Source organism: Phoca vitulina, unplaced genomic scaffold (genome assembly GCF_004348235.1).
Source record: "Phoca vitulina isolate PV1807 unplaced genomic scaffold, GSC_HSeal_1.0 scaffold5, whole genome shotgun sequence".
NCBI lineage: Eukaryota > Metazoa > Chordata > Mammalia > Carnivora > Phocidae > Phoca > Phoca vitulina.
The window spans coordinates 37,909,330-37,981,418 of NW_022589708.1; the positions used below are offsets into that span (position 1 = coordinate 37,909,330).

The 72,089-nt window shown below is 34.8% G+C and overlaps 2 pseudogenes; one reads left to right on the forward strand and one right to left on the reverse strand.

The window, feature by feature from the left end:
• Positions 1–16,165: 16,165 nt before the first annotated feature.
• On the reverse strand, positions 16,166–24,195 carry LOC116631403 (annotated as a pseudogene).
• A 17,367-nt stretch (positions 24,196–41,562) lies between these two features.
• LOC116631305 lies at positions 41,563–43,001 on the forward strand (annotated as a pseudogene).
• Positions 43,002–72,089: the final 29,088 nt, after the last annotated feature.

A 72,089-nucleotide genomic window follows, 5' to 3' on the forward strand; every position in this document is an offset into this window, starting at 1 on the left:
ATGGATGGATCTAGAGAGTATAATCCTAAGTGAAAGGAGTCAAAGAAGGACCAATACCATACAATTTCTCATGTGGAATTTAAGAAACAAAACAAAGAAAAATAGAGACAAACCAAAAAACCGACTCTTAACTATAGAGAACAAACTGATGGTTACCAGAGGGGAGGTGGGTGAGGGAAAGGATAAAATAGGTGAATAAGATTAAAAGTACACTTATGATGAGCACTGAGTAATGTATAGAATTGTTGAATCACTATATTATATACCTGAAACTAATATGACACTATATGGTGGCTATACTGGAATTAAAAAACAATGGTGTGGGGCACCTGGGTGGCTCAGTTAGTTAAGCGTCTGCCTTTGACTCAGGTCATGATCCCAGGGTCCTGAGATTGAGCCCTACATCTGGCTCCCTGCTTATCCGGAGTCTGTTTCTTCCTCTTCCTAGCCTCCCCCCACCCGACTTGTGCATGCTCTCTCTCTCTTTCAAACAAATAAATAAAATCTTTAAAAAAATAAAATAAAAAACAATGACATTAGAAATACATGCTACCCAAGTTTTAAAAATAAAGACTAGATAGGGGCACCTGGGTGGTTCAGTTGGTTAAGTGTCCAACTCTTGGTTTCAGCTCAGGTTGTGATCTCAGGGTTGTGAGATTGAGCCCCATGTCCAGCTCCGCTGAGCTTGGAGTCCACTTCGGATTTTCTCCCTTTCTCTCCCTCCCTGTCAGCACCCTCCCTGCCCCCCTCCCATGTCCTCTCTCTCGCTCTCTCTCTCCCAAAAAAAAAAAAAAAATCTCAAAAAAAAAAAAAAAAAAAAAAAAGGAAGACTAGATCATGGAGAATTCTTATTCACTTTGTAGTTAAATAAAAACCAATAATAAAACCAATATAAAGATGAAGAGAGTAAAACTAAAATGTGGAAGTAGGAAGAGACTTAGAAGCTTACTAGAGAAAAAATGCTCCACATCACTTGTCATCAGGGAAATACAAATCAAAACCACAATGAGATACCACCTTACACCAGTTAGAAGGGCTAAAATTAACAAAACAGGAAACAACAAATGTTAGCAAGGATGTGGAGAAAGGGGAACCCTCTTATACTGTTGATGGAAATGCAAGGTGATATAGCCACTCTGGAAAACAGTATGGAGGTTCCTCAAGAAGTTAAAAATAGAGCTACCCTTGGACCCAGCAATTGCACTGGTATTAACTGGGGTAACTGGGTGATGGGTATTAAGGAGGGCACGTGTTGTGATGAGCACTGGGTATTATGTGCAACTGATGAATCATTGAACACTACAGCTAAAACTAGTGATGTACTCTATGTTGGCTAGTTGAATTTAAATTAAAAATATATATATCATTAAAAATGGCAAAAAAAAAAAAGGGGGGGGGCGCCTGGGTGGCTCAGTCATTAAGATCTGCCTTCAGCTCAGGTCATGATCCTGGCGTCCTGGGATCGAGCCTTGCATAGGGCTCCCTGCTCCGCAGAAAGCCTTTCTCCCTCTCCCACTCCCCCTGCTTGTGTTCCCTCTCTGCCTGTCTCTCTCTCTGTCAAATAAATAAATAAAATCTTTTAAAAAAAGGCAAAAAAAGCTTACTAGAAAACAGGTTTGAAAAGTCGTTTATGATGCCATAAGTGGCTTTCTTATGTATGACTTTATGTGTAGTTTGACCAAAAAGGAGACACATTTCTGGAACAATTAGGAAATAGTTAGAAATCAGTTTCTCGGGCGCCTGGGTGGCTCAGTTGGTTAGGCGACTGCCTTCAGCTCAGGTCATGATCCTGGAGTCCCTGGATCGAGTCCCGCATCGGGCTCCCTGCTCAGCAGGGAGTCTGCTTCTCCCTCTGACCCTCCCCCCTCTCATGTACTTGCTCTCTCTCATTCTCTCTCTCTCAAATAAACAAATAAAATCTTTAAAAAAAAAGAAATCAGTTTCTCTATCAGTTCCTTAAGGAGGCAAGAAATGAATAATACTGAGTCAATTTATGGAATAAATAAGTTAATAAGAAGGAAGCCATTAATGAGAATGTTGGAAAAAACTTCAAAGTTTAACTGTAGAAATAAAGGATTGATTACACTGAAGACTATATCACAAAACAGACTGAGTAGAGGAGAGACAACAAAGGACATTAAATAAAGATTACATCATTTTTCAAAGGTTATCTGTATCTGCATGATTAAAACAAACAGGACCACAAATAATAGAATCAACATGATATAAGATGCTTGAAAAAGAACTGGGACACACCAAATGTCATATTCATTGCCTTATATAGCAAGCACTGTTAGCTCAGATATAGCCTGCTGATGCAGAAGGGATAGCACATGTCCAAGGGAACTGTGGGAATGACAGTGTAAAACAGCACAGCAAAAGAGGGCATGAGAGTGATTAAGATGAACAGCTGTCCCTCTATTAACAGAATGTGAATCAGTTGATTTAGCTGACAGGGCTCTTTCTGTCATTCCCCAGTTCATAAGTATCCCTCCTGCTCCCAGTTAAAGGAATATCAACCTTGAAAAAAAAAAATACTCATCCTTCATGATAAGCACTTCTCTCTTGTTAGAGCATCCATAATAAAAACACGTGGAGTCAAGTTCAATAATAAGACATTCCTGTGAGATCATAAATATCCTCTGATGTTCTAATTTTCTACTTCCAAGTATATTTTAGCTTTTTCCAAAAGGAAGAGATCTACAAAGGCACAATTCAAATTTAATAGAGCAGGAAAAGGTTGTATATTTTTAGGTCAGATCACCATGCCTAGAAACAGTTTAATGTCCTTAATTAACTTACTTTTATTTAATGACCCCTGATTGGTATCCTGCTATGCTCAATGTACATCCTTCTTGTGTAAGTTTTAGTCTTATATTTTTAGAAAAACACATCATAATTAACTTAATTACTGTTCAATTCACATAGAAAAGTAGAAGAATTATTAATTAATCATTTGTTGAGGCAGACTAAAATGAGGACTCATGGAATAGGAGTTAACAAACTTAAATTTAGTTTAGAAACTATCTGTAACCAAGTGTTTCATCTTACTTGAGGTATTTGTCTTCCCCAGGATTAGTTGAGAGGCATCCTAGTATAGAGGTTAACAGCACAGTCTCAAGCTAGACTGTGTGAGTTTATACACTTTCTCCATTACTAAATAATCACATAAATTTGGAAAAATTACTTGTTCTCTTTGTGCTTCAGGTTTTTTAACATTTAATATTGAAGTAATAGTAATAATATTCTATCTTTTAGAGTTTTAGGCAGTGGCATATATATGTTAAATTAAGATAATGGGAGTACTTACCTCTGTAGTTTATTATGAGGGACAGATCAATTTCTTCAGATAAATTGTTCTTGAAGGTGTTTTCCCTATTCAATGTTAATAGTTTTTTATTAGTGTGATAAAAAAGGGGGTTTGAGAAATCCTCATAGTTATAAGCAATATTTTGGGTGTAGTGCAATATAGGGGAAGACATTCATGAATTTCATGGATTTTCAAAAGGTTATGTTTCAGTTACTATTGCAGGATAACAAACTACCCCAGTTTAGTGGTATAAAAAAAAGTTTTCTAATGTTTATGGATTCTGTGGATCAGGAATCCTGACAAGGCGTAGCAGGTAAGGCTGTGTCCATGCTATAATGCTTGGATCTCATTTAAGAAGATGTAACTGACTGGGGTTATTAATAGAGGCTACTCTGCTTACTATTGCTGTGTAACGCAGCATCCTAATCTTAATGTGTAAAGCAGCACAGTTTTTTATTAAGCTCACAGTTTCTGTGTACCAAGAATTCAGAAGAGAACTATTAGCTGGAAAGGCTCAAATGACTGGAGGATCCACCTACAAGATGTCTTTGTCTCTGCTATGTTCAGAACCTGGGCTAATGGCTGTAGGATGGGCTCCACTGGGACTGAGAATGAGAGAGCCCACATATGGCTTGTTCATTGGCTTATACTTCTCACATCATGGTGGCTGTGTTTTAGAGAAAAAGTATGAGAGGGGATTTATGGAGAGGGAGCATCCTGAGAGAACCAGGTGGCCTTGGCCGTCTCATAATTATCAGTTCTGTTGCACTTTGTTAGTCAAAGCATTCACAAAACAGCCCATGTCCAAGGAGATGGCCATATACTCTGCCTTCCAATAGGAGGATATTAAAAGTTTGAGGGGCAGTGTTTTTAAACCACCACACAGTTTGATATAAAATCTAAACAACCATTTTTGTCCTTCCTATCTCTGAGTTTATGCATAGCTGCTTCTTCAGTTTATAGTCAATTTTGAACATTCAAGTTTATAAATCATTTTAATCTCCCATCTAGCATTCCTTTCACCTTAAATTCTTCAACATGTTGAAAAGTAAATTTATCAATATTTCTTAAAATCAGTTCTCTGGACATCCTCTAAAAAAAGCATCATGATTTTGTTAGGAAACTAAACTCAATGACATTCTTGACATTTATCTAATTACCTCCGTATTTATTCCATCATCAAGTATTTTCAAGTCTTCCTTCTTAAATACCCTCACAAATGCCTTTTTTTAATTCCATTCCCATTTAATTAGTTCACATCTATATCATATTTTATGGAGATTATTAAATAATTTTCTTCCTGTTCAGCCAGCCTTTGATCATTCCCCTCCTTCAGCTGACCCTCCACTTTGCAAAAATATTTGACCTAAACAATGCAACATAAATATTAAGCACTGATTAAAGAGCTTCGATTTATTCCAAAGTTTACAGAATAAATTTAAGATTCCTTTTTCTCAGGGCACTTTCATTGGAAACTTTGTGTCTAACCTTGCAAGTTCTATTATTAATATATGATGTGAATGATTATTTGAATGGGCATTTGGGAACAGATACAGACATAGAACCAGAGAAAATACAAGCAATAGCCCCAGGCTCCTGCAGAATCAAATTTACTCCCGTTGATGTTTTAAGACTACATTGATGCTGACCTTGAGTTGAAAGAGAAGCTACTCTCAGAACAGCAAAATCATGGCCAGATGGAGCCCAGTTGACAGCAACTTTAAAATCCACTCATTTAACCTTGTCCAAATTAAACTCCTACATGCTCCACTCAAGTCAAGTTTGTCTGCACATTGTTCTTCTCTTAAAACAAAACCTATTCAGAATCCTTTTTTCTCACATTTTTTCAACATACATGAACTCTCCTCTCTCCTTTTTATTTTAGCAATCCAGAGGTTTTTACATTTGTATAAACATCAGAAGTTTCTTAATCTTGGAAAGTTGGTTTAAAAATGCACACATTTTTATTCCAAACCCAGACCCCCCAGACCTACTAATCAGATATGGGACTGGGACTAAAAATCTGTATTATATCAACTGAAAATCTGAGACTTTCATCAGCCTCAGAAGAGTCTAATGAGGCTGACCAATGCCAGACAGCTATTAGGCAAAAATGTTCTGAAGATAACTTAGTAGGCCTCTACTCACAATGATGTTTACATATCAGTTTTGTAAGAATCCATCTCTATCTTATGAAGATGAAATTGTATACACCATTATCTGACCTTTTTAAATACTTTCTGAGGTAGAACATTGTAGTGAAAGGGAGAGTTAGTAGTCTAGAGAAATCAGATAATTTTACTTCTACTTCCAGCTTGGTTTAAACATGAGGAGTTAAATTCCTTTCTGAGCATCCTTTTCTTTCTTTCTTTCTTTCTTTCTTTCTTTATTTTCACTTGAAATATTGGATTGATGATACCTATCTCCTTATTTATTACATGTATTGTGAACATAAGTTGACTTAACAGACTTACAGACTTGAAAAGTAGACTTGAAAAAAATGGAAACTTTTAAGTACTAGATATATATATTACACATATTTATAAAATTATACTTATTCTTGGGGCGCCTGGGTGGCTCAGTTGGTTAAGCGACTGCCTTCGGCTCAGGTCACGATCCTGGAGTCCCAGGATCGAGTCCCGCATCGGGCTCCCTGCTCGGCAGGGAGTCTGCTTCTCCCTCTGCCCTCTTCCCTCTCATGCTCTCTGTCTCTCATTCTCTCTCTCTCAAATAAATAAATAAAATCTTTAAAAAAAAAAATAAAATAAAAAAATAAAATTATACTTATTCTTTTACTATTTAAACTATGCTCTTATCTATTTGTTTGCTTGTTTTTGTTTTGTTTTATTTCTTGTTTAATTTGTTGTTCATATTCTCCCAATAGACTATAAGTTTCTCAAGGAAAGGGATTTAAATTCTTCAACCTCCAGAATTTCCCTTTTTTCCTGTATGAGTTTTTAATGTTGACTATATAGCTGAGATTTGACAAAACTACACCTGTTTATGTGGAATTCTTTAGATCCTGGTAGATTGTGTATGGTCATGCTTCTTGATCCCAGTGATAATTTGCTTCTTTTTCTTTCTGTCTTTTTTTTTTTCTTTCACTCTTTAATAGTATTTTTGAGATTTTATTTTGAATTCAAAAGTAACATATACTCATTTTAATAATTCAAATAATACAGAGAAATATAAATAAAAAGTTAATCTTCTCACCATCCCACTCTAATTATATTTCTTCTGAAGTTAAGTGATAAGTCTGTTGTATTTCTTCTCCTATCCTTCTCCAAGCTAAAGTAAATATATATATGTATTTATTTATACATATGTGTGTATATAATCTCTACACACATGCATACATGTGTACACACACAATGGGGGCAGAGTGGAGTGGGGTTCAAAGTGGCATAATACTATACATTGGGGAGCAAGAATCAAATGTCTGAGTAACAATGCAGGTAAAGCAAAATGTGAAGTGGCTCTGAAATAAGGCAACAGAAGTGGTGGGGACTGGGACTCATTGCAGTTTCTCTCTAAGAGGCAATCACCATGTAGGAATGTAAACCTAGGATAGCCAGATCTTCCAGCTTTTCAAAAGACAAAAAAAAAAGTCCCTTAATTTAATGTAAAATGTCCTAATTTTTTTCTTTTTTAATGTTTATTTTATTATTTTTATTATTATTTTCAGTTAGCCAACATATAGTACATCATTAGTTTTTGATGTTGTGCTCAACAATTCATTAGTTGCATATAACACCCAGTGCTCATCACAACACGTGCCCTCAAAACTTTATTAAGATAGGGGCGCCTGGGTGGCTCAGTTGGTTAAGCGACTGCCTTCGGCTCAGGTCATGATCCTGGAGTCCCTGGATCGAGTCCCGCATCGGGCTCCCTGCTCAGCAGGGAGTCTGCTTCTCCCTCTGACCCTCCCCCCTCTCATGTGCTCTCTCTCATTCTCTCTCTCTCAAATAAATAAATAAAATCTTTAAAAAAAAAAAACTTTATTAAGATTAATAAACACATTTCTAAGTAGAATCATATCTCTTAAATAATATTTAAGATCTTCTCTAGCATTTTCTGAGGCTAAATTTATTACTAAACCAATTGAGACTTACTTAATATCCAGGAATGGTAAGGAACATTTGATTATTGTTTTCCTTTTTATTAAAAACAATATTTTCCTTTGAGGCATGGATGTTAGTGATTTTCATTAGATGTTTATCTTAATCATTTGGTTTAGTTGGTGTCTGCCATGTTTCTCAATGGAAACATGAATTACCATTGCTCCTGTGATAAATAAATATCTTAAGAGAGATACAGAGATTGTTATAAATCTGTTTCTCTTCTAACCTTTGCCTCTGAGTAGCAGAATGAGAGATATAAAAGAACTCTTTATACTATTTTTTTGAAATTTTTCTATAATTCTAAAATCAGTTCAAAATAAAAGGTTTTTAAGAATCCAGCCACAGCAACTTCTTCCTAGAAACATCGCCAAAGGCAAGGGAAGCAAGGGCAAAAATGAACTATTGGGATTTCATCAAGATAAAAGCTTTTGCACAGCAAAAGAAACAGTCAACAAAACCAAAAGACAACTGACAGAATGGGAAGAAGATATTTGCAAATGACATATCAGATAAAGGGCTAGTATCCAAAATCTATAAAAAACTTACCAAACTCAACACCCAAAGAACAAATAATCCAATCAAGAAATGGGCAGAAGACATGAACAGACATTTTTCCAAAGAAGACATCCAAATGGCCAACAGACACATGAAAAAGTGCTCAACATCGCTTGGCATCAGGGAAATCCAAATCAAAACCTCAAGGAGATACCACCTCACACCAGTCAGAATGGCTAAAATTAACAAGTGAGGAAATGACAGATGTTGGCGGGGATGCAGAGAAAGGGGAACCCTCCTACACTGTTGGTGGGAATGCAAGCTGGTACAGCCACTCTGGAAAACAGTATGGAGGTTCCTCAAAAAGTTGAAAATAGAGCTACCATACGACCCAGCAATTGCACTACTGGGTATTTACCCCAAAGATACAAATGTAGTGATCTGAAGGGGTACGTGCACCCCAATGTTTATAGCAGCAATGTCCACAATAGCCAAATTATGGAAAGAGCCAAGATGTCCATTGACAGATGAATGGATAGAGAAGATGTGGTGTATATATACAATGGAATATTATGCAGCCATCAAAAAACAAAAAACAACAAGAAAACGAAATCTTGCTATTTGCAATGATGTGGATGGAACTGGAGGGTATTGCTAAGTGAAATAAGTCAATCAGGGAAAGACATGTATCATATGATCTCACTGATATGAGGAATTATTAATCTCAGGAAACAAACTGAGGGTTGCTGGAGTGGTGGGGGGTGGGAGGGATGGGGTGGCTGTGTGATAGACTTTGGGATGGGTATGTGCTATGGTGAGCGCTGTTAATTGTGTAAGACTGTTGAATCACAGACCTGTACCTCTGAAACAAATAATACATTATATGTTAAAAAAAAAAAAAAAAAGAAGAAGAAGAAGAAGATAGTAGGAAGGGAAAAAAGAAGGGGGGGGGAATTGGAGGGGAGACGAACCATGAGAGACTATGGACTCTTAGAAACAAACTGAGCGTTCTAGAGGGGAGGGGGGTGCGGGGATGGGTTAGTCTGGTGATGGGTATTAAAGAGGGCAGGTATTGAATGGAGCACTGCGTGTTATATGCAAACAATGAATCATGGAACACATCAAAAACTAATGATGTAATGTATGGTGATTAACATAACATAATAAAAAAAAAGAATCCAACTCTCTTTTTTGGTTTGAAATTTAAACTAGTTTGTACTTTGTACCTTGATTTGTCTACTTGCTACTTATTTATTTTTTTGTTCAAAATTACTTTTCTAGATTAAATCATATTTTTTTATTAAATGACTCCTAACAGCTAGATATTATAAAATACTTATTTCATATCTGTTAAAGGGTAGAGAGGTATCGGTACTGCCTGAAACCCAAGGCATAGTGAGAGATATTATTTAAGAATGAGGTTATTACAATGTTGAACCAAACAATTTAGCTGGGTCTTTACTGGTTCACTGAAACTACTAGATTCTGGATTACCTTACTTCTCTACTATATTAAAAGATTTAGACATCTGAGTGAAGAACTTTTAACTCAAACTTTTGTTCATGCCATTAACAATGAAAACCATTCCCAGACAGAAATTTCAACATTGTTGCAGATTTATGGAAAACTTGGGTTATTGGTAATGGAATTACAGTTGTATTACAGGTACAACATTGTTTTAATATTTTCCTTTTATACAGTATGCAGCTCCATGGGTTCATTGGTCCACTATCATTTTGCCACTGTTTTTAAATTAATGCTGTTTTGAATAAATTCCTTAGACAGCAGATACCAGTGAAAAGTTAGTATGTTTTTAAAGCATGAAACAAATTAACAATTAACCTTCCCTAAAAAAATCACTTTGTTACTGTTAATATTTCATTGACACAGTAACAAAGCATATTGCTATTTATATACTCTTTGATAAAGAATTCGTTAATATGAAGTAGTATACTTTTCTTTATTGTTCAGTTAGTGCTATCTCATAGGTAGAATTCCTTTTGCAGTCAGCACCTGTTCCATTTGTTTTCTTTCCTTTAGACTTTAAAAGAATAATTGCAGAATACATTTAAAGAACTTTCATCAAGATGTCTTTGAAAGTAAAAATAAAAACCAATTCAAAACTTCTCAAAATGGTTTTCTCCCAATTGCTTCTGTAATTCTGTGCCTCTTTATTCTGTGCTGATTTTCTCTTTTCAAAGATCTCCTTTAGGCTACCTTGCAGCAATGCTTTATGGATCAGTGATTCTGCTGATTGTTTTTTCTCACCAAGGTCGTTAGTGGGACCCTTCTATCTCAGTCTCCAATTTTCACATAGACTTTCATCTTACAATTTTTTTTCATTTTACAATTTGTAATCCTAATAACTGTGTATTTCCTGGGGTCCTCAACTAGAGAGCCTGGATATTAGGCTTGGTTGGTTTTTTTGTTTGTTTTCTGTATTATTGATTATGCTAGCTACCTCTTTACTATTAAAATGAAAAATAGCTAATATTTATTGAACATCTACTATGTTCCAAACACTGATTTTTTTTTTTTAATAATTCTTATTTCATTCAATTTCTCCAACAGCCCTAAGTAGAAGGGACTACTATTATCCCCTCTTTATAGATGGGAAAATTCAATATGACATTGTCTAAAGTCACAAGTTAATAAATATCAGAAATGAGATTTGAACAAGAATATGGTTTTAGACCTTGATATACCTGCCACTTCTCTTCCCTGCTTAACTTTACTATGTTAATTCTTCTACATAACTCTACCAAATCCATGTAATTTAATGTTGCTCATAAATTGATCTAGCAATGTGCTTACCCACCAGTAGTTTAACAAGTAAAGAAACAATACAATTCTTGAATAAAAATTCTAAAATTAAAATGTATTTGTTAGAAAATTTGGTAAAATAGCTACCAAGAGAAGGAAACAAGAACACATGGACTCAACAAATACTCTATATCCCTAAAACATGAATAATTTGTATTTATTTGGTTAATTCATGGTTAATTTCTGACATAAAATATTATTTTAAATTATTCTTCAGAATTCTTAACAATTTCTTATAACTTAATTATTTTTAAAAGATTTTGTTTATTTGAGAGAGAGAGAGAAAGAGCATAAGCTGGGGGGAGGAGCAGAGGCAGAGGCAGAAGCAGACTCCCCACTGAGCAAGGAGCCTGATGCGGGACTTGATCCCAGGACACTGGGATCATGACCTGAGCTGACGTCAGGCGCTTAACGGACTGAGCCACCCAGGCGCCCCTGTTGCAACTTAATTTTATTTTTATCAAATAAGGAAAAAGCTATAAAATTTATTTATATAGTAACTAATCATTTATTATGTATACCCTATGCTGTGCCTGTAAAGTCACAAGAAGAGGTATTGTCTCCCTGTAGGGATGAATATTCATCTTGGAAATAGGTGGGTCCTTAACACAGAAGGAAAAATGTTCATATTAGTAGGTAAGGAGAGATACCTCTCTTTTTACCTTGTGCCAGGTTAGAAGAAGAAAGAAATAACCTGTGACAACTTGGAGCTCATACTCCAGTAGAAGTATTTAGTTCACCATGGGTGTTATAAAAGACTTCCCTGGAGATATTGATGCTGAAGTTTCATCATGTGGATGACGAGTGAGCAAAACAGACTGAAATTAGGGAATGATTTGGTATACAGAGAATACCTTGTACAAAGTCACAGGGATGGGAAAGCATGTGGTTTGTTTTGCTCAGGTGTTGAGTCTAAGGATGTTTGGTCAGGTTCAGTTCACAGAAGGCTTTGTATTCTGTAATAACTTTATCTTAATGCTATCAGGGAACGACATCATGATAAGATGACATCTACTACATTGTATCCAAAAGAATAATTTTTAAATAGTGCTAGAAGAATTACCATTGCTTTGTTATGTAATGCTTTTATTTAGCGATATAATTCTGGTTTCAAACACTGTTGTTCCTGTCAACCTCACCAAAGTAATTCAACATGTTTTAGATCCTTAAAATATAAGAACCAGGCTAACCCATCCTAAGGAAAAAAAATAAATAAAGAAGAAGAAGAACCATGTTGTGTATATGATATTAGATTTCCTACTAGGGCTCTAATTCTTCTGACTCTCCCTGCCCTGCCCTCATAAATTTTTGCATGGTTGACTGGGTCCTTCTCTGAATGTCTTTTTAAAAAGTTGATGAACAAGAGATTTTTAAAAGTAATATATTTGAGATTTTTTCCATTAAAAATATTTTGCTCTTTGAATTTACAAGCTTAATCAGATTTTAATGCTATCTTACTGCAACTCTAATAATGCTAAAATCTCAAATTAGTAGGCATAAAGATCCCAATAGATAAAAAGCCTAGTGCAAAAAAAAAAACCAAATGTGTATGTGCATGTTATAGGTTTGTGCATGTTTGTTGGTAGTAAAAGTATTGCATTAGTAAACAAAGAAATAGGGGGAAATGTGTGCTAATGTATGGTACAGTGAAACCTGGAAGCCACATACATATATCCAGATTAGTAGAAATTTATACAGAAAATAACATGACATCATGTATTTGGCCTATTAATTATATCTCCAGGTTGTAGTCTGCTTTTCAGGTCTCACTTTTCTCATTCCCAGTTTGCATCTACAATGTAGACATATATTCAATTTGAAATTTATTTTATGATCAAGATAAGAAGAGCATATCTTCCCCTCTTATCTAAACCCCATCCATATTGATCCCATATCCTATATTTGAGAAGATGCACAGCTTTCATTCTCAGGTGATTAGTGCTAGAAATAATTACTGCTTCTGAGGAGTTCTTATTTGCTTATAAAGCTGTACGGCCCTCAATACGCTAACCTTTTTATTCTTGTCTGAAATAACTACATCTGTAATAAGAGGGACATTTAGGCATATCAAGGTATTTATTGGAGAATGTTGTTCTAGATACTCGGAGTAAAATGATGAATAACACATCATCCTGGCCCTCAAGTCTCTTACATCCAAGGTCAGAGTTTGGAAAAGGTCTATAGAACTGAAGACTGAGAACCACTTGAAAAGGAATTCAAAAAGTGTAATATTCTGATGGAAAGAATTCATAGTTATTACCACATTGCTCCTTTTTTTTCAAGATGGCCACAGATTCTTTTATAGCACAAGCGCAGTGTAAAGCACTGTAGATTCTTATATCTCCATATGATAACATGGAGAATCCACAAACAGAGGTTCTGAAGGATAATAGAATTAAAATCCGGTAGATCATCTGAAAAAGTGTGCCCAGTTTAGAAGGTTTTATGTAAGGGAGTATAAAGAGATTCTGAAGCCCAAATTTTATTAATGTCATAACAAATCTAATCTGTTCATGCTTGAGTAATTCATTCTGAATTCTCATAAAAAATAACAAGACCCCAAAATGTGAAGTCAGTGTTGACTTCCGCAACTTTGACTTTGTGGCATAATTTTGAAAATTATATAGTAAAGTATAACCCCAGGATCACTACATATCTGCTCTGTAAATTTAGATAAATTACTTCTTAAACTTCAATTTCTTTATCTAAGAAAATAAGATTAAATGGTTGTGAAAATCACAGAAGGAAAAATATAAATTAAGTGCATTAGATATGTACACAAGATAGAGAATCAGTGGTATGGTTTGTGTATTTCAGTTCATTTGTTTCAAGGTTAAGGAGCCTTTTTTACATACATACACACAGAGTTAATTTGACATGATACTGTTCAGTGTTAAAAACAAAGGTAGGTCAGTTAATTCATTATACACCAAACTTCAGTGGGAAGACTTGAAGAAGTGTAATTTTTAAGCATGGTTTTGCAAACACAGTCAAAATTTTACAAATGCCCTTGCCATTTCTTCCACTTTGCAGACTGTGAATTTAAGAAATTTTATTTTTATTTCTAGTTTTGTAGTAGCTTCAGTATAACATGCAAAATAGCAATCCTGTCTTTAGAAATTTTCTCTTAAAACTCCATTTCTCTTAAAAAAATAGCAGGTTAGCTGTTTTCTTCTCCCAATAAATAGGCACATAAATATAAAAGTACCAAAAGGGAAACACTACTTTGCTTTTATGCCACCATCTGTTACATATCACATTCTATGTGTTGTGTTAACTGAGGCAAACTGTATACTGCTGAAATGAGCATTGTTTTTTCTACAGTCTTTAATGAAACTTTACCCAATTCACTGATTTTACTCAATAAGTAAGTGGAAAAGAATGTTTTATAAATCATAAAATTGTATATATTTACTCTATAGGTTATCTGTGAACTCAGATAACTTTAAATAAAGAGGCAGGCAGTATGGAGAATTATTTTCTGTTTCAAGATGATGCTATATTAATACAAATGTAAGACATAATTATTTTAAGGAAAACAAAAGTTTTTTAAAATACTAAATGGACATTCTGTTTTGTCCTGATTATTATGGAATGTCTATTTAATATTGGTAATAACTGACAAACTATATTTGCTGAGTTTATATCCAAAGTTTAATTTAATATGTAATTTTCAGCATTTAATGTAAATACAAAGTCCTTCAGTAACGTGGTGTGAAGATTTTGTACTTGAACACATGTATGCACACATCAATAGACATAAATAGCAGGTGAATTGTTTTGAAATAACGTTACATTTTATGTAATTGCTTAATGGAATTAATAGCATTTATTAACCCATGTGGGCAGTGTTAGAAAGTGATGTAAACAAAAACAGTTACTTTGTTCTTGATAATTACTTAGTTTATTTGTAGAGCAGAATGCATGCTTAGAGGAAAGACTTAACAAGCAAAATATAATTCAGTATGCCAAGAGAAAGACAGAGCTTCTCAAAAAGCTTTAGCTATATCCAAAAAAATAGTCAGAAAGAGCATAATGGATAGAAGTTTATCTCAGGCTTTCTTTCCCACCATTTTTTTACTTCTCATAGTGAATTCAGTCATGTTAAGTTCATTTCATGTTAAGAACTGAACTGATTTGAGCCATAACCCATTATTTTTCGTACCTTCTATTCTGAAAATAACAGAGAAATAAGAAGATAGAATATGTAGTGTCATGCCCTGGCTTTGCCACATATTTGTAGTTATCCTGAGGAAATCAACTAAGTCTATGGTCCTTATATTTAACATTCCTCAGTGGATTAATCAAGGTTCTCAAAAAAACAAGAAACAAAAAACAAACAAACAAAAACAGAACTAGTTGGAATAGTAGATAGAGATGTGGGGATGGGGGAGAGATTGATTTATTATAAGGTATTGGCTCATGTGATTATGGCGAATTTCTACAGTCTGCCATCTATAAGCTGGAGACCCAGGAAAACTGGACGTGTAGTTCAAAGTCCTGAGAACCAAAGAACTGATGGTGTTGATTCTCATCTGAGACTGAAGGTCTGAAAAAACAGGAGCACTGAAGGGAGAATATCAATGTCCCAGCTCAAGCATTCAGGCAGATAGAGAAAATAAATCCTTCCTTTCTCCACCTTTTTGTTCTATTCATTTCCTCATTAGATTGGATAATGTCTACCTACATGAGGGAGGGCAATCCTCTCTACTCAGTCTACTGATTCAGATGTGTCCAGAAACATCTTCACAGACACACCCAGAAATAATGTTTAATCAGTAATCAGATACCTGGGCATTCTGCCATCCAGTCAAGTTCACACATAAACACACATAATAATGAGGAATGCTCATGGCGATTGCAGTCCTCATTGCTATAACTGGTCATTGTAACATTGTAACATTACATTATAACTGGTAATTGTAATTACTTTTTTTTCATTACACATTCTGGGTTTTTTGTTGTTTTTGTTGTTTTGGGGGGGTAGTGGGTTTTTGTTTATTTGTTGTTGGGTTTTTTTTGTTTTTTGTTTTTTTTGCCTTCAGCAAGCACATTAGCTGGCCATGATTCTTTACATGGGGGTGTTGACCCAAAACTTCATTCCTCAAGTATCTGGATCATTAGTAGTCCTGCCTAGTTTGGGTTGTTGTAGTTTCCTGTTGACCTTAATCACAGGGCAAAGTAACATTGAAAGACTCTCCAGACATACTTTTCATTACCTCCTTTGTGCAGTAGCAGTTCAGTTTCTCCATTGATAGACAAGCTCAATCACCACAGCCAGCACAGTAGCTACCTTCTTTACTTGGTTAAGAGGCATGAGGAGTCTAAAGTGCCTGGGCAGCAGTCTTAGGTTCAAGTTCAACAGAATCATTGTTGGGTCTCCTGTGGAAGCATTCCTCCATTTGGAACTAAGACCTCAGGGCCAAAAGAGAATAAGGTAATGGGAACAGGAAACAAAAACAGTAATAATAAGTATTACAACTCCCATACCCATCCTTTGATTTCTGGACCCATGAATTCTGGCTATGAGACAAGCAGCACCATGTATTAGATGCTGATTCAGAGCATAAATAGCCTTCTGGAGAACCTTGCCCCAACCCTGTGAGATAATGTCACCCAGTTGGTGCTATAACTAAATCTTCAGAAGGTCATTCTACAAAACCAGCTGTGTCAGGATCATGAACAGTGATGATAAAAACTGTGGATCCCATGAGTATGCACCCACTGCTGCAAGTTTTGTTTGTTTACTTTGTGTGTGTGTGTGTATGTGTGAAGTGAATTCCTTGATCAGAAACAATACTGTGTGGAATAACTTGACAGTGGATAAAACATTCTGTAAGTACATGGACAGGATGTTAGTTTTGGCAGCAGCATTGTGTGTAAGGAAGACAAATCTATATTCAGAGTAAGTGTCTATTCCAGTAGAAAAAGAGTCTGTCCCTTCCCATGATGGAACTGGTCCAAAGCAATCAACTTGCCATCAGGTAGCTGACTGATCATTTTGGGGAATAATGCCATATCAGGGACTTAGTGTTAGTCTCTGCTGTTGACCAATTGGGCACCAGGGGTAGCTGTAGCCAGATTGGCCTTGGTGAGTAGAAGAATATTTTGCTGAGTCCATGCATAACCTCTATCCCTGCAATCATGGTCTCGTATTTCATGAGCATGTTGGATGATGACAGGGATGAGTAGAGAAAAAGGTTGACTGGTATTCACAGAATGGGTGAATTGAGTATTAAAATCCTCCTCTGCTAAGGTTATTCTTTGGTGAGTATTCACAGGAGCACAAATATCTTCATATTTCTTATCTATTCAGAAAAGTCAGTCCACATGCTTCTTACTCAGATCTTTGTCACCAGTTTTCCAATCATGTTTCCAAGTACCTGACCATCCAACCAACATTGGTCATAGCCCATGAATCAGTATATACTTGCACATCTGGCCATTTATCTTTTTAAGGAAAGTAAATAGGTGCACTGCTCAAATTCTGCCATTAGAGGATTTCCCTTCATAACTGTCCTTCAGGGATGTCCCAAAAAGGGACTGTAGAGCTTTAGTTGTCCACTTTCGGGTGGTGCCTGTAAATCATATAGAACCATCTGTAAACCAGATGTGAGTCTTCACTCCCTCTGTCATCTGATCATGGGAAGTTCCTCATGTGGCTATAAGTGCAGGAAGGGAGAGAAGGCAGTGTTACAGAAGGAGGGATCATGTGCATTCATGCCACTTGTTCTTGTAACTTGTGCTTTCAGGGCCTGCTCATTCCTCATCACATATATACCATCTCCATGGAGTGTTGCTGTACACACCCAACTTTATGGTCTAGGGTTAAGTGGTCAGTCTCTACTAAGGTCCAATAGCAGGTCAAGAGCCCTTTCTAAAAGGAGAGTTATTTGCAAAGGATGTCATGGTTTTGTTTTCAAATCTTAGGGATCTGCTCTGCAAGTCACCTATAGGGACCTGCCAAAGATTCCAAATACCATTCTTATTTGCCACTAACAATTCAAGCACTATTGGATCTCATGGATCATATGGCCCAAGATACAGAGCAGGTTGTTTAACAGCTTGGACCTGTTGTAGCACCATCTCTTATTCTGGGCACCACTTAAAACTAACAACTTTTTAGATATTTCAGTAAATAGGCCAGAGTAACACACCCAAATGACAAATATGTTGCCTCCAAAATTCAGAGAGGCCTACTAGGCACTGTGGCTATTTTGTTTTGTTTTGTTTTGTTTGTTGTTTTTTGTTTTAGGTTGTAGGGGGTGCCTGTACTTCCTACAATGGATATCTTGACATGCCCCACACCAGTAGACCTCTAGAAATTTCATTGAGGTAGGGACCTGTGAATTTTGTCAGACTTACTTCGCACCCCTGGCATACAAGTATCTTACCAGTAACTACTACTACCAATACTTAATGAGTAAGTTGCTACTTTTTGCTCCACAAATTCAATCAGCATAAGTCAGTCAATGTAATGGACCAGTGTTATATCTTGTAAAAATAAAAGATGATCAAGATTCCTGTGAACTAAATTATGACATAGGGCTAGAGAGTTGATATACTGTTGATGTAGGACAGTGATGGTATATTATTGCCTTGCCAGCTGAAAACAAACTGTTTCTGGTTGGGTTTATTGACAGGGAAAGAGAAAAAAAAAAAAAAAAACGGCATTTTCTAGATCGATAACTGAATACCAGATACCAAGGAATGTGTTAATTTCCTCCAACAATGAAAACACATCTGATACATCAGCTGCAATCGGAGTCATCACCTGTTTAAATTTAGGATAATCTACTGTCATTTTTCAAGATCCATCTGTCTTCTACACAGGCCAAATAGGGAAGTTGAATGGGACAGTGGTGGGAATCACCACCCCTGCATCCTTCAAGGCCTTGATAGTGGCACTAATCTCTGCAGTCCCTCCATGAGTGCATGTAGGATTACTTCTGATTTATGATTTTCCTAGGTAGGTCAATTCTCTTGGCTTCCACTTAGCCTTTCTCACTCCATAGCCCTCACTCATAGGTCAGGGCACCTATGTGGACCTTCTGCTAGCTGTGGAGTGTATCTTTTTTAATAATGCATTTGGGAACTGAGGAAATAACCACAGGGTGGGTTTGAGGTCTCACTGGGCCCACTGTGAAATGAACCTGCGCTAAAACTCTATTGATCATCTGACCTCCTTCAGCCCTTACTCTGGCTAGTAAACCACAATGATATTTTTGGTCTCTCAGAATTAGAGTCAGTTCAGAACCAGTGTCTGTCTAGTAGTCCCCAAGAGGTCTGATCATTTCCTTTTCCCCAGTGCACAGTTACTATGGTAAAATATTGTAGGTCCCTTTGGGAAAGACCAGGAGAAAGATTGACAGTTTAAATTTTGGCAGTGTACTAGGTCATTCCTCAAGGGGACCCATCCTCTCTTTCATTTAAGGGCTTCTGGTTCTGTAAACTGGATCAAGTCTGGGAATTGATCGAGGGATCATGACTCTCTTTTTATGATTCAAGCTAGACTGTTGTTCTCTTGACCTAGAACTTTTCTGTTTCTACAAATTAAATAAGAATTTAATTGGCTTCATACCTATTTCACTTCTAGGACCACCAAGATCAGTTAGTGAATGCCATAGGTCTACATGAGTCAGACTTTTCTGATTGCTATTTTGACTCTCCTGTCTATTAAGGTAACCAGTCCCAACTTTCCTTTGGTGGTTGAGTGCTGCCACTTAGTCCCCACCACCCAGGAATAGATTACTCCCATTGCACTTAAGTTTCTCAGTTGAGTGGCTTTGGTTCCTACTACTGTAAGGTCTGGCCTGGAGAAAAGCAATCACAAAGACCTTCAAGAATGTTGGGGCTCCCATCACAAATTTATTTCTCACAGTATTAGTGGAATCTATGTTTTCTGGGCCCTCCTAATGTGGGTGAGTAGGTTTTAAATGAAAAAATCCGCTCTAACATCCCAATCCCCTTAAGGCTTTGAATCCCTTCTTCTGTATTAAACAAAGGCAGGTTGGGCATTTCCAGTTTGCTCACCATAGGCCACATTTTGGCCTATGTTTCAGGCAACCGACCAACTAAACTGTGACAGCTGTTTCTGACTCCTTGAGCTGCAGCATTAAATGCAGGATCTCTGCTTAGTAAGTCCATATCTATAAGTTTGGCATGGTTTAATTTTATCTGACTTTCACTGTTGTCTGGTACTCTTACTATCCATTCCCACACTTGTTTCTTGGATTTCTCTGTATAAATTAGAAATTCAGATAATTCTTTCATAGTGTAATGTATCTGCGCATGGGTCACACTGTACCTTACCTTTAGGGGCCTGCTGGGACTTGTATCTCCTTATAGGTCTAGAAGGAAAGAAGAGTGCTGGGGGTGGATCTTGAGAAGAATCAACATTGTCTTGCATGGCTACTCCCTCAGGGGAGGCTATGGAAGTTTCCTCAGGTGATGTGGATGGAGGTGGAAAGACTAATACTGCTGGAAATCCAGAGGCCTCTTCCACTGGCAAAGAAAAATCAGAATTTAGGGACTTAATGTCTACAGCTTCATCCAGGTCTTCCTGTATGTCACCATCCTGATTTACAAGATGCCATTTTTTCCCAATCAATACCCTCACTTTAAAAGTAAACACCCCTGCCAAGTTGAGAGTTCAACTTGCATTGTAATTCACCCAATCACAGGATGAGATTCTCTATTTAGTTTTCAGCAATCTCAGTCCTACAGCTTCATGAGATAAGGGCATCTTTAGGTCATTTTTTATGCTACTTGAGTTGGGAATTCAAATTCCTGAGCTCATATTTGCTTCTTTTAAGTGGTAGATTAGGAGTATCCAATATAGGTATTTTGCATATCTCTGTGACTAGTTCATATAGTGGAGTGCTAGTGCTCTCTTTACTACTGAAAATAATCACTATTGTCTTTAAATCTTTAAAGACAAGTTTTTTTTTAAATCTAATCACTTTAGCCAATTCCAGAAACCTTAAAACCAACTCAGGAAACTCATCCTAAAAGTTCAGTGCCTGTAGAACCACTCTCAGTACCAAAAGTTATAATAGAGTTCTCTAGAGAAGCAGAACCATTGCACTTCATACATAAAAATAAAACTCCCATCATGGTGGTTTTAAAACTTGACCACTAATTTCTTGAAACATTCTTGAACATGAATGAGTTTGCCACTGCTTTGACTCACAACAAACTGCAGAAATGACTTTGAAGTCTAAAAGGGCATGCAGATTCTACATTGTTTGCCAGAACTTTGAGTCATTAGGAAAGATCTTCAACTACTCTACTACTGCAATTCTGAAGATACTTTATGTAAACTCCCTGCCAATAATCCCAGCTAATCCCAGCTTTCTGTCCAATTCTGTAAAGGTCTCAAACATAACAATAAAGAAACTATCTTGGAAGTGGATATTCCAGCACCATTTCACTGACTCCCATACAAATCAGCTTATCACCAGCCATTCCACATAGGTCTTCTTAGCTTAGTTACAAGACATGAAGAAGCAGAGCCAAGACATTCTTTCTGTGTTCGGTCTAAATCCCCAACTCACAGAATCCAAAATGATAATAAAATGTTTATTGTTTTATACCACTAAGGTTAGAGTTGTTTGTTATGTAGCTGTAATAACTTGGAATTAAATTTGATACTTGGGTGTGAACTGCTCCATAACAAAAATCTAAAATACGTGAATTCAGGTTTGTAACCATGTGGCAGGCAGAATATGGTAGATTTTCTTTGGGTTTGTTTTTAATTCAGATATAATTGACATATAACATTATATTAGTTTGAGATGTACAACATAACTATTCAATATTTGCATTTGTATATATTGCAAGATTATCACCATCATAAGTCTAGTCGACATCCATCACCACACAAGAACTTTTTTTTCTTGCATTGAGAACTTTAAAATCTACTCTTAACAACTTTCAAACATACAAGACAGTATTGTTATCTGTATTTACCACACTGTATATTACATCCCTAAGACTTATTTATTTTATATCTGGAAGTTTGTGCCTTTTGACCATGTTCATCCATTTTGCCCACCATCCACCTCCCACCTCTTTTTAGATTCCACAAATAAGTGATGTGGTATTCTATCTCTCTTTTGTAATGTAACTTTGCCACTTTTCTATCAAGATACAGATTTTGTTTTTCAACCTTCTTGAATCTGAACCAGCTTGTGATTGCTGTGACCAATCAAACATGGTAGAAGTGACATGCAGTAGTTTTGGAACTAGTGCCTGGTTGGCCCAATAGCTTTAGCTTTCTACTTTTTGAAATTGTTATTCTTAGAACATTCCATTTCAGAACACAGATGTCATGTCGAGAGCCCCACCACATGGAAATGCCCTGTCATGAGTTCCATTAAACAGTCCCATCCAATGGTAAATATCAATTACCAACTTCTCCAGGAAACCATTTGGCTTGTCCAGACCACTCAAGCATTTAGGGGACTCCAGTCCCAGATGCAATTTTTTTGTAACAGCATGAGAAATCCAAGCAAGTACCACCAGCTGTGCCCAGTCAACCCCCCAGCATCTTTAGTGATGATAATAAATTGTCATTTAAGACATTAAGTTTAATGTGGTTTGTTGTGCAGAGAGTTGGCTACCACTGCTGCCAAGGGCCCAGAGAACAGAGCATAAAGCCACAGAAGATTATATTCCACAGACTTACTTGGCTTGGTTATAAACTTATTTTAGAGCAATGATTCATGTATTCCTTCTATTTTCTTCATTTTTGAATGGGAATGCCTATTCTATGTCTGTCCCACCATTATATTTTGAATGCTAGCAACTTGCTTTCTAGTTTTAAAACCCACAGAGGGGGAGAAATCTTGCTTTAGGATGGGTTATACCCAGAGGCTCCCCCATGTATGATTTAGATGAAGATATTTGGAATATTTTCAGTTGATGATATTTAGATATAATTTTAGACTTAGAATTAATGCTGGAATGGGTTAAGACTTTGGGACATGTTGAGATGAAGTGAATTTATTTTGAATGTGGGACAGATGTGAATTGCAGAGGATCAGGGGGCATACTGTAGGAGGTTGAATAGTGTTCTCCAAAAATTCATGTCTACCTGTAACCTCAGAATTTGATCTTAATTTAGAAATAGTATATTATCAGATGTAATTAGTTAAGATGAGATCATACTAGATTAGGGGCCTTAAATCCAATAACTGGTGTCCTTATAACAAGAGGAGAGAACCATGTAAAGATAGAAACAGAGTTTGGAAGGCAGTCACAAGCTAAAGAATGCCAAGGATCTCTGGGAGTCCCCAGAAGCTAGGGAGAGGAACAGAATAATTCTTCCCTGGAGTCTTCAGAGAGCCCATTGCCCTGTCAATACCTTGATTTCAGACCTCTAGCACCCAGAATTATACAAAAATAAATGTCTATTATTTTAAGCCACCTAGTTTGTGGTCATATGTTATTAGCAGTCCTAAGGGAGTATATAGAACCTTATAAGATTTGAGAAAAATTATTTACCATGCTATTTTCACTAATTTCAGAGTCAAAAAATGAGAATAATACAAAAAAGTAATGAAAGTGGGGTGCCTGGGTGGCTCAGTCAGTTAAGCGTCTGCCTTTGGCTTAGGTCATGATCCCAGGGTCCTGGGATTGAGCCCCACGTCTGGATCCCTGCTCAGTGGGGAGTCTGCTTCTCCCTCTACCCCTCCTCCTGCTCATGTTCTCTTTCTCTCTCAAATAAATAAATAAAATCTTTAAAAAAAGGTAATGAAAGAGTATATTCTTGCTTTCAAGGCAGAAGGTACCCGCTAAATGTTGAGGTGATAGTTATATACTAGTTACATATTTTCAGGAACCAGAAGTTATATCCTTCCTTGTATGGGAAGAACATGTACAGCAGAGGCTTTTGCAGGTATAGAACTTTGACATCAGTTGCATGCGTGTTCTGTTTCACACTCTCCTGGAAAGATTGCTATTCAATTCTTCATACTTATGGGGTCCACTGGTAGTAGTCCTGAATTTGAATTTTGGGAATGACTCAGTAAGTAAACCATCAATTTTTAAATAATACATACCTAAAAGCAATCTCACTCTTAAAATTTTGAATGGATTTTTTTTGTCTGTATTCAAATTGGCATAATCAAATTTTATCAAATTTTATCAAATACATATTTAATCCATACATGTTTTGCAAACAATGAATCATGGAACACTACATCAAAAACTAATGATGTAATGTATGGTGATTAACATAACATAATAAAAAATAAATTAATTAAAAAATGAAAAAAAATGTTTTCTACAACAAAAACAAAAAACAAACCCTCTTTACAAAGTAGCTGTGTTAGTTAACTCCTGTTATAATATTGCTTATTAACAAATTATTGAAAATTCACCGATAGCCAATAATAAGCCTTTATCCTCTTTTATCCTCTTTTCTGTAGCTCTCCAGGTCATCTAGCGGGGTTCTCCTTCAAGTCATATATCTACAGGTTAGCTGTAATTTTTATGAACTTAGCTGGCCTCGGCTGGGCTCACCTGGCCTCGGCTCTAGGCTTCAGGGATTGGATAGTGGCTATCTGGGGTGTTTCTTTCAGATTTCAATAGCAGAAGCATGGAATTACTAAATCCACACATCCACACTTACTTTATGCGGATGCTTTCCCCTCATTGGCTAAAGCAAGTTCTGTGGCTTAGCTGAAATTATGGTTTTGGAAAGTAGAAGTGTCCTCCACTCACCATGAAACTGCAAATGTGTGGCTTATTGTACTATGAAAGGGAAATGAATTAGGAATAAAACTCAAACCACAATATTATTTATAAGTGGAGACCAGGCCACCAAGAGGTCTTATTTTGAGACCCTGTTATGAATCTAAATACCACACATTTTTCAGATCCTATCAACACAATATCATCAGCATGGTAGATAATTAGCACATTTTGCAAAATTGTGCAGATTCAGAGTTGACAATGAAAAAAAAGCTATAGCTGTTCCAGACAAGTGACAATATATTGTGTCTGGCTGTGTGGTGGCTTTGTGTTTTGTCAACTAATTTGGAGCTATATTTTTAGAATTCATTTCCCTGAATATTTCTGAAGTATGGTTTATGATATGGAAAAATTGAGCTAGATTTGGAGGAAGACGTGAAGCAGCAGCTATTTTTATGGTATTCACCTTTTCTGAGATACATGTTTTTGCTGGCTTATTTCCTTGACAGTGGCATCACCCAGATTGTAGCTCTAGCTCCCATGGATTTTCTCCTTCAGCTTTTCTGAGTTCCAGGCTAGGCAGTTGTGCTGCTCTGTGGTGCAGGGTGCAATATGGGTCAATAGCATCATTGACATTGGAGGTGGTCAGAGGTAAATGGAATGTTGTATTGGTAAATACTTAGAAGTTGGTTTTCCAGAAAATAAAATCACTAATTGGAAGAATTTGCCAATTTTCGTGGTGAAAATTGTCTCATCATGGCCTATTTCAATATCAGTGTGATATTAACTGTGTCAACAAATTCTTAAAATTTAACATTTGCCTCTCATGAAATAATATGAGCCAATTCCATAATTCCACCAGACATACATGAGTTCCAGTTTTTCCTTTGGCATCCTGTTTTGTCCTTGAAGTTTTCATATTGTTTGGGTTCCCAATTTTCTTTGTAGATTTTCCAGTGTTGCATGCTCCCTGCCATTCGCATCATGACTCCCAACCTGGCTTAACTATGGTGACTTAAACTGCAATATGGTATGCAAAGGCAACAGTCTTTTAGAGACTTCTCCACTAGCTCCTATAAGTGCATAAGATTTAATATCTATAATAAATCCTTTCTTCCTATATAACTGACTCAGCTTATTTGATCAATCCATACTAATATCTAGTGTATATGTTTCTCCCATGCAGATAAAACATCTGCCAAACTAATAACTATATATCAGGAGATAGAAGCCATATTAATTTATAAGAATTCCATATCTGAAATAGCAGCTATAGCTGGAGTCACTGATTTATTGAATTTTGAAAATTTTTACTTTCTGAATGTTTCAAGTAGCTATGCAGGAATATACATGGTAGAGAGTGAGTCAATGTCTTCTATATAACCCCCACAACCGATACTTTAAATTAAAGCTAGAATTATCCTAAGGGCTGAATATATCTTTTTCTACTATGTACCCAAGAATGGAAGGAAAAAATATATAGCTAAAGGATTTCATTGTTATATCAAGCTATGTCTGTCATCTGATCCCTATAATGCATCATTCTGCTTTAAGGATAACAGTGGTATCCATATTTCTTAAAGATTCAAGTAAGGTCAGAAGTAATATCCGATATTCCCTAAAAAGATTTAGGTATTTTGCTTTCCTCAAAAGTGCAGTTACCTAACCACAAAAGACCCCAGGATAGCCAAAACAATTTTGAGAAAGAAAAACAAAGCTGGAGGTATCGCAATTCCAGTTTTCAAAATAAACTACAAAACTGTAATGATTAAAACAGTATGCTACTGACATAAAAACAGACACATAGGTCAATGGAAAAAAATAGAAAGCCCAGAAATAAATCCATGCTTATATGGTCAATTAATCTGTGACAAAGGAGACAAGAATATACAATGGGGAAAAGACTGTCTTCAACAAAAGGTACTTGGAAAACTGGACAGCTACATGTAAAAGAATAACTTTGGACCATTTTTCTACACTGTAAACAAAAATAAACTCAAAATAGATTAAAGACCTAAATGTAGACCATAAAACTCCTAGAAGAAACATAGGCAGTAATTTCTTTGACATCAGCAGTAGAAACTGTTTCCTAAGATGTATCTCCTCAGTCAAGGAAACTAAAGCAAAGTTAAACTGTTAGGACTAAATCTAAATAAAAGCTTTTGCACAACAAACCATCAACAAAACAAAAAGACAACTTAGTGAATAGGAGAAGATACTTGCAAATGATATAGTGATAAGAGATTAATATCTAAAATATATAAAGAACTTGACAACTCAACACCAAAAAACACACAAATAAGATTAAAAATGGGCAGAGGACCTGAGTAGACATTTTTCCAAAGAAGACATACAAATGGTCAACAGACATATGAAAAGATGCTTAACATCACTAATCATCAAGGGAATGCAAATCAAAACCACAATGAGATACCATCTGCCAGAATGGCTAAAATAAAAAAGATAAGAAATGACAAGCGTTGTCAAGGATGTGGAGAAGAAGGAACTCTCATGCACTATTGCTGGGAATGCAAATTAGTGCAGCTACTGTGGAAAACAGTATGGGAGTTCCTCAAAAACATAAAATTGGGCGCCTGGGTGGCTCAGTCGTTAAGCGTCTGCCTTCAGCTCAAGTCATAATCCCAGGGTCCTGGGATCGAGTCCCACATCGGGCTCCCTGCTCCACGGGAAGCCTGCTTCTCCCTCTCCCGCTCCCCCTGCTTGTGTTCCCTCTCTCACTGTGTCTCTCTCTGTCAAATAAATAAATAAAATCTTTAAAAAAATAAATAAAAATAAAATTACCATAAGATGCAGTAATTCCACTACTGGGTATTCAGCCAAAGAAAATAAAAACACCTACCTGGAAAGATATATGCATCCCTATGTTTATTTCAGCACTATTTACAATAGCCAAGGTATGGAAGCAACTCAAGTGTCCATCCATAGATGAATGGATAAAGACAATGTAGTGTATATATACAATGGAATATTACTCAGCCATAAAAAAGAATGAGATCTTGCCATTTGCAACATGGATGGACCTAGAGGGTATATGCTAAGTGAAATAAGTCAGCGGAAGACCGATACTATATAATTTCACTCATGTGGAATTTAAGAACCAAAACAAACAAGGGGGAAAAAAGAGACAAACAAAAAAAGACTTAAATACAGACAACAAAATGGTGGTTGCCGTAAGGGGTGTGTGTGGGGGGGGATGGGTAAGATAGAGAGGATAAAGAGTACAATTATTTTGATGAGCACTGAGTAATGTATAGACTTTTTGAATCATTATATTAATTATCTTGTATGCCTGAAACTAATGTAAAAAAAAAAAAAAAATGCAGTTACCTGGGTTAATGACCATAAGACACTTTTGACAAATTTAAGAAAATATTTCAAAATACGCACTTGTGATTTTATAGAAGGGGCCTTTTCATAGGTACTTACTGGTCTATGAAGTAAGCCTGAAAGTTGTAATTGCAATGATCTCATATAGTGTCTCAAATCAGAGCTGTGTTCATAAAAATACTTGTTTTTCTTTCAACTTTCAATGGGGATAGAGGACTTATACAAATTATTTATACATATCTAGAGATTTCTGCTATTTGGAACATTTTTGTAGCTATGATTACCATGTAGTTCCAGCTGCCTATTAAAATGGCTCAATTTTCTTTCAGTGATTACATAATTCTATCTCATCACTATGCTACACACATACTGAGATCAAGAGCTTGTGGTAATTGCATAGTAATAAACAGGGTTGGACCCTAAAAGGCCTTCTTAGTTTTATCTAGCAAGGAAGGAACAGGTTTATGAACTGTGGAGGAGAAGAAAGCAGGAATTCAGAAGTCTCTAAGTCTCATGAATATTCCAAGGTACCCTCCAGTTGCATTTCACACATTCTTAAGCCCATTCTAGAACATGAACTGGAATCTCACTCTTTTACTGCACATTGCTAAATCATTTACATATCCCTGACCATCTGCTCTTAGCATCCATTCTCTGGTAACAATTTCTGTATGATTAGGATTGATTGCAAATAACAATAATTATACTGCCTACTGTAAGCAAAAAGTAATTTTTTTTAATTATGTGAATTATGTCACAGAATTTAAAGGAAAAAATAGCCATTTTTAAATAGGAAATGAGCTAGGTAGCAGAATTTAATGCATATTCTCTTTAGGATACCATTGTAGAAATGGATTCCTAATTTTTTTTTTTTTTTTCCAGGCCTGTATACCTTACTACTGATTAAATTTAAGGGATAAGAGATTCTAGTTAGCTTGGCTTTGTGAGGTGTACATAATTTGGTGGAGAGGAGGGTTATCTGCCAGCTTGATTAATGGTTCAATAAGGAATATATACAACGAGAATATGGATATTCTCAAACCAAGGTGGGGATACTACTAGAAGCAGAAAAATGGATGCTGAATGGATAAAAACAAAGCTTGTCTACTACATAACCTAAAAATGGATCATAAAGAGAGCAGAATATTAGGAATAAGGGAACAAAGTTGGTATACATTGTTCTAATTACTGGATGTGTGGTATCAAGACACTTAACTTCCCTGAGCCTCAGTGTTTTTTATTTTTATTTTTAAAGTGAGATGGTTAGAATAGTTGATCTTTAAAGATAATTTGCATTCTGAATTTCAATGATTTTTTTCATTTTTAATAAATCATATGATGGTAATATGACTCAATCATTATTAATTACTTCTCAACCTCAGTAAATATATCTGGCCACGATTCTCCAGATACGTACATACTCTTGTTACATATGAATGTGCTTACTCTCTTTCATGGCTGATTCACTGAGAAAAGAGTGAATGTCAGTCCTAGGAAAATATTTAAGTAGTTGAAAGTGTTTTTAGTAACACTTATAAGTCTACTTTTGGTGTTCTTCACTTTCTCAGGCTCTTCCTCTCCAGATACTGGTCAATATGCCCTGCTAGAAAAGAGAAGTTCTCACATCCAGTATCTACATTTTGTCATTTTTATAGCTGTATTTTTTCAGATCGCTGATTAATGATTAATGAGTAAGTAATTCTGTATACTGTATTTTGATTCAGTGATCATCTATGTCTTCCTGAATTTTTTTTCCTATTATACACACTGGCAAACTACAGTCATGTTTCCAGGCAGTATTGTTAGCAAAATTGTGGTTTAGATTTTGTTAAAACAATGTACTTACATGATATTTGGAAGATGGAAAAGAAGAAAGCATTATTCTTCTCTGGCTTGAAGGGTAGGTATGTGGCCTGATGACAGCCCTGAAGTTTGTAGTAGTTCCCAGTAAAGATCCTACAGATGGACAGTTCTGCTGCTTAGCTGCTAAAGGCAGTTAGTAGATCAGTGATGACAATTTGTTGTGCTCTGTTACTTTTTAATATTTCAAACACAGGATTCCCTTAACTAGAAGATTATGCTCTTTTAAAATGTTCTTTTGATAATAAATCTGAAGGTCTTTATCTAGGTTCAAAAAATATTAACAAAAGCTAGGGGAGAGGACCCTGTATGTCTATATCAGAGACTCTCTAGGGTCAGGAAATCTTGCTTCTTTTGATAATATGAATAGATAAGACAAGATTCTCTCCTTTTCCAACACTAAATATTTGCCAAAAGTTTTTTGGTTGTTTCTTGACAGTCTCCTAATCTTGCTTCCAAAATATAATCCACCTATACCCTTTAGACTTTAAATTTAGGTTTAGATCAAAAACCTGCTTTTTCCTCCAGGAACAATTTATTTTAATGACTTTATTACAACAATCCAGAAGGGAACATTTGAACCACTTTACTCTGTAAACTTCTCTTTAGTTCTTCCTGAGCTTATGTGCTTGAACTTGGCTGGTCTTTGCTCCTCTTCCTCCTCCCCTGCCTCCACTTTCTATAGAAATAGCTATTTTTACATGCAGTTTTTCTTTGTATTTCAGTGCTAAACTCAGTATAGCCTTAATAAAATCCATATTTTGGTCCTCAAGTTCTCTCATATAAAATTCAGAGGGAAGTATAAAACTCTTCCTTTGTGAATCATTAAAATGACTCTCATATTCACTAAATAGAGGAGTCAAGCATCTATTAAGATTTTGTTCTGTTTTCACAATCTTGTAATCCCTGTTTACAAATTGATTGTTTCATGAATAGAAATTTTTATTAGTCATGGTTGAATAGAATAGGCTATATTTTTTCTTAAGGAAAGAATAGACAAATATATATATATTTTTAATTTAGTCATGTAAATATTTGGATATTTTATGCCATCATTTATTATGGGTATTTTAGCAAATTTTATGACAAATTCACTTACTAGTTTTCCAAGACTCTAATTCATGATTTGACTGCTTAATCTCCAAGGAAAGGGCAAATTTCATAAGTTTATCAAACAGCTATTTATTAATACTTCATTTAGGATTCTGTGGAATATCAACAGATTTGTATTATCAGGATTCATTAAAGCTCTGGGTATACACATTTCCATTCCTTCAGCATGGCCCCAGTGTGGCACATCAGCCTACAGACTGACGTAAGTTTTGGAATGCTAGCTACTCATTGAAAGATCTATCAGCTTAGTCTTATTTAGTGTGAACTCATGGAACTATAGATAAACTTAACATGTTAAATATCAAAGTTAATAGTTTTCAGTTATGATAAACTGATTATATAATTATATGTCCTGTGTGTGTGTCTGTGCATGGAGAGAGAGTGAGAGGGAGATCAAACAACCTGGTTTGAATGAACTGAGAAGTGAAGATAATTTAAAGCCTCAGTTGGACAGAAATTCAAGGTTTAAAAATCTTGTAAATATAAAATCCTGTTTAAGTACCAACATTGCTAACAACACAAAACAACTATGTTGAGGATGACTTTTATTTTCTTTGAGCTTAACTTGACTTTTGATGGTGGTCATAGAGTATAACATATATAACCCCTAATTCATATCATTTATTCATATATCATTCATACATATATGCAGTCATTGTTTTACTCTTCCTATTGGCAATATGGGTCTTTCTTTTATTCTCTTCTTTATTCAGTCTAAGATGGGATTTTTAAAATATGATTTTTCATTTTATTACAAGTATTATTTCATTGTTAACTGTTAATTCATCACTTTAATATATTGCTTATTTTATACATTTTAAAGTATTTCTAGTGGAGTTAGATTCCAATCAGATAGTAAAAATAATGGTCATGGGGAGCCTGGGTGGCTCAGTCGGTTAAGCGTCTGCCTCCCAGGGTCCTGGGATGGAGCACCACCTCGGGCTCCCAGCTCAGCGGGGAGTCTGCTTCTCCCTCTAACTCTGCTCTGCTCTGCTCATGCTCCCTCTCACTCTCCCTCTCTCTCAAATAAATAAATAAAGTCTTTTAAAAAATAAAATAAAAATAATGGTCAGTAGTACTTTGTATTTGTCTGATTCCCATAATTTAGCCAGCCAGTTTACCTACAGTATATGATATATATTCACTATGGACTGTGGAAGAATATTTACAGAAATAATTGAAGCTGTAATATGTTCCTTTTTTGTCTTAATATGTTTTATAATATTTATTTTTTTAAGTTTTTCTTTTATTGAGCTAAATGTTTCAATTACTGGTAAAAATGAATAATTATAAAATATTATTATTGCTTCCTCCACTTCCTGTATTTATTTTGTTTTAAACTATTTAGTCTTCTAAAGAAGGTACTCTGTCTTTCACATAAAGGAATCCCTATTAGGTTAGTAATCATGTCTATTTGAATTAGACCTTGAAATGGTCATCCATGCTTTTGTTATTTCAGGATTAGATTATTACAATCCTCTACTGGCTTCTGGCCCAGGAGGAACCTGCATAAACTCCCCCTGGTACAGGATGTTGCTGCCAGATTCTTTTTGCAAAAAGCATCAGTCTGAATATATTTTCATGTTCCTTTCTGTTTGTTGTCTAAATTGTAGGTTAGGCAATATATTAATTTTAAAATGACTCCTTTTCCTTGAAGCTTTTTAGTGACATTGGCTCACTGAGTATTAGTAAGTTTTTGGTTTCTTTTTAAGTACTCTTAAGCAAATGTTTTGTTAACCTCAGTGTTAGTTTATAATCATTCCATAATAAAGCCTTGTAAAGGTGTTCTGCACCTTCATTTATATAATACCCTCAATAAATGTGTGTTTCGGTGTTCCAAGTATATATAAAGTTATATGTCAACAAAGTTATATCTTAACCTTTTGTAAATATGAAAAAAATAATTTAAAAATTGTTTCAAGATTATTTCTGTTGCATTTACAAATTGCTTTCTAAATTGTCAGAAATCATGTTACAGAGAACTTTGACTACAATACTATTACACATTGCAATATATATTCTGTACTTGAGTGTTATGTTTAATGGGGGAAAAAAGATCAAATTATCTGATTTTCATTTGGGAACTGATTCATTTCTGTTAGCAAAACATGCTTCAGGTAAGCTCAATACTCTTCAGAAAAAGCATACACACACACACACACCCAATATACACACTAGAGTTTAGGGTTACAAAGATATATAAGGTGGTTTGGGAGCCATAATATCATTTATAATTTAAGAAAGTAGATATAAAATTTATACAATTTGCAAAATAAACCAATTTATTATGTGGTCTATGTAAATACTATACACATAATATACCGTAAGGAAAGGGAAAGATGAGGGTCAGTAAAAATTATATGTAGGATTTGACTGATTCTTAGAAGATGAGAAATTTTTATAGGCTAGATCAGCAGTGAGTGAAAGGTAATTCAGAATGAGGAAATAATGACATGCATAAAGGCACAGAGGAAGAAATATCTAGGAAATATGAAGTCACATAGTTTGACAGGAATGTATGTTTGGGGGAAGGGAAATAGTAAGGGGAAAGAAAAAAATAGATTTATTTAAAAAAATAGAAAAATAGTAAAAGCCCTCAAACCCTTGATTAAAGAAATTAAGAGAAAGTTTTGAATAGGGTGGTGGTGTGATTAATATGAGGCTGAAAAGATTAAATTAATGATGCCATTATTATGTCATTACAAATAAGTAATGGTGAAGGCATGTGTTAAAACCAAGAATAAAAATCAAACAGCAATAGTCTATACATTTAGAGGTGCATATTCTTTGAGGGATCCTAATGCACATATGTTAAGTTTTTCACAAGTTTATGGTAAATAAAAATTAGTTACACCATTTTTTTTTAGATGAGTGAACTGTGCATCAGAAACCTTAAGTAATGTGCCCACCTTCACTTCCCTTAATAGATATAAGTACCAGCAGTCAAATTCAGGTCCTACTAACTTATTAGTCCAAATGATGTCTATGAAATCATTCTTATCTAGACTATAAAAGATAATGTAATAAATTCCTATACTTTCTCTAGGAAACTATTATTTTGTCTATTTTAAAGTATTTTTGTTATTTTAATAAAATGGGCGTTACGCCATGTTACTATTTTTAAGTCCTCGGGGGCGTGGGGGGCGGAATCCAGGCTACTGAAGAACATATGAACACTTAAGGTCTAGGTACAGCCCAAGGTATTCAAAATATTTATCAATTCTTTTTTTTAAATAAAATAAATGCTAATCTCATTATTCTGTGTCTTAAAAAGACTTACAAACATATATCTACCATCATAGAATATGATTTTATAAAAATTACTTTCATCCATTAACATACCTATAAAATGTTCCTGTTAAAATTTGCTTTTTTAGAACCCAGACCTCTAGTTAAATTATTTACATGAAAGGATTGTTCTATCTTTTAAATAGCAGCCACAAATATGTCACCGAATTGGGGAGTAACAGTTCTACATAATTTATAGACTGAAGCTTGAGGATGTGTTGCAGTGTAAATCTTGTTCAGCAGGACTAATGAGATATTGACCGCTTCCTCCTTGCTACACAGTGCCTTTATTTTGTACCCTACACTGATGATAGTGCATAGCAATTGGGGATTTTTATCCTTGACAAGGTGGAAATAGGCAAATCCTCACAGAGAGAAAACTCTGTGCTTGGTGGCCATATCAACCCAGTATTTACATAACAAAGAATACTACTGTTGCATAATAATTTGAGAACACATTACATATGAATAAACACAATTGTTTCTAATGAATTATGAATGCATTTACTTACTTAAAAATGTGAACTAAAATTAACAAATTACTAAAATGTAAAAATCATTCTCAGTGTTTAAATAATGTTGGCTAATGTTAACTTTATAGCTCTTCATTTTTTAGTGAAGAACAAGTTCCATTTCATAGGAAATTATTTCTCTGTTTAAATTATAGTATAATTAAAGATAGTTTTAAACAAGGAATTTTGTAGTATCAGATTTTGTTTTCTGTTCACATACTAATAGCAAAATTTGAAAGAGAATGAACAGTTAACTCACATCTGAATAAGGCTTCATTAATTTATGTTCTACCATAATATTTTCATTAATCTAGTTTCTTAAAAAAAATACCTTTAGAACAACTAAGGACTTCTCAGTCAGTTGCTGTCCATACTATCCACTTTCACCCTAATCAGGATTTTGCTTAAATTTAAAATTTTTACTTTATTGAAAGATAAAAGTACATATTTGTTGCAGTAAAAATATGACTATGAGAGACAGATATAACTTTTTTCCCTAAAATTATTACTATTCAAACTGAGCAGTAATTTTAGAATATTATCATATAAACTAATTTGTATGGTTACTCCTTATGAAATTTTTCCATTCTTTATCCAGGTTATTTATAAGGCATTCAACTTTATAAATCCAGCTAGTCCAGAAGCCAGTTTTTGAAAATTCACTGTGTGGTGTTTATGAGGGAGAGGGAGTAATAATAAAACTCACTGCATTGGAATTTTATGACTAGAGTTTACTTTATCCCCCCTTAGTTTTGTATAAAAAAGAAACCATTTTAGTAATAAGGAAATAAAATGGCATGGGAAATATTTAACATACCTGAGAGAATATTCAAGTATCTCATTCTTATTAATGTACAAATTAAATGTTAATGAAGCTTATTTATTTGTTGAAAAAGGACCTAGTGGACCTCTACTTGGTAGCACTTTGTTAGCAGTTGTTTGGAATAGATCATCACTATTATAATGATCTATTCATTGTCTAAAAAATTCTATGATTAAAACAAATTCTATGATTAAAAATAAAACAATACTTCTGAGATTGAAAAAAAAATTCTATGAATCAGTTTACATTTTCAGTCAGACAGGGTGACCCATGTTCTGATTTGGAGTTTTTAGCCTACTATAAGGAGATGGCTGAGGAGGCAAGTTTTTATTATGAATATAATTGTCAATCACTGGAAATGTATAAGAGCCATAAAAATGTATGGCAGTATGGAATTGCATTCTAATATTTTTGCAGAAATAATTGTACTGAATGTAAGTTAAAGATACTGTAGATTAAACATTTATTAAATAGTAACAATGGTTAAAGATATTTTAACAGTTAACATTGTGTCCTTGTGTAAGGCAACACAGTGCGTGAAACACATAAAAGAACATTTCTTTCCTATATTATGCAGCCATCAAAAGGAATGAGATCTTGCTATTTGCAACGACGTGGATGGAACTGGAGGGTATTATGCTGACGAAATAAGTCAAACAGAGAAAGACATGTATCATATGACCTCACTGATATGAGGAATTCTTAATCTCAGGAAACAAACTGAGGGGTGCTGGAGTGGGGGGTGGGGTGGGAGGGATGGGGTGACTGGGTGATGGACACTGGGGAGGGTATGTATTCTGGTAAGCGCTGTGAATTGTGCAAGACTGTTGAATCTCAGATCTGTACCTCTGAAACAAATAATGCAATATATGTTAAGAAAGAAAAAAAGAAGAAGAAGAATGTAGCAGGAGGGGAAGAATGAAGGGGGGGAAATCGGAGGGGGAGAAGAACCATGAGAGACAATGGACTCTGAAAAACAAACTGAGGGTTCTAGAGGGGAGGGGGTTGGGAGGATGGGTTAGCCTGGTGATGGGTAGTGAGGAGGGCACGTTCTGCATGGAGCACTGGGTGTTATGCACAAACAATGAATCATGGAACACTATATCTAAAACTAATGATGTAATGTATGGGGATTAACATAACAATAAAAAAATTAAAAAAAAAAAAGAAATGTATATAGTCCTTTCCCTTTACTCTCCCATAGCCATGTGTTTTTGTTTGTTGGTTGGTTGGTTTGGGTTGGTTTGGGTTGGATTGGGTTGGATTGTTTGTTTTTAAGTTTTTATTTAAATTCCTGTTAGTTAACATACAGTGTAGTATTAGTTTCAGGTGTAGAATTTAGTGATTCAACACTTACATACAATACCCAGTGCTTATCACAACAAGTACACTCCTTAATCCCATCACCTATTTAACCCATCCCCCCTCCCACCTCCCCTCCAGTAACCATCAGTTTGTTCTCTGTAGTTAAGTCTATTTCTTGGTTTGCCTCTCTTCCCCGCCACCCCCACCACCCATCTGGTTGTTTTGTTTCTTAAATTCCACATATGAATGAAATCATATAGTGTTTGTATTTCTCTGACTGACATTTCACTTAGGATGATACTCTCTAGCTCCGTCCATATCATTGCAAATGGCAAGATTTCATTCTTTTCGGTGGCTGAGTAATATTCCACTATTATATCACCTCTTTTTTATCCATTTATCAGTTGATGGACATTTGGGCTCTTTCCATAATTTGACTATTGTTGATAATGCTGCTATAAACATTGGAGTGCATGTATCCCTGCAAATTGGTATTTTTGTATACTTTGGGTAAAGACCTAGTAGTGCAATTGCTGGATCATAGGGTAGTTCTATTTTTAACTTTTTGAGGACCCTCCATTTCTAGAGTGGTTACACCAGTTTGCATTCCCACCAACAGTGCAACAGGGTTCCCCTTTCTCTGCATTCTTGCCAACACCTGCTGTTTCTTGTGTGGTTAATTCTAGCCATTCTGATAGGTATGAGGTGGTATCTCATCCTAGTTTCGATTTGTATTTCCCTGGTGATGAATGAGGTTGAGCATCTGTTCATGTGTCTGTTGGCCATCTGGATGTCTTCTTTGGAAGAATGTCTGTTTATCTTCTGCCTATTTTTTAACTGGATTATTTGTTTTTTGGGTGTTGAGTTTGATAAGTTCTTTATAGATTTTGGATACTAGCCATTTATCAGATATGTAATTTGCAAATATCCTCTCCCATTTCATAGGTTGCCTTTTAGTTTTGTTGATTGTTTCCCTTGTTGTGCAGAAGCTTTTTATTTTGTTGAGCCCAGTAGTTTATTTTCACTTTTGTTTCCCTTGCCTGAGGAAATATATCTAGTAAGAAGTTGCTACAGCTGATGTCAAAGAGGTTACTGCCTATCTTCTCCTCTAAGATTTTAATCATTTCCTGTCTCAGATTTAGGTTTTTAATTCATTTTGAATTTATTTTTGCATATGGTGTAGGAAAGTTGTCCAGTTTCATTCTTTTGTGTGTTGCTATCCAGTTTTCCCTACACCATTTGTTGAAAAGTTTGTCTTTTTTTCCATTGGATATTCTATCCTGCTTTGTCAAAGATTAATTGACCCTATAGTTGTGGGTCCATTTCTGGGTGTTCTATTCTGTTCTGTTAATCTATGTGTCTATTTATGTGTCAGTACCATACTGTCTTGATTACTACAGCTTTGTAATATAGCTTAAGTCCAGAATTGTGATGCCTCAAGCTTTGCTTTTCTTTTTCAGGATTTCTTTGGCTATTTGGGGTCTTTTGTGGTTCCATACAAATGTTAGGATTGTTTGTTCTAGCTCTGTGAAAAATGCTGGTGGTATTTTGATAGGGATTGCTTTAAATATGTACATTGCTTTGGGTATTATAGACATTTTAACAATATTTGTCCTTCCAACCCATAAGCATGAAATGTTTTTCCATTTCTTTGTGTCATCTTCAATTTCTTTCATCAGTGTTTTATATCTTTTAAAGCACAGATCTTTTATCTCTTGGTTAAGTTTATTCCTAGGTATCTTATTGGTTTTGGTGCAGTTGTAAATGGGATCAATTCCTTGATTTCTCTTTCTGCTGCTTCATTACTGGTGTTTAAAAATGCAACAGATTTCTGTACATTGATTTTGTATCCTACAACTTTATTAAATTCCTGTATCAGTTCTGGCAGTTTTTTTGGTGGACTCTTTTGGGTTTTCTATATAGAGGATCATGTCATCTGCAGATACTGAAAGTTTGACTTCTTCCTTGCTCATTTGAATACCTTTTATTTATTTTTGTTGTCTGATTGCTGTGGCTAGGACTTCAAGTACTATGTTAAATAACTGTGGTGAAAGTTAGCCTCATGTTTTGATATATTTCAGTATGGAGCCATCTTACAGAGCTGAAGAGCTGGGGAATAGAAGTCAAGTATTTATGATCAGGGCTGTCCTCTAGCCCCAGGATATAAAAGAGAAAACTAGAGAAACTACTTAAATTTTTCAGCTGTTTTAGGACAATGTTGAGAATGGGGGTTAAAAGGGGAACATTAGGGAAGAAAATATTTTTTCTTTTCTCCCTGCCAAGAAACTTTGGCCCCTCTGTGGAATACTTTTGGAATATTTACCTCTTTGCCACTGCTCAATATCACCTCCTCAGTCATCTCTTTAAAATTCTTTCTTGACTAGTTGTTCTCCATTACTCTCTCCTGCTTGCTTTCTCTTGACCAAGATGGCCTTCACACTAACCTCAGCTTGACTGAATGTTAGACAGGCTTCTTCCTCATTCTAGTCCCAGACCTCTCTTTTCTTAAAATATTTTATTTAGAAAACATATAATTGTGAATTCTTTCTGTGCCCCTTTGAAATTCATGTTAGTCTTTTTGAAAAAGTCTCTTGAAAACTTACAACCCAGGAATATCTTTCTCACACACATAGGAGACATCTCTTTCAAGAAAGATAGTACTTCTATCTCTCAGTCCCTGTGAAATTGATAGGAGCCTAATTTCCATGGCAGCCAGTTAGGAAACACAGGTAGCCTAATGACAGAGAAAAATATCTGCAAACTCAGGTAATAATTCAATGTATTCCACATATATCTCTGATCAGCCTCCTTTCAGATATCCTCTAGTACTTTTTCACTAGTTCATTCCAACTCTTGAAAATTCTCTCACCCTTTGTTTCAGTAAAATTGAGTTCATATTAGTTTTGGACTACTTCCCCTATTATGATACCCTTGAAAAAAATCTTCCTTCCCTGTTTAACTTTGCCCAGTGCAGTTTTTGCTTTGATACTCCTAACAAGACTTATCTTACATCATTTACTTTTGAACCTTCCACTTGAATGTAAATATTTAGGTGAGACAAAATTTTACTGCTAAAACATCATAGCTTTCAGCTGGGGTTCTTTAATAAAAAGATAGATTAACAAGAGAAAAACAGATAGTTTATTAACATGCATCACACATCATATAGGAGAAACCTCAATGAAAAGTAACTCAAACAGGTGGCATAGAACGCTTGCTTACATGGCATCTTCAACAAAGAAAAATAAATTATAGAGAAAAAACAGGACAAAGGAAAGCAGTTTTAGGCTTCCAAGGGTGGCAAACTGTGGTAAGGAAAATATATGAGAGGAAACTAATGGAGTAAGTTTTGTTTGAGATTCCTCTGGTGTCATCTCTTGGTTGATAAAGAGTTTGTCGCTAGTAAAAGAAGAATTTATTTCTGGGTTGAAGCAGAAGAGGACATGGATGGCAGAGAAAACTCTGAATTTGCTCCCTTTTAATTACCTTCAGCTCAAAATAATTTTTATGTGCAAAAAGACATGTGTAGGGCTGACATTCTGGTTTCCTTCAACACTATGATGATGGTGGTAATTTATGTTTAGCTCATCATACTATCTTTACTTCATAGCACAATGCCTAGCACAAAGTAGATATTCAAAATACATATTGAATGAATAAATCTTGTAATTTTTTTTAGTTCACCATTATATATCCTATTTCTTAGCACATAAGTAATGTATAATAAATACCTATTAAATACACATTGTTAATAGATATTTATTAACACTGATTGAAAGGCAAAGGAAACAGTATGTGCAAAGGCATTTAGGTGTCTACAGCAAACCAGGGATGGAGTAATTGCAACCAATTTACTACAGCCAAAAATCAAATAAAAACAGAAAAACAGAAAAGAATAACAACAAAAAATGTTGACTAGACCAACAGTTACTGAACCAAATAACATCTTGAAATACATCCTTGGGGTTTCTATCCTTGAGATTATAGGATGCTAAACGAGTGTAAGTAATGATAAAGGAGATCTCTGTTCAGTTTTTCACATGTGCATATGCATGGGTCTGACACCTCCATGACCCCAAGCCAACTCAAGTCTTAACATTTCAGACCTTTTTAAGAAGTGAGCTTCATTTTATGCCTGCTAAAACAGCATCACACTGTGATAATAATAAGCAAGATAGATTTCCAGTTTCCTTCTATAAGCAATCAGTAAATGCCTTTACAATTCTATCATAAGTGGGAGGTATTTCTGCCTTATTCTATATGACACTGTTCTACTTCAGAGTTGAGGAGACTCACTGAACTCTCTTCAGAGAGTCAAAACTCTTCCTTGCCCAGCATATTACTAAATTCAAATCCTAAATAAATTATTATTGGAAGTGTTTGTATCTCCTTCCACAGTAAAGTGTTTGGATGTTTTTATGGGATCAGTCCCTACAAATATTTTGAGTACTAATGAAATCAAGCTTTCAGGATGTGTATATACAAAGAAATACAAACATAATTTTCTTATAAAAGAGTAGCAATTCTTGGGGTACCTAGGTGGCTCAGCCAGTTAAATGTCTGACTCTTGATTTTGACTCAGGTCGTGATCTCAGCATCTTGAGATTGAGCCTTGTGTCAGGCTCCTCGCTCAGCAGGGAGTCTGCTTGAGGTTCTCTCTTTCCTCCCTCTGCCCCTCCACCACCCCCATGTGCATGTGCTCTCTCTTTCTCTCTCTCTCAAATAAATAAATCTTTAAAATTAAAAAAAAGAAAATTTAAATGAAAAAGTAAACAATTCTTTAAAAGTTCTTGAGGTGGCTTTTTCGCAGCGGGTTTGCCGCCAGAACACAGGTGTGGTGAAAACCACCGCTCAACCTAAACCAAAATGGGAAAGGAAAAGACTCACATCAACATCGTCATCATTGGACACGTAGATTTGGGCAAGTCTACCACTACTGGTAATCTGATCTACAAATATGGTGGGATCGACAAAAGAACTATCAAAAAATTTGAGCAGGAGGCTGCTGAGATGGGAAAGGGCTCCTTCAAGTATGCCTGGGTCTTGGATAAACTGAAAGCTGAACGTGAATGTGGTATCACCATTGATATCTCCCTGTGGAAATTCGAGACCAGCAAGTATTATGTGACCATCACTGATGCCCCAGGACACAGAGACTTTATCAAAAACACGATTACAGGCACATCTCAGGCTGACTGTGCTGTCCTGATTGTTGCTGCTGGTGTTGATGAATTTGAAGCCAGTATCTCCAAGAATGGGCAGACCCGTGAGCATGCCCTTCTGGCTTACACCCTGGGTGTAAAACAACGAATCGTTGGTGTTAACGAGATGGATTCTACTGAGCCACCCTACAGCCAGAAGAGATATGAGGAAATCGTTAAGGAAGTCAGCACCTACATTAAGAGAATTGGCTACAACCCTGACACAGTAGCATTTGTGCCAATTTCTGGTTGGAATGTTGACAACATGCTGGAGCCAAGTGCTAACATGCCTTGGTTCAAGGGATAGAATGTCACCCATAAAGATGGGAATGCCAGTGGAACCACACTGCTTGAAGCTCTGGATTGCATTCTGCCAACAACTCATCCAACTAAAAAGCCCTCGTGTCTGCCTCTCCAGGACGTCTACAAAATTGGTGGTATTGGTACTGTCCCTGTGGGCTGAGTTCTTAAACCTGGCATGGCGGTCACCTTTGCTCCAGTCAATGTTACAACTGAAGTAAAGTCTGTTGAAATGCACCATGAAGCTTTGAGTGAAGCTCTTCCTGGGGACAGTGTGGGCTTCAATATCAAGAACGTATCTGTCAAAGATGTTCGTCATGGCAGTGGCTGGTGACAGCAAAAATGACCCACCACTGGAAACAGCTGGCTTCACAGCTCAGATAATTGTCCCAAACCATCCAGGCCAAATCAGTGCTGGATATGCACCTGTGCTGGATTGTCACGCAGCGCATATTGCTTGCAAGTTTGCTGAGCTGAAGAAGAAGATAGATCATCGTTCTGGAAAAAAGTTGGAAGATGGTCCCAAGTTCTTGAAATCTGGTGACGCTGCCATTGTTGATATGGTTCCTGGCAAGTCTGTGTGTGTTGAGAGCTTCTCTGACTATCCTCCTCTGGGCCGTTTTGCTGTTCGTGACATGAGACAGACGGTTGCTGTGGGTGTCATCAAAGCAGTGGACAAGAAAGCAGCTGGAGCTGGCAAGGTCACCAAGTCTGCCCAGAAAGCTCAGAAGGCTAAATGAATATTATCCCCAATACCTGCCACTCCAGTCTTAATCAGTGGTGGAAGAATGGTCTCAGAACGGTTTGTGTCAATTGGCCCTTTAAGTTTAATAGTAAAAAGACTGGTTAATGATAATAATGCATCGTAAAACCTTCAGAAGGAAAGGAGAATGTTTTGTGGACCATTTGTTGATTTTTGGTGTGTGTGTGGCAGTTTTAAGTTATTAGTTTTTAAAATCAGTACTTTTTAATGGAAATAACTTGACCAAAAATCTGTCACAGAATTTTGAGACCCATTAAAACAAAAGTTTAATGAGAAAAAAAAAAAGTTCTTGAGGTGTAGCTATGTTGTAGCCAATTAAATATGACATTTCTATGTTTATAGTCCTCAGTAAATGTTTTGTGTAAATATTAACATTTTTGCATATCACCATCCCAAAACACTAATTTGAATAATGAAATATCTTTATATTGGATTGAAGGTCAGCTGATTTGTATTTTCTTATAAAAAATGTCTTATGGGACGTACAGAATCTTGGATTCAAGCATATATGTAAAATTTTAATGTAACATACTGTAATTATGAAATTTCCTAGAAGATAATCAAAATAGAACATGATTGCATCTTGAATATTTAAAATGAGCCAAATGCATTTTAAAGTGAAAACTAAAGTAGGTTAAAATGCATAATTTTTACCACTTGTTAAGAATAGTTTTGGTAATTAAAAAAATGTTGGAATAAGTAAGCTGTATTCAAGAATAATATGTATGTACAAGAAGGGCCAAACTATACAGAGAAAAAAATAAAATCTGATTCAACTAGTGCTGTTCATCCAAACAACTGTAAAACAGTATCATTTTAAATTTAATCTGATCACAATATCACTCTGACTTTTTAAAAATAATTTTTCATTATTTCTTTATACAAGGTTATGTTATTATTGTTGTTTATTATTTTTTAACAGTTTTTTTTAAAGAAGCTTCATTTTATACCTCCCTCTGGTGTTTCTAGAATAAACAACAATCCATAGTATGCAATAAATAAACATCAGAATATCTGGCCTGTGGCTATCTTTCTGACCTTATCTCCTGTGGATTTCACCTCTTGCTCACTTAACAACAGCCATACTGACCTCTTGCTAATCCTTAAATATACCAAGCATACTTCTACCTTTTCATTTCCTAGTCTCTGCCTTGAAAGCTCTTCATCCCATTCATTCTTCACTTTACCATGTCTTTGCTCAAATGTCACCTCTTCAGAATGACCTTCAGTGATTTCTTTACCAGAAAGATCACCCCTACCTATCTGGATTCACAGAGCTAGCTTTATTTATCTTTGTAGCTCTTATACCATTAACTTTATCATATATTTATTTTTTTATCATTTGTTTTCCGCCAATTAGAATGGAACTGTAGGAGAATTGAGGCCTTAGTTTATTGCTGCACCTTTAGTACCTATAATAGTGCCTTCACAAAACAATTACTCAGTAATATTTGTTTCAGAGTTAATGACTGAATGAACCAATCATCAACAGTTTTTAATTGTTGAGCTTTTACTAGTGTAAGAACATAATGCTAATACTTCTGTCTTGTTACTCTTTATAGAAATAACCTAGTGTAGGCATTATTCCTCTTTTGTAGATGAGAAAATGGGTTTATAGAACTAAAGGAAGCCAACCCAGATTATACAGTTTATATGTGTTATGTAGCAGGGAGAACAATTTTGGATACAAATACTATAAGTACAGATTAGGACATACTGAATTAATTTACCTGTGGGAAATTCACCTGGAGGTGTCTAGTAGGGAAGTGGATTTAAGAGTCTGAAGCTTAGGAGAGAAAGTGTATTGTAGAGTATGGAGAGCTAGTCATACATATCATGTTAGAGTCATGGTGAGTATATAAGTAGTAGAATAGGGCGCCTGGGTGGCTCAGTTGGTTAAGCGACTGCCTTCAGCTCAGGTTATGATCCTGGAGTCCCCGGATCGAGTCCCATATCGGGCTCCCTGCTCAGTGGGGGGTCTGCTTCTCCCTCTGACTCTCTTCCCTCTCGTGCTCTCTGTCTCTCATTCTCTCTCTCAAATAAATAAATCAAATCTTAAAAAAAAAAAAATAAGTAGTAGAATAAGCCACAAAAATAATGGAATTTTCTAGGAATCCAAGTGTGCGAAAATAAAATTAGCAGGGAAATAGCAACCTTTATCTGTGATAGACACACAGACTCAACCTTTTTAAACAGAGTAGTTCACATTTTCCATTCTTCCTTCCTTAAAGAAGTATTACAGTGTACAACTCAGAAATATAGAATTTACTCTAGATTCTTCTGTTTTCATTTCCACCTAGTCAGCCATTAAATACTTCAGTTTTTATTCTCTATATATTTTCCTAATCAACACTCTGTATCCTATTTCCTCTACTTTGGCTGGACTTTTATAATTTCTTATTTTGCTCTCTGCGACAACCTTCCAACTTATCTCCCAATTGGTGTCTAGTCTTATTCCTATAGATTTTTTTTTTCTCCACTAAGTAGAAGGGCTTATTTATATTAAATAAGCCTTAATTATCTTTCTAAGTCACAGCGCACTCCTGGTACAAATTATTCTGCAGCTCTCTCTCAGGCCGCACAGGCATGAGCAACTCAGTGCCTACCACCAGCATATACACCTTTTAGCTTGGTAATCTAATTTGAAGTGCAGTGTTCATTTTTTGCAAAGGAAAACACAGGGGGATAGAGTGAATGTGGTACAACCAATATGTAACCACAAACTTGAGAATGAAGGGTTTCACAAAAGGAATTTGTAGAGATGCTCAGCCTGTGAATGATGCAATGTTGTGCCCCTGCTGGCGCTTGGGTCTAGAATTTGTGGAGCAATTCAACGATAGTAACTATGCCCTAGCATTTGGCCATTCCAGGAGATCTCAGGCGGTAATGATGCTTCAGCGGGGCTGGCCCAAGTAGACAGAGAGCCTAATCTACAAAATAAAAAGGCCTGGTTTTGAAAAGGCTGAGAGAGGACTATTTTGTTCATTGCTCTATTCCCAGTGGCCCACACAGTACCTGACACTAAAAAGGTGTTAAATAAACACTGCATTGAAAGGAATCAGTTTGAATCTCCAGCTCTTCTAAGTGTGAGATTGAGAAAGTAACTTGAAGTCTCCAAACTTTAATTGTTTTTGCTATAAAGTGAGAATACAGTGAGATCATACAGGTAAACCTGCCAGGTCACAAGTGAAGGGGATGAACAATAAAGCTGTTTTTGTGTTGTTCATTCTAAAATATTTCCAGATATTAATATTAATTTTCATTATTAAAGAGCAGTACCAATTTCTCAGTAACATTTTTCTATTCACTAAAATAGCTCATCCAAGTTATAAGAATATATATTATTCATGGAATTCAACAAAGTTCTTTTAATTTGCAGGAGAAAAATGCAGGCCATGAACATTTTTATTTTTCCTCAGTTATTCCCCCTACATAAAGCCTCCTCTTCACAGATTATAGGGCACGTTCTAAGACTTTGGCTTTGCATGCAAAGTATTTCATGTTCTGACCATTGTTCTTTGCATCTTCATTTCCCTTTTTTACTAAACATTATACCAGCAGACATGGGACACTATGTTTTTCCTGAGCTATCCTTACTTCCTTGAAATTGCAATGTTCTTTTTCACCTGTGAGCATTTGAGTGCACTATCAATCTATAATGCCCTTTCTGCTCTCCTGTGACTCAAATCTCTATTTAGAGTGAAGAAAGATTGCCTTATGATCATCACATATTGCTTTCCATGAGCTGTATGTACTGCAAAATATTTGGCGGGGGAGATATAAACATGGCAGTAACCATTGTGAACAACTAAAATAATTTCACATATGGCAATATGACATAATTTTACATTTAATGTTTACTAACTTTATATATAGCTTTTTAAAAATCTTAATATATCTTACTATGCCTTTGTTCCTTGGAAAAATAACTGTAATCAAAGACAAGTCAATGTCCTTCTTTTCTAGATCAGTATTTCTCAAGTAGTATTTCACTGCATATCGTAAGGATTTACATTAAAAAAAATTTCCATGGTCACATACGTTTGGAAAACCATAAAAAACAATTTTTTTAATTCCAAATAATTCAGTATACTGACTCACATTAGGTATATTAAGAGATACACACTAACCAGTGCTTCCCAAACTTTTTTGAACACAGACCCCTGTAGGTACAAATAGTATCTTGCAGAAATACTGATGTAAACCTATCAATTTGCCTTTATAGGAAAATGGAACAAAAATAATTCTGTCTTGAGAAATATTCCCCCAAATAATCCCATCTATTTAAATATGTACCAGTGCTTAACATTCTAGAGTGTCTTTGTATTAAGATTTTAATTTCTGTTAAAATATCACCACCTAAGAGGGCAGCTCCAGTTTATGCCTTGCTAGTTATGTATACTCTATCCTAAACTGTCTCTAAAATGTTAATGTTGAAAATCATTTAGTTGGATCATAGAAACCTTAGATATTTGAGAAGATGCTGCTACTCTAACCACAAAAATCTGGCAACAATAACAAAACTGGTCAAATAGCACTAATTCAACATTTTTCTAAGGGTCAAAATGTTACAGTAGTGGAAAATTACTAGGCAACTAGCTAGTCTTGCCATCAGATCTTCCTAAAAAATTGCTATCTGTAATCTGCCTCAAGAATGAAGTCATTTGGATTTAACCATTATCCAAAATCTATTTACAAGTTAAGAGCTCTCTAAGCCTCCAGGTATGGAATCATGACAATATAATAAGTGGTGTGCATTGCCTTTGGAAAAATGAAGGTTACTTACCTGTAAGCCTGTTTTTCTGACTATGTATCATTACCTATCAGCCATTAGAAAGCTACTCACCGCCCCAGGGCAGTTAACTTGCTGATTGGTTTCTGATTATTATATTTCCTTGGGCAGCTGATTGATTCTTATCAATTTTCCCCCTCTTGTTGCCTGCAAAAAGATTTGTTTACTATTATAATTTTCTTAGTACTTTCTGCCAGCGGGGGGAGTTTTGTAGTTTTCTTTCAAATATTAATACTATGTAACTCCTTTGCCAGGAGGCTTAAATTGTGTTCCAGGAGTAATGGCTGCGATGGTTCATTTGTACTAAGAAATAATACTTGATACCCTCTAAAGTGCTTTACATGTAGCATAATGGTAGGTTCACATCATCACAGAAATGTTCTGACAAGCTTGGCATTATCATTATGATTATCAATGATAAATATAATGTGCCTTAGGTTAATCATCTTAAACCAAAGCATCATTTTTTTTATTCCTAAGACTATTGCAGAAGTCTGCTTTTTGAAAATTAAAGTTTATATTCTTTTCTCAAAAGGATTAATAAGTGGGGCTACTGAATGATATTTTTACAACAAATCAAAAAAAGTACAAGAATACTATAGGCAACTAGGATCCAGAATTTTGAGGCAGTGAGAATTCTTTTCTGCCTAATATGCCTTACATCAACCTACAAAAAGTCCTTATATTGCCTGATTATTGCTATACTAATCCGAGTTAAGATACTGTCACTTTCACACATCTAGTTTTATTTTTTTAATTAATTAATTAATTAAATTTTTGGTGAGCAGCAAAGCAAGGGTTATTGAGTGACAGTAAAAAGCTCCCGAAGAGGGAGGGGAACCCAAGAGGGTTGCCCTCACACATCTAATTTTAAAATGAATATACTATACGTTAATTAAATTGATTTTAAATTTAAAAAATAAATTAAAAAAAGAAAGAGGACTTGAATAGACATTTTTCCAAAGAAGAAATACAAATGGTCAACAAGTACACAGAAAGATGCTCAACATCACTCATCAGAGAAATGCAAATCAAAACCACAATGAGATATAACTTCATACCTGTTAAAATTGCTATTATAGAAGAAGAAAAGATAACAGATGCTGGTGAAGATGTGGAGGAAAGGGAACCCTAGTGCACTATAGGTGAGAATATAAATTGGTACAACCACTGTAGAAAATAGAATGGAGGCTCCTCAAAACATTACAAAAAGGACTGCTGGGGTGCCTGGCTGGCTCAGTTGGTAGAGCATGTGACTCTTGATCTCAGGGTTATGAGTTCAAGCCCCACCTTGGGGGTAGAGACAATAAATAAATAAATAAATAAACAAACTGCCATATGATCCAGCAATCCCACTTCTGAGTATATATCTGAAGGAGATGAAATTATTGTTTCAAAGAGGTACCTGCATCCCCATGTTCATTGAAACATTATTCACAGTAGTCAAGACATGGAAACAACCTAAGTGTCCACCGATGGATGAGTGGATAAACAAAATGTTCATATATAGTGATATTACTTAGCCATATAAAAGAAGGAAACTCTGTGATTTGTGACAACTTGGATGGACCTTGAAGGCATTGTGCTAAGTGAAGTAAGTCAGAGAAAGACAAATACTGTATGATCTCACTTTTATGTGAAATCTAAAAACATCAAACAGAGAGAGCCAGGGGCTCAGGGATGCAGGAAATGAGGAGATGTTGTCTAAGGGTATAAACTTTCTGTTATAGGATAAATAAGCCCCAGGGATCTAATGTACAGCACGTGACTGTAGTTATTACTGGATCGTATCCCTGAAAGTCACTACGAGAGTAGAGTTTTAATATTCTCACCAGAAAAACAATAAAATGGTAATTGTGTGGGATGAAAAAAGTAAATAAAATAAAATGAATATACAAATGCAAGGAATAATAAAATATACCATCAGCTTTGTGTAACTTATTTTATCAGACTACTTTGTTTAATGACAATAGCTAAGAAAATAAACTAGAATATGGAGCATTGTATGTGAGATTTGAAATAAATAACCTGTATCATGATTCAGGGGAGATAAAAATAGGGCAGAGTGCTGAAGTGAGGAGCTATGTAAAATGAAGGGGAACCATGAGTGCACTGGGCATTCATGGAGACCATGTGAAGGGATGTGTTAAAAGAGAAGAATTTGAATGAGAAGCTAAGAGGGAAACTTCTCTGCCTCACAGTTTTGCATAGGAACAGTGAAATTCCAACACACTCATGGAAATTCAACAATTATCATTCACTGACAAGACACCTTTGTCATTAGTTTCTTGAATATTACCAATAAAAAATCTGTCATGTTTTTGTGCCCTATTGGCAATAAAAATGACATTTCTCTTTTCTTTTCTCAGAGGTTACCTTGCTCTTCATATTTTTAGCTGTTGAAAAGCAATATAACTCTAGTTGAAAAGGACGATGAGTTTAAAGCTTTACTGAAAACTAATTAAGAGTTATTTCTTTATCTTTATATAGTTTCTTGCCTAAAAGAAGTAAAATTTGTGCATTCTATTTTAATAACAAATAGTAACTTTAAAATAAGAATTTAAGGAAATATTTAAAGGGCTGATAATCTAATAGTTGTAAAATTAAAATTACTTGGGCTAACTTAATTGCAGATTGGTGATCTTTATAAATTTTAGACTTAGGGAAGGAAGGGAAACATCATATAAAACCTATAATTTTACCCTTCTAACATAGTGTAGCTATATTACAAAAACCATGATAAAGTTGGTTAGCATTTTTATTAGTTTATGATAAACTGAAGCACAGTAATTCCTTAAATAATTTAATTAATATTTTCTGAGTTGCTAATATTGTTTCTGGGAATATTATACTTAGCAGGGACAAAGTGATGTAGATATGATGTAGATATGTTCTGTCCCTATGGACCTTACAGTCTAGAAGAGAAGACAGAAAGTAAAGTAATAGTTACTTAATAAGTACCAAATGTTATAATGTGGTAAATGCCATATAAGATAACTATGAGGTGTTACTGGAGCATTTACCAAGGGCCTTAATCTACTTTGGGGTTATGTAGGAAAGCTGTTTGAGGCAAGATCTAAAACTAGCTTAGAGTGGGATAATATTTGCTTTTTCATAAGGTCTTAAAAGGACTTTAAAACTTTGGAAACTATTCATTTGTAAAAGACATATTTATTGAGTAGCTACCATGTAGGAAGCATCATGCTATGTGCTGGAAATACATCAGTGAACTCAATGGACCAGTTCTTCCATTCATAGAGATTAAAGTCTAGTGAAGAAGAGTAAAGAGCATCACACTGTCAATCAGGAAGTTTGTGCTGGGTTTAGAAACCATTCTTTCTGGCTGAAAAGTACATGTTTAAAAACTAGTAGAATAAATTGCCCCTTTAGCACTTACAAATAGGATAGAATATCACCAATAAATGATACTCTTATTTCACATAAATGTATTGAAACCTTTTTTCTTCATTTGCCTTCTATTCGTCTATGAGTCCTGCTTATGCCCCTATTGAATATATGTATTGTCAAGGGAGAGATACATAGACATATAAGAGAGACAGAAATGATGTTTGATTTCTTTATAATGTACTAATCATATGAATTTTTATTTTTATTTTTTTAAAGATTTTATTTATTTATTTATTTATTTATTTATTTATTTATTTATTTGAGAGAGAGACAGAGAGCACAAGCAGGGCAGAGGGAGAGGGACAAGCAGACTCCTGGCCGAGCAGGGAGCTCAACATGGGGCTTGATCCAAGGACCCTGGGATAATGACCTGAGGCAAAGGCAGACACTTAACTGACTGAGCCACCCAGGCATCCCCTATATGAATTTTTAAATATCATTAAACAGTGTTTATATATCTTCTTCCAATCATTGACAGACTTACAATAAAAGTCCATACCACATTAATATGAACCAGGGAGTATCGGTATGGAAGAGCCCTACACAGAAAGTTTACATATAATACACAAAACAGTAATTTAGTAAAATTATTTTGAGGAACTTTGACGTGCCAAATGTTACAGCAAATGTGGTACAGAAAAAAAGAATAAGGACATGTCTCTCAGCAACTTCTTTATGGCAAGAATCTCGTAAATGTCTATTTGATTTAAGCAAGGAGGAATGACATCTTTTTATTTGCAAATATTCATATTCTCCACTATAAGCTTTTTGGGGTCAGAAATTTTTTCTCATTTCTATTTATAGCATTAGTACCAAGCAGAATTTTAGTACATAATTTGTGTGCAATAAATATTGTTTGAATGTTTGAAGGGGAAAAAATGGGGGAAGGAGAGAGGCCGGAAGAGAGGAAGGAGAAAGGAAAATAATTTTTCATTATGTACCTCATTTTAATCACCATCATTTATTAAGTAAAGTCAAAATACTTTGATTTCTCTTCTGAATTTCCCAATAGAAAACTTTCTAAATTATAAACTCCCATGCTAACCCAAAGAAAAAATACGAACACAACTTTAAAAATTAAAGATAAGGAACACTTACTATAAAATTAATAGTATAGTAATATAGGCTTTTTTTCAGTTAGAGAAGTTATTTACTCCTACAATAAATGGCCTCAAGCTTCTAGTTAACGATCTTACATTTCTGTCTGCTGCAACTGCTTTTTGAAGTTTGTTCTTGTTGTTATATAGAATTGCGCAGGTTAGAGTCTGCCTATATCTGCTTCTCTCATATTCAGGATCTTTAAATTTTTTTTTGTCATGCTATCATGATTATACACCATCTTGTGACTATGATGTTAGTCATGATTTAGTCTTAAATATTTAGCTCATGATAAATGGCTAATTTATCTGTTACACTGAACTGCCTCAACTTTTCTTTTTTAACTTAAAAGATTGTGTTAACACATTCGGCTCAGGTCATGATCTCAGGGTCCTGGGATCGAGTCCCACATCGGGCTCCCTGCTCCTCGGGAAGCCTGCTTCTCCCTCTCTCACTCCCCCTGCTTGTGTTCCCTCTCTCGCTGTGTCTGTCTCTGTCAAATAAATAAATAAAATCTTTAAAAATAAATAAATAAAATTACATTTTAAATCACATTCTTCATATACCGTGAAAACTTTAAATCACATATACGGTCAGTGAGTTAGACAAGCTTTATGTTGATTGAAAACAAGCTAAGATGTTAAGCGGTTAACCAAAATCAAAACAGACACTGATGCAGTTTTGCTTAGAGAGCTCTCTCTCTGGTAAGTTTAGGAAGGAACACCACAGTTATATACCCTTGTAATAAACAGTGAACTTTTTCATTATAAATAGGCTAAAAATATTGATTGTGATCTCAGTGATCACGCATTATACCAATCAAATTATTTAATATTATTATTTTTTAAAGAGATATGGAGAACCAAGTGGTTTTGCTGTCTCTCACAACTGAGTTACAAATTTTCATCTTACAATTAATATATACTATTAAAACTGAAATAATATCAAGCAATTTTCACCTTTCACTGGACAGTTTAATACTACATGTACCTTTAATTATTTGTTCTCTGTATTCTATTATTTTCTAACATTCTAAACCAGACCTTTCTGCCCAAGGTAGCTAATTAAAGAGCATCTAAGTACTACATATACAGAGAAGAGCATTGAATAATGCATGAAGATTGACTGAAGTCAATTTTTTTTTATTTTTATCTTTTATTTATTAGCAAATTTTGAAAAGAAAAGTAAGGGGAAATGGAGAAATAAATCCTATAAACCTTACAATCATTTGTAATGCAACTTTAGAAGCTATAAAATAGAACTCACTTAAGAAGGACACCTGAATTATAAAGTAACAGTCCACTAAAAGATGAGATTTGCTATTCTGAAACATTACTGCATTCTGTGGGTTTTTTTTCATTTGTCACTTCCTGTTTAAAACATATACATTTACCCTATGCATTTATTATATCTGGTATTAGAAATATGTATTAGTGGTAGGAATGCTACTGGTAACATTTTGGTTAATGAAGATTTTGCTTCTCTTGTCTCAAATATCATGCATTTGTTCACTCAGAAAATATTATTGAATACTGAATATGTGCCAAACTGTTGGAGGCACTGAAAACATAACCATGAATAAAATCAGTAAAAATCTGTGCCCTCATAAAACTTAATTCTGGTGGAGGGTGCAGGGAATGGGCAATAAATATAATATATGAAAAAAGCATATGGTATGTTGAAGAGTATTAATTGCTAAGTGTAAAAAGAGAAAAAGTATGGGAAATATTAGTAATTGAATATTTTATATTTATTACTCAAATTAAAACTGGGAAGTAAGACAAACAAATGTTTAAGTAATGAAATAAGGAGCTTCATTTTGGTGGGTAATCCATTCAAAATGAGGTGTTTGTTTTTTTTTTAAGATTTTATTTATTTATTTTAGAGAGGGAGAGCACTGGCAGAGAAGGGCAGAAGGGGAGAGAGAGGGAAAAGGAGAGAATCTTCAAGCAGCCTCCCCACTGAATGCTGAGCCCAACTATATCCTGTGACACTGAGATCACAACCCGATCCAAACCCAAGAGTAAGAGACTCAGACTGAGCCACCCAGGTGCCCTCATTCAAAATGAGTTTTATTAAACACAACAACAAAATAAGAACACATACACACAGAAAAGAATAATTACATCCCAGCTATACTTTTTTCTCTTCTAATTTGGATGGGAGGTAATTGTACACAGTAGAAAAAGAGATTGTCAGGAAATGTGGTTGTTATTCTCGTTCAAAAGTATCTGTATTTCTCTAAGCAAATATAGTCTCTTGATCTTCAGTTCCTTAGTATGATGATGGGATAAACTGAATATTTTCTCAAATATAATAAGATTTTATTGTGTGGATTCTCCTTTCTCACAATCTTTCTCCTGGCCTCTAATTTTGGTCAACTAACCCCCTGTAAGAGCATATGAGTGCAAAGTGAGTGACTCCCCAGGTATGATTTGACCGATCTGGCCAGCTACAAGTGTGGCCTTCTTCCCTTCTTTATAAATTATATCTGAATTTCATGATAGGAACAATTTCCCTGAAATAGGAAAACAGTTCTTTAGGTGGGTATAAGAGGAAATGTCTTCCCTGAATCTCCATATGAGCTCTCAAAAAGCATTTGTAAAAGAAGAGTCACACTTCTAAGTATTAAGTGAAAACTAAAGTTAAAACCCCAAGAGATTTCTAAAGATGAAATTTCATGCACAGAGAAAGGTAATGAGGAAGATATTTTAAGTAAAAATAATTTCTCAGTGCTTTCAAATCGTATGACATATTCAGCTGCCTACTCTGACTCTTCATAAGGCCTACTCATGGATAAGTCTTGACAATTGGATTTAAGAATGCCACATTTGATTGCAGTTTCTGTGATTACATAGAGAACAATGAGTAATATATCAATTTACCCTTTTTCAAGAATTCACAAGCAAATGGAGACTTACCAAATTTATCTGTTAAGAAAGTTAGCATCACAAATAATTAATTTTATGGTTAAAATCAGTATGATATACCAAAGTACCATAATTCCCTTTTTGGTTTTTATTTAACATGCTTTTGCTATAGCTATACCTAATTAAGTGAAAAAACAAAGCTATTCAATTCCATCAAATCCTGAATTTGTAAGGATATGTGACTATTTTAGGATTTATATAGGTGATATTTTCTTGAGTGAATGTCATGATTTCATATTTTTCAGTATTTTATCTAAATAATTTAAACATATGAGAAATTAGATTAGAAAAAAGAGGGGTTATTTTTTCAAATTTTGTTATCTAAAACATTTATATTATTTCAGATAATCACATTTGAGCAATGAAACATAAGTAGAAATGAAGTTGTATAGTCACTACTTACAATGCCCCCCCACTTACATAATTTCAAGAAATTATATACAAGAAAAATAAGTGTGATGATAGTGATGATATTCATTTACTCATTTATTTATTCATTCATAGACTCCAGGAGCTCCCCAGATAGAACTCTTCTATATCAGGATGCAGTGGATAAGAGGAACCAAAACAAGATTTTGCTTGTGTGTCGAGTTTACATTATAGTGGGGGAAACAGATGTCATATACAAATTAATAAGATCATATAAATTGCTGACACATTTTCTTAAGTAAATAAACAGGCTAATGTGATACACAGTAGTAGGTTAAAGGGAAGAACAATAGAGTGGGTGATTATGGAAAGCTTCCATAAAGAAGTTTCATCAGAGCTAAAATATGACTGACAATTATTAATCTAGAAATTCCCCCAACTTTCAGCCATATCTACATGATCATGTCATCTCAAACCTAATTCTTTTTTTAAAAACATGTTGAGCCATTTCTATTTTGTGCCCTGACATTTCACAAAATTGAAAATCTTTCAAACCACACAGAGAAAAAAAAAAAATATAGTATAATGCTATATAATACAACCTGAAGAGCATAGATCTATGCTCAGCTGAACCTAAGATAACATAAATAGCAAAGTTGCCCGTAGATATGTTAAAACTCAAGAATATATTACAGAAACTATACAGAAGTGTGCATACATATTTCTGAAAATATTAAGAGCCTGAAATTTTACTGTGTTTTAGATCCTGAGTAGGAAACTTATTTTCACCAGACTGTATCTGTATTTTATTCCATGTAAAAAAAAAAGAAAAAACAAACAAAAAATTATCTGTGCTTTTAAATCTTGCATTAAAGGATAAATGAGGGTTAAGTCTGAAGCTAAACCAAAACAAAAATCTCTTTGACTTTTAGTTTCTCAGCCATTTTCATTTGAAGAATTCTAAGAAAGTAGTTCTCTACTGTATTCAAGTTTGTTTTTGTTTTGTTTTGCTGTAATATAACTCTAATATGAGCATAATACACTGGGTTGTTGGTGATTACCATTAGTTTAACTTACATTTTCATTTTTTTTTTAAGCTGCCAGGTGGATTGGCAATAAGAACACACTTGATAGGATGACTGCCTGGGATGAATTTCAACACTTTCTTCTATCAAATTACTTTCTCTGGACAAGATACTTAAATTTGCTAACCCCTTTAGACGGAAAATAGAGCAACTGAGTTCATTAGCTCAAATCCAAAAAACTTTGTGAGCAATTAAAGATGACTGTTCTGGAGGAGAACAAGAGTATAAAGTTTGCATAGGCTAGATGGAGGAAGGTCAGTCAGAGGATGGACTGACTGTGATTCTAGGTGTAAATATTAGACAAAATTTAGCCTTGTAAGTATTTGTATAACTATTGTTTTGGTTACAGCTATAGTTAGCTTTTGAAGGGTAAGCTTGTAAACCTATTTATTCTATAAATCTTGTAATTTTAATTTTTTTTTATTTTTTAAAGATTTTTTATTTATTCATTTGAGAGAGAGACAGAGAGAGCCCAAGCAGGGGGAGAGGCAGAGGGAGAGGGAGAAGCAGACTCCCCGCTGAGCAGGGAGCTCCACGTGGGGCTCAATCCCAGGACCCTGAGACCATGACATGAGCCGAAGGCAGATGCTTAACCATCTGAGCCACCCAGGTGCCCCTAAATCTTGTAATTTTTAATGTCTGAACTAGAAGAATGACTTTTTTTCAAAGAATATATATATGGTGATAATCCTTAAATGCCTGTACTCAATGTGAATGCTGATTCGGTTCCCTTTTTAGTTTTGTTCTCTTATGAATGTTACGGAAGAAAATAGGCCTGATAGTTTCTACCTTTAAACTAAAAAGCTAGTTTGTTTAAATGGAGGCTATCACACCCCCCCACCCCGGGCCCATATCTAAAGAGGCATATAAATCATGATTCACCAAGTTAGTATGCCAATGAATGTGTACTATTTTTGCTAACCTTGACTTAAAGTTGGTTATGTTCTTCATAGGACATATCCCTTATCTTTATAACACAATAGTCTACCAGTAGAAGGAGAGCAACCATGCTGCTTATTTAGTATTTCAATTCTACTTAAAAGTCCATAATTTAAATGGAACATACATTTCCTATACATGTAGTATGAACAGACTTTTAACCATCCTACTCAAAAGATCTTCCCAGTGATTTTTTTCTGATGCATAAAAGTGTATCAATAAATTACAGTTATATTAATGAAATCTACAATAAAAATTATTGGGATAGATAATTCCCTAGGTATCATTGACTGAGAATAAAACCTTGAAGAATAAGAAGGATGAAAGATAAACTGAGAACAAAGTGAGGAGATTTGCCAAAAGAAATTAATATTCATAGTATTAATATAATACATTTTTCTCTATTATTGACAATAATGTTAAAATATGCCAATAGAATATTTGCTAGAAATGACACAGAGTATGCAACTAAAGATGGTATTGATGATAGTATATATTTAGTATAGTAGATTTTACATATTTAGTGTCTACTATGTCCAAAACCAAGCTAATTATTTTAACATGCATGATGTTATTTAATCGTCATTAAATTGGTATGAGGATTAATGGGTTAATATATCTGTATAACAGTTGTTATTGTTAGTAACCTAGTCTTCTGCCCAGTAGATAATACATGTACACATAGTAATACATAGTATTACATAGTAAACTCTTTACAGAAATTATCTCCATGAGAGCAGTGCAGCACAGTGGTTGAGAATATAAATACTATAGTTAGTCTCTGGGCTCTGTCACTTCCTCACCCTGTGATTTGGGACAAGTGATAGTACCTGTGTGTATATTGCTTTATCTGAAAAAATAAATATAATAATACTTATAATCCATAAGATTATTTTTTTGATGATATAAGTTTAAATCATTATTAATTCTAAATATTTCCTGTTCTTTTTTTAGAACAAATAATAAACTTAATATATGTTCATTTGGTTCTAATATATGTATGATTTTTATATATGATTTATTTTTAATTTTTTATTTAATTTTATTTAATTTATTATTTAATTTTTACGCTGAAATATGCATAGAATTGACCATTTTAACCATTAAGTACATTCACATTGTTATGCAACCATTGCCACTAGCCATATCCAGAACTTTTTTCACCTTCCCAAACTGAAACTCCATACTCACTAAACAATAACTCACCATTCCCCACTCCCCCCACCCCCTGACAACCACCATTCTACTTTGTGTCTCTATGAATGTGATTGCTCTTGGTATAAGCAAGTTCTACTTGCTCTCATATAAGTGGGACTTACTCTTTTGAAAAGGTTTTCTTAGTTATTAAGTAGACTATGTATTTTTCTGTTTTGCTAGTTTTAAATTATATATTCCCATTTTAGGTAAACTTTAAAGAGGTAAGAGGAATCAATGGAGTCAAGCATCCAATCTACAAGTCACTTATCTTGAACTTCTATTCTTATTTAGAAAACATTTACTTCCCTTTAATATTCTCTGCTTTCTTTTTTATTTTAATTTTAATTTTATTTTAATTTTATTTTTTTATTATGTTCAGTTAGCCACCATATAGTACCTCATTAGTTTTGATGTAGTGTTCAATAATTCAATAGTTGCGTATAACACCCAGTGCTCATCACAACACCCATACCCAGTTACCAGTTACCCCATTCCCCCACCCCCCTCCCCTCTGAAGCCCTCAATTTGTTTCCCGGAGTCCAGACTCTCTCATGGTTTGTCTCCCTCTCTGATTTCCTCCCCTTCAGTTTTCCCTCCCTTCCCCTTTGGTTTTCTGTGCTATTCCTTATGTTTCACATATAAGTGAAACCATATGATAACTGTCTTTCTCTGCTTGACTTATTTCACTTAGCATAATCCCCTCCAGTTCCATCCATGTTGATGCAAATGGTGGTTATTCACCCTTTCTGATGGCTGAGTAATATTCCATTGTATATATGAACCACATCTTCTTTATCCATTGCACTTTCTCTTATACTAGGTTCTTATTTAAATAGACATAATAAAACCCCAAGGCTGGATTTTTAGGAGGTAATATCTCCATCAAGATGTTAAACACCTGATCTCTTTGGTAATATTTCCAATGCGAATGAGACCAAGAAACTACTATAAACATATTAAAATTGACAGAAGAAAGAAACTAATAAAGGCAAACACCACTGACCTGAAATCAGTTGATGGCTTGCTCCTCTGGTCTTGCCAAGTAATGTGTTATTATTGGATAGTTTGTCACTGTAACAAACTGTTTTTTGAAGAAATTATATGATGTAGAAGAGGAGACATAAGAACAGTAAAACTTAGGGTAAAGAAAATTTCTCTTTGGATCTGGATTTCAGACATGTGCTAGCTCCAATAATCCTGATGCACGATAAGGTCAATAGAATATGAGTTACTTTGAGAGAGATTAGTCTTTTTATTCACAAACTCACTCTCAGACCCTAGTAGGTCAAGAAAATTTGTTTGAGGAGATAGCCTTCTGAATATAGGGTCCAAAACGAATTGGGAATATTAGTTGGCTGCCCTGTCCAGATTCCATAATGTAACTCTTGAGGAAACTGGGTCCAAGCAGCAGTATATTTCTCTACTCAGGAAAGATACAAATTATACCAATTCAAGGTAGCAGTTTATTGAAAGTTTGCTGCTAAGCAACACAGAGTATATATGGAAGAGTGTTGCTAGGCAGCACACCTCATCTAATCCACTGCTGAGATTTTTTTGTTAGTGCAATGAGAACATAGCCCAACATTCATCTCATAAAGCTTTTCCATGTATAAGTAAGTTTACACAAAGCAGAATCATTTTAAGTATAAAATAGAGATATTAGAAAATGCAAAAAATTCTACCACAATTTGGAGATTGGAAATACTATATGGTTGATTGATTCACCTCTATAAATGTCAATTTGACAATCATGGAAAATCAACCACAATTAACAAAACACAATGAAAACAAAAAATAGAGTTGGTATTATTGATTTAAAAAGATCTGGTATACACAGATATGAGAATCTTTAAAACTTAACCAGAAGGAAAAAAAGACATGACCAGGGGCCCCTGGGTGGCTCAGTCATCAAGTGTCTGCCTTCAGCTCAGGTCATGATCCCAGGGTCCTGGGACTGAGTCCAGCATTGGGCTCTCTGCTCCGCTGGAAGCCCGCTTCTGCCTCTCCCACTCCCCCTGCTTGTGTTCCTGCTCTCGCTATCTCTCTCTCTCTGTCAAATAAATAAATAAAATCTTAAAAAAAAAAAAAAAAAGAAGAAAGACATGACCAGACATAATAGGAAAAATTTTGAAAAACAAGGACTAATAAGTCTATTCACAATATCTAGGTACCTGGTGGTGTTTCTTTTGCAGTGCCTTTTTTTTCTTTGTTCATGCAGTCATCTCCTCTGAGATATAGAGTGTATTATATCTCAGGATACCATAACACAATATGGTGGCTTAGACAAAGAAATTTATTTTCTCACAATTCTGAATTCTGGAAGTCCAAGTCCAGGGTGCCCACATTGGTGAGGTTCTGGTGAAGACACTTTCTGGCTTACAAATGGCCACTTTGTGGGTGCTTTCCTGGCCTTGCCTTGATGCATGCACATGGAGACAGAGATAGAGGGAGAGGCAGGGAGATCTCTTCCTCTTCTTGTTAAACACACCAATCCCATCAGATTAGGACCCTACCCTTGTGACCTCATTTAACATTAAGTACCTCCTAAAAGCCCATCTCCAAAAACAGTCATGTTGAGGTTAGAACCTCAACATATGAATTTTGTGTGGACACGGTTTAGTTCATAGCAGAGTCAAAATGCTAGCTGCCTATATTGCATATACTCTTAGGTATCGTATAGATAAGACAATTCAAAAGTATTGTGCTCCAAGCTGAATTATTTATAATATTTGATCCCTCTTCCTTCTCTCTCTCCCACTCACTTCCCAATACAAAATCCATCAAAAGTATCCTTGGAAATACTTACTTCTTTCCATTTCCCTGCTCCAAGTGTTGTTGTTGTTGTTGTTATCATTATCTCTCATCAGTATTATTGCCATAACCTCCTACTTCCATCTCCACAGAACTCTGTCTAGAGATACGTAGCAAGAATGGTCTTCCTAATCTACAAATTTTATAATGGCATTCTCTGCTTTATTTTTTTTTTAAGATTTTATTTATTTATTCATGAGAAACAGGGAGAGAGAGAGGCAGAGAGAGAAGCAGACTCCCCTCGGAGCAGGGAGCCCGATATGGGACTTGATCCCAGGACCCCAGATCATGAGCTGAGCCAAAGGCAGATGCCCAACTGACTGAGCCACCCATGTGCCCTCTATTTTAAAAAAAATAAATAAATTCAATGAATCTTCATTGCTGTTAGAATGAAGTTTCAGTTCCTTAGGTTAACTTATTATTTATATTTTGTATCTTTATATTATTTTACTCTTGCTTATTCCTTCATACTCATACTGGGCCACCACCCTTTATATTCTACACTGTAAACTTTCTAGATAACTTTAGCTTCCTTATATCTTATTCTCATGTTGTCAAACTTTTGTAATTTATAAATTTCAAAATTTGTAATGCTGTTTCCCCTCTTTCTGGAAAATACATTTTCCATTCTCTCTTTTCTTTGTATAGTTGCTGAACTCTCGAGCTGGATGTCCTTTCTTCTGGGAAGCTTTAGTGACTCTAAGCTTTGGCTCTGCTGTTTATATGATGTCATCCCATAGTATCATCTACACTTCGTAGCTCTTTTTTTTTAAATTTATTTATTTATTTATTTATTTATTTTAAAGATTTTATTTATTCATTTGAGACACAGAGATAGAGAGCATGAGCAGGGGGAGAGGCAGAGGCAGAGGGAGAAGCAGGCTCCTCGCTGAGCCAGGAGCCCGATGCGGGGCTCGATCCCATGATCCTGGGATCATGACCTGAGCTGAAGGCAGATGCTTAACCATCTTAGCCACCCAGGTGCCCGACACTTCATAGTTCTTTTTTTTTTTTTTTTAAAGATTTATTTATTTATTTGAGAGAGTGAGAATGAGAGAGAGTTCATGAGAGGGGGGAGGGTCAGAGGGAGAAGCAGGCTCCCCGCTGAGCAGGGAACCCAATGCAGGACTCAATCCCGGGACTCCAGGATCATGACCTGAGCCGAAGACAGTCACTTAACCAACTGAGCCACCCAGGCGCCCCACTTCATAGTTCTTAAAAACTAGCTTTGAATCACTTCATGAGAGTTTCTTCCTCTAAACTATAGACTTTGAAAGAGAAGGAATCAGTTTAATCTCTTTTTACCAATGTATTCACAGTACTTAGCACAGTCTCAACACATGTAATACATATTTATGAAATAAACACATTATCTACACAAATGGTCAAACTAATGCAAAATGAAGGAGTACATTATTTATTTCTATAAGGAAATATTTTCAATAGTGTTATCATTAAGTAAGAGTTTAAAAATGACATTATTCTACACTACCAATAATTAATTTTTTTAGAGAAAACATCAATATATTGCAGAAACTATAAAAGATTTGTCCTTAAAGTAAGTTCCTTCTGAGGAAATCTAAAGAAAAAAAAAATAAAATTCACATAAATTTTTTGAGAAAAGTTGTCTATTTTATCATTATTTATAACAGCAAAAAAGAGAATAGCTTATATATTAAACTAAAGGAATATTTAAGTAAATGATGATACATTTGTAGAATGGAATGTTATACAACATAGAAATTATGTTTTAAAATAATTTTTACTGTTTTTGTTGATGTATGGAGTTAAGTAAACAGGATACAGAATTTAATCTATTTATGTGGCATCTAATTTTTTAAAAATAAATGTGACTTGTAGGTATGTACATGTGGGCATATGCAATGTAAACACAAACATATCCCTGCAAATAAAAAAAGGACCAGAAAGAAAATATAATAGTTGTGTTTAGTTAGTAAATTGTGAATTTATGTTTTTTTCTTTGTAATTTTGTTGCCTAGTTCTCTGTAGCATAATAAGCCTGCATTCATAGACTAAAAGAAATAATTAAATAAGGGAAGATAAAAAATGCTTGGACTTATAGATATCTATCTTTATGAAACACCTCTGAGCATGAACAAGCATCCTAATTTAGGAGAATGCCCTGTTGTGCAGACCCTCACATCCCACTCTGGAATGCCTACAGACCTGATACACCTTCCTTCCCCTTGAAAACATAGGCTTGAGCCTTAAACATGACCTTAACTTGACTAATCAAATGCTTTGAAATTGAATCTATAGGGAAAGATGAAGGGACATCACTTGCCAAATTACTCCCTGTTATGCCAAAGCAGCATGTGCAGGTGGTCAATAGTGATGTCAGGGTAAACTAGCTGTAGAGGACCTGGCAACATCTTATCCAAAAAAATCTGCAAGACCTAGGCTGAGTTGTTTTTTTTTTAATTTTATTTTATTATGTTAATCACCATACATTACATCATTAGTTTTTGATGTGGTGTTCCATGATTCATTGTTTGCATATAACACCCAGTGCTCCATTCAGTACGTGCCCTCTTTAATACCCATCACCAGGCTAACCCATCCCCCCACTCCCCTCCCCTCTAGAACCCTCAGTTTGTTTCTCAGAGTCCATAGTCTCTCACGGTTCATCTGCCCCTCCGATTTCCCCCCCCTTCATTTTTCCCTTCCTACTATCTTCTTTTTTTTTTTTTTTTTAAACATATAATGTATTATTTGTTTCAGAGTTACAGGTCTGTGATTCAACAGTCTTACACAATTCACAGCACTCACCATAGCACATACCCTCCCCAATGTCTAGACCTAGGCTGTTTTATACTTAACTCTCTCTCCTTTTTTATCCTCTCTTTACCACTTACTTACTTTTTTTCTTTTTTTAAGATTTATTTTAGTGGGGGGAGAGAGAGAGAGAGGCAGTAGGAACAGAGGGAGAGAGAAAATCCTGAAGCAGACTGCCCGAGAGAGAGAGAGAGAGAGAGAGAGAGGCAGTAGAGGCAGAGGGAGAGAAAAAATCCTGAAGCAGATTGCCTGCTGAGCAGAAGCCTGACACACAGGGCTGGTTCTCACCACCCCAAGATCATGATCTGGGCCAAAACCAAGAGCTGGCCGCTTAACCAACTGAGCCACCCAGGCATCCCTACCATTTATTTTCTATACCTGCATCCTCTTTTAGCTCATCATTTCTAGAGTTATCCAGTCTCTTTACAAATAATTCCATCTCTGCTTCAGATATCCAGAACTTTCACTTGCAACCAAAGGCCCTTAGGAATAACCTACTTTTTATTATTTTACACAGGATATACCTAAATAGGGCAATATACAGGAAATCTATTTGAATGCTTAACAGTGATATAAACAATAAAAAAAATCACTGAAAGTTTTTTCAACTTAGTCAAGTCATATAAATATGATCATAGTTGAAAACAGTTTTTCAACAAGAAACATTTCAGAATGATCAGATGAGGTAAAACATAATCTTTGCACAATTTGCAAGTTCTAGTAATTTTGTATTAGAAATAATGTATCTACTCTAGACTTTCTGTATGATGACCTAAAATATTAAGCAATCTTAATTGGCATAATTTTCCTACTCTGTCTTGTAACATTTTCTATGAAAACTTACTTTATTTTCATTGGAAAGGCAATATAAAGTGTTCCCATTACTTTGATATGTGCTATAATTATTATATTGTTATATATTTATACATATTTGGCCTCATACTAACAAAGTAAATAGATATAGATCTGAAAACAAATATAAAACAGGAAATAAGATATATGTCAAGTCAAAGTCAAAAGCTACTTCAAAGCAAGAAAAGGGTTTTGACAATATCAGTTCACTCTAAGCAGATATCTGTTTAAATCTAGATTTTCTAATTTCCTTTTTAAAGAGACATAGTGCATGAATGATAGAACTTAAATTCTATAACCAATGAATTTCTATCCAATTACATTTTGTAAGGTTATGTTATCATTTGATTCTTTTCTTTATCCAGTTAGCTCTATCACAGGATACAGGGCACTGTTAAAGTTTGTCAGTTGTCAGACAGGTGAATATAAGTAGAAAGTATATCAGAAGAAAGAGATGGGTCACATATCTTAAATGAATCTATGAGAATATGTTAAAGAAAAAAACAAAACTATAAATCATGCTATTGATTCACACACAGTAGTATCTTATCCAATGAAGGATGTATAACAAAAATTACATTTCTTTAGATTACATGAATAACCCAAATCTGAGTGTTATAATAACCAAAAGCCTTCCTTTAATTCATAATAGCAGATCCTAAGCTTTTAAAATATTTGAAAATTTAGTATTTTCAATTTTTCTCAACTGAAAATTTTATTAGGATATAGGTAATAACTTTAGTCCATTGTGTCTATCTTTAATAAATATCTTAAAATAAGACAAAATAGTTTTAAAAATAAGATAATCATTATTTATGAATAAAATAATTAAAATCGTAGTACTAAGTTAGAGAAAAGACATTTATGAAATGTCTTTTGAAGATCTGCTCCATGACAATCATTGTGCTAAGCTCTTTATTTCAGCTTTTTCTTTAGTTAACCTGAAACCCTGTGATGTAGATGTTATATGCATTAAATATGAGGAAACTAACATACAAATTTAAGTGATTTTTTTTAACCAAGGCAGAATTCAGCAATTTTAGGTAATTTGAATTTAAGCATGATTGAATTCTGCTTCTTTTTTTTTAAAGATTTTATTTATTTATTTGACAGAGAGAGACACAGTGAGAGAGGGAACACAAGCAGGAGGAGTGGGAGAGGGAGAAGCAGGCTTCCCCCTGAGCAGGGAGCCCGATACAGGGCTCCATCCCAGGACCCTAGGATCATGACCTGAGCCGAAGGCAGACGCTTAACACCTGAGCCACCCAGGCGCCCCTAGGCATGCTTGAATTCTAAAAGCTGTATTTTATCTACTGTACAAAAATGTCTCTCGGTGTAACTCTTGCTAAAAAAAAATTGAAAATAAATTATAAATAAAAGAAAATGAATAAATCAAAATGCAGCTTAGTATGCTCTTTGTATTCATCCTGCAACATGATTAAGTATCATACTTCTCTCATTTTGAAGCAACTTCAAGTAAAAAAATAAAACAAAACAAAAGTTTACCATCTGCATATATAGAGCATTCTAGCCTACTAATGAATGGTTTATAGACTTCGGGGTCAAGTTAGTAAATCTTTACAAATAAAAGAAAAAAGAAGTTGCATTTCTGGTTTGCTTCTCTACTTGAGAATCCAAACATCTCAAAAGCAATTATGAAGGATTGCCCATCCACATTTTTTTTTTCACATGACTCAACTGTGAGATATGCAAATACAATGAAATCTGCTCCAGTTTTAATAGAAAGAATATCACAAATAACTACAAATTATAAACATCTAAGTATATTAGTTTAGAGTTGAGTCATTCATATAAATTGTAATATGAAATGAATTGCATACATATCTATATATACATCTATATGGATACTCATACAGATAGTTAAAATAATATGATATATTTAATATTTGCACACTAATACAGTATTTAGTATAGACTTGTGCACAAGGGATCTATTAACAACAAAATTTCACTCAAAGATTTAATAGTGTTGAGACTTGAAACTGAGTTGTCAACTTCATTTCCTACCCAAACTGAGTAACATGCCAGTTTTTCTTGAATATATTAATTTAAAGGAAAATTGCCAGTTCCACTGTTGTATAACACTAAGTTTTAGAAAATCCTTTCCCATAATGAGTGAACAAAATTTTCCTCTCTATAACTTTTACTATTTAATCTGTTTTGCCCCTCTAATATACCCTAGAGTAATTATACATCTACTTCCATATAACACATACTGCATTGCTTCAAATATCTTCTTCTGTAAGATAAATTCCACTTCACTGATACCCCATATGATAATTTCTAGTTGTCATATGATTTATTCGCCCTCCTTTAGATGCATTTTGAATGTTAAGGGTGCCATAAAATGGGATGGCCTAAACTGTACAGAGCATTTTAAATGTTGTCTAATGAATACAGAGCATAGTTGGACCTTTACCTTGAAATCTCTAAAGTCTCTAAACATTTACAGATTTTACTTTGTTTCATTTTTAATGGCATTTTACTGTATTACTTGTTCATGAGCAAATTTCCCTGTGTGCTATTAAGTCTTCCAAATTGTATTTTATATGTAGTTTATAGGTAGAAATCAAAACTAGTCCATATTTTGCTTACCCATCATTTCCATCTTTATTTGTCCTAAAACTTGCAAGGCTTTGGGATAGCCTGATTTTTGTGTCCGATTGTTTTTTTGTATCTTCAAGCTTGATAAGCATGTCCTCTAGGTTTTACCTAAGCAACTGTTTAATAGAACGGTGCCATAAACACATACTTGAAGTATCTATGCTTAAAGGCCATATCTATTAAAAAAACAGGAGTAGGTTTTAACTCTCAATTATCCATAAAATGCAAAGTCAGCCAAAGTAAATTTCCTTATTTCAGGTTAGGGCAATTAAAAATTATTTACTGTGTACTTTCTATATATCCGACCCTGTGGTATTCCTTCTAATCAGTAAACTATTCAAGTTCCAAATAATTAACATTTCACAGTTTCTCTGTTTAAACAGTTTTTTGAGAAATCATGCCAATAATTAATAATCATTGGCCTATGGTTAATGGACTATTAATTACCTGTTGGTCTGCAAATGCTAAGATTCTCTATTTTAGTATTTTCTGTCTTTGGCCATTTCCCAATTTTCTATAGCTTTTCATAATCTTCACATTGTACTTCAACGATATCTAAACATTCTCTCATTGAATTAAAAATTTTAAAAATAAGTAGACATAAAAATTCTTTAAAAAACAACTGCATTGCCTTACTTGGGAAGAATTTTTCCCTAATTAAAGAACTAGATTTGCCACTGTAAGATGAATCAGTTCATTTGCTTAGATTGACTGTAGGCTGTCCCTTCCATAAAGGAAAAAAATCTATATATTTGCCTTTTTTATTCTATATACCATCTACCCTTTGGCCATTTAATTGTTCATTAACTTTTCAATTAGCAGTTCAAATGAAGTAAAATAAAGGGCAGAAAATTCCAAAGTGCTGACTACCTTGGAAAACTAATAGGTCATGAAAATTGACCAAGACCAATGAGTTTTATCAATATGGTAATTTACATAGAAATTTTTCATCTTGGAAGCATATTGTTTTCCTCAAGATTAGAGGCAATTTACTCTAAAATTATATGCATAATTAACCATGTTTGTTTTCTGTTTAATTGGGTGATTAATAATATAGTATTCTTGGACATCATGTAATCTTCTAGATACTGCTTACCTTCCATTTTACTTTGTGCTTAAAAGATCATTCCTACCAATAGAAACATGAACATTAATCTTGATATGAAATCATTGTTTGCTTCTCAGAACTGATTTTTACCTGATTTATACAGATAATTGTTTAAATTCTTACTCTTTTGCCAGCACAAGTATATTGGGTAAGAAAAGGTGATAGGAAAAATTTATTTTCTTGTTTGAAAAATTCAGGTGATAGAACTTAAATGAATGGTCAAGATAATATATTATTAAATATATTAATTTTAATTTGTACCATTATCCTTCTTTACATTGAGATGATAATTATGTTCGCATTACTATCAATTAAATTATATGAAAAAAAGAATGTAAATAGACTGCTCTTTACAACTGCTTTGAAATTTCAAAAGGGAGAAACTTTGCTAATAAACATTTTCAATCACAAAATTTCCCCAGTAAAGATGAGTAGGATAGAAATATGACTTCTTATTTCTTTTATTAAAATTATTATGGTATGATTATTATGTGTTCTCTGTGTAGTAAGAAAAACATAGTACATTCAAGGACACGGTTGCTTCTCTAAGGTCTTGTCGTAAGTTACACAACAATTAAATGTGGATATAAAATATACCAGATGAAAAGGTGGTTAAATCTCTTGAGGTGTGGGATAGCTTAAATCTCTCCTTAGACATAGAACCCTTGCTGTAGTTTCCAAATGAGAGATTTTTTTTTAAAGATTTTATTTATTTATTTGAGAGAGAATGAGAGAGAGAGAGAGAGAGAGCACATGATGGGGGGAGGGTCAGAGGGAGAAGCAGACTCCCTGCTGAGCAGGGAGCCCAATGCAGGACGCGATCCTGGGACTCCAGGATCATGACCTAAGCCAAAGGCAGTCACTTAACCAACTGAGCCACCCAGGCGCCCTCCAAATGAGAGATTTTTAACAATCAACCAATATTGTGTTTTCTTTTTTTCATTTTCTGAGAAGACATAAAGTTTAGCTGTATAAAAGAAAAAAAGAAAATATAATAAGGGAAGAAGCCTCCAATGAACATCTTAGAAGCCAAAAGAGCAGAAAGAACTTGCAAATGAACTATTAGCAGTTTTTTTTTAAAGTGCATAGTAATATATGTTTTATATGTTGTGAGGCCTTGGCTTGTAGTAGCTGGACTATATGTGACCTTTTAAACTGAATTATATGTGACTTTTCATAAGGTGTTGTATATAAATACATGTTTCTGTTAAGAAAATATTAAAAGTGAATAATTCAAGTTAAATTTATCCATCCAAATTCTTACTGGTTTGTCAACTGTATGCAAGCTACCAGTGTGGGCACTGAGGATATGGTGGTGAACAAGATAGACAAAGTCATTGCCCTTATGAATTGTGGTCATCACACAACAAATAAGCAGATCTTCTGGAGAAATAATCACTAGTTCTGATAATACAAATGACAGTTTCTCTGTATTTCAGTGTATAGTAAACTCATAATAGAGTCCTGCAGCTTATTTCACATGCATGACTTATACATAAAAGCTCAAGGATGGAAATGAATATGGTATAATTGGAGGATGTTGGGAATACAAACTATGTCTATTTAGCCTATCTTTTAAATTATAATAAGTATATTTACTAGAGAATTTCATTCCTCATCTAACTCCCGATATTAAGTTTGTAGGCATATTCTTTAATTAAAATGCGTAACCCAGACCATTTTTGTGGTTATCGTTTGTATGGCAGGATTTCAGAGGATACGTTTCATGAAATACTTTTAGATTTGATTCACCAAACAAATCATCCTATCAAAATCATATCTGAATAACTATGAAGGTAGGGGACAATTTAATATATTAAACATGTACACTCAATGTTTTTTACAAGAGTTACTCTTACAAGATGGTGCTTCTTCAGAGACATATTACAGGAAGTTAAATAAAATATAAATAACATGTTTTGAAGTGCCAATATATTATAGAAAAATTATTGTATCAAAATATAGTCTGAATTATATATATAATTGCATCATATAATTATATATATTTTTAATGAATCACTGAGAAAGATGACAGTCCAATAGAAAATATGGACAAAGACAAGAAGAGATTTATGTTACTTTCACACTGTAACCTTATGGCTTTAAAATGATAAATTAGATCTAGATATATACAAGAGACTGTTAAGAAGGTAAAGCAGAATGGAGAAAAGAAAGTGTGTAATATAATCCTTAAAAAAAATAAAACCAATATAAATTAGAGACACACATAATGAAAAATACATGGAGTCATACTCGCCAAATGAAATTGTGATAATTTTTCTCTTTGTAATATAGGGTCCAGGACAGTAAGAGTTTTAACGTTTCCTTACACTAGAATATCTCTAACACATAGGACAGTTCTGAGTTTAAGAGGAGCTCAATAAGTTGTTTAATGAAGTTTCATGCTTCATATGAAAAAAAAGGGGCGCCTCAGTGTCTCAATCGGTTAAGCATCTGCCTTGGGCTCAGGTCATGATCCCAGGGTCCTGGGATCGAGCCCCATGTCGGGCTCCCTGCTCAGCGGAAAGCCTGCTTCTCTCTTTCCCTCTGCCTAATGCTCCCCCTGCTTCTCTCTGTCAAATAAATAAATAAAATTTTTTTTTAAAGAAAAAAATAACTACTTCCTATGGACTCCACAATTAAATATCGCAATCCATGACACAATTTCTTTATCATCTAATTTGCTCCTTAAATTACTCCCACTAGTAATTTTCTCAACCTCCTTGAAACATCCAGGCCTTTTTTTGTTCTATTATTTTTTTTTCCTTTTCAGCTTTCTCTTCTTCCTTTTTTAGTCACATTAATACTTACAGCTTGTTATTTAAAGAACTGGCATCCTTCTTTTGCTATTATATTCAACTAAGCAGTTTTATTGTTTTTCTATCCCACCAGTTAATGAAAAGCCCTTGCACCCCATCAATTGAAAGGTCTGTCATCTCTAATATACACTTTAGAATGTCCCTACCACAGTGCTGAGGACTGCCTTAGAAATATCAACACAAAGTCTCAAAGACAGCTCCCTGTGTTAACTCATGATGTTAACTTCAACATCAGCTGTCCTCAAAGTACTCAGCTGTCCTATGTTCAGGCAGTTCTGAATAGCAGCTCCTTTAAATTTT